The 72,089-nt window shown below is 41.7% G+C and overlaps 2 protein-coding genes across 4 annotated transcripts; both read left to right on the top strand.

Moving 5' to 3' along the window:
- Positions 1-2,745: 2,745 nt before the first annotated feature.
- On the top strand, positions 2,746-20,924 carry LOC148039078 (Peptidyl-tRNA hydrolase II (PTH2) family protein). 2 transcript variants are annotated; one of them, XM_087674966.1, is made up of 3 exons: positions 2,746-3,281; positions 3,390-3,505; positions 20,065-20,199. In XM_087674966.1, exons 1-3 carry the CDS (start codon positions 2,796-2,798, stop codon positions 20,078-20,080), a joined length of 618 nt encoding a protein of 205 aa, XP_087531092.1. In that variant the 5' UTR covers positions 2,746-2,795; the 3' UTR covers positions 20,081-20,199. The 2 variants fall into 2 exon arrangements, with proteins under 2 accessions (XP_087531092.1, XP_087531090.1); XM_087674964.1 differs by lacking the exon at positions 3,390-3,505 and having other exon boundaries at positions 2,753-3,281; positions 20,065-20,924.
- A 24,794-nt stretch (positions 20,925-45,718) lies between these two features.
- On the top strand, positions 45,719-71,093 carry LOC148039077 (bifunctional dihydrofolate reductase-thymidylate synthase 1-like). Of its 2 annotated transcripts, none has more exons than XM_087674962.1 (10): positions 45,719-46,337; positions 66,174-66,549; positions 66,632-66,676; positions 66,754-66,819; positions 67,009-67,070; positions 69,722-69,796; positions 69,885-70,050; positions 70,126-70,249; positions 70,331-70,440; positions 70,525-71,093. In XM_087674962.1, the coding sequence occupies exons 1-10, from the start codon at positions 45,823-45,825 to the stop codon at positions 70,633-70,635; spliced, it is 1,650 nt and encodes a 549-aa protein (XP_087531088.1). In that variant the 5' UTR covers positions 45,719-45,822; the 3' UTR covers positions 70,636-71,093. The 2 variants fall into 2 exon arrangements, with proteins under 2 accessions (XP_087531088.1, XP_087531089.1); XM_087674963.1 differs by having other exon boundaries at positions 45,721-46,337; positions 70,334-70,440; positions 70,525-71,091.
- The last annotated feature ends 996 nt before the right edge of the window (positions 71,094-72,089 follow it).

Here is a 72,089-nt window from a genome sequence, read left to right as displayed (position 1 = left end):
GATAATTGTGCCATGGCTCGTCTCATGATGAGGGCTACTCTCCTTCCTTCTTTTTGCCTAGCCCTCCTAGAGGACATGAACGACAGCCAGTTTACTAGATGCAACCACCCCTTCCTCTCCACTACCTCCCTACATGTCCGCATGAATCTAAAGAATTACATACAGAGTCGCCAATTTTTGAGCAAGTCTCTCCACCCACCTTCTCCTCCTCATTCAGACTAAGATACTTGGGCCTATGTCTCATCTGCAAAAAAAAAAAAAAAGCACCTAGGGATCTCCCTAGCCCCCTCCCCCACTTCACGCTTAGGGTATATCAAGGGCAGGACTTTCAGACCTGTCACCCTAAGGCTCGTACCGCACCACCAACGAAGCACAAGCTGGGTTCTCAAGTGTGGGACGTTACCAAGGGCTTGCCCAAGGCTAGACCCATCTCCCAGTTCCACTGCCATGAGCACAACACACTATACGGCAAGTAGCACACCCCTTAGGGAGGGCACAACTTTTCTTCCAGGTTATGTTGACTCTCAAGCGATGGCTCCCCATGGAAGACCATCACCCATGGCACCCTTTAAGGACCCAAAGCGTGCCGGCCTCCAGCCATCCTCCTGGTGCTGATGGCCACCATGATCGAACCAGCTCAAGGTAAGACTGCCATTGGCATAGATCTTGGAACTGCATCGTCCAATGATCCATGACCTATGCCTCAAGATCCACGGATAGCTTATTGATTCCATCGGTCCAAGGACCTTCACATCCAAGGCACGGATCTTCAATCAAAGCCATGGGGTTCAAGCCAAACAGAGTTCAAGGGGTTTTACCAGAATAAATCCCTTCAATACCATCATTGCATTGCTTCAAGCACTTCTCATACTCACAAGATGACTGGATACAACTGTGTGACAGAGGCCGAGTGTCTTCATGGAGCTTAACGCACACCGGACTCACTTCGGGTCATCATCCCTAACCACCCACCTACCTGTTCCACCTACCAGCCGACCTAACTTGCCCCTTGTCCCACTGCAGTGCCATGGGACTGGCACTTGGCTAGGAGGGGGATAATGTTACCGTGTTTCCGACCACGTTACCGCAGTACAAAGGAGCGAAAACTGGGAAGAAGGAAAAAGAGAAAAAAAGGCGCAAAAGCAGAAAAAGGCGCCTTGACTGGCAACCAATCCCTGAAAAATTTAAATGTTCGGACACAACCCTCAAGAGGCTTCGGTGTTGGGCCACGGCAAGGAAAGAGGAAAAGGCGCACCATTAAAATGCGGGAGCGCCCCCAAATTTGTGTAAAAGAGTGCCAGGCTTGCTCCTGTGCAAAGTGTATGCATTAGTGGGAATATGATAAATTAAAATGGTGGGAAATGGGAAAAAGGGCCTAGGCTACGGCCGGCCATGTAAAAGAGGAAAAAGGGGATGACCGCCCGAAAGGGATTTAGGGTTTTGTATATAAAGTTGAAAAGTGAATGAGAAGCTCATTCTTTGGTGTGTGGCAAAAGGAGTCTTCTTCTTCCTCTCTTCTTCTCTCCTTCTTGCTTGTGTGTGCTCTTGAGAGAGGGAGTGTGAGAGTGTGAGGGAGTGAGTGTGTGTGAGGGTGAGGGATCAAGAGGGTGAAGCTCTTCACCATCTCCTCTCCTCTTCTTCTCTTCTCTCCCCTTCTCTTCTCTTGCGCGCGTGGCTATGGAGGATGGAGCTTGGAGATGGAGGAGGCTTGAGCTAGCATCTAGGATCGTGGAGCTATCGAAGTGCAAGAGAGAGGAGGGTACTCGATCGAGCATCAAGGTAAGCTCACTACACTCGTAGGATCGACGGCGCGTCGGCTAGGTGAGAGATAGCCATTAGAGCTCACTTGAAACGCTTGAAAGAATAAGCGGTCCGAGGGTCTTGGCGGTTGAGTGAAAGCTCCCGCATATAGGTACCATGCAAGCAATACAAAGAGCTCAAACAACGGAGCCAACACTGGAGGCAAGCCATCCTAGGGGGCATCTCGAAGAGACAGCATTGCTCGAGCCATGTTTGAGAGAGGGAGAACGCAAATGTGAGAATAATCTTTGGTGATTCTGGCTTTGCGGAGGAGATCGACGACGAAGACAATGGTGAGTAAACTTTTGTAGCATCTGCAGTGCATGTGGAAAGGTGGAAAGAGGGGTGGTGTGCTAATAAAATTTCCCTCTTTCCACCTTTCCACAGAGAGCTGGGTAGAGCCATGCCTCAACATCATGGTGAAGGGGTTCAACTCCCCTGCTCTCTTTTTCATTACTAATTTGTGTTAGTGTTATTAGCCATTTTTTTGAAGTTTTGTATTGCTTTTAGTTTTATTAGTTGCTTTTTTAAAGTTTTGTAATGCTTTTAGTTTTATCAGTCACTTTTTTAATTTTATTAGTTGCTAAAAAAATAGCATCAATGCTTGTATTTAATCAGGTATTCAAATAATAATTATTATGTCAATAACGTTCAACATTCACAACATCCCTTCATTCACATGTGATTAGAGAAATGTCCGGTGTATACTGGGCGGTATGTAAACGATTGCGGATAGACATTTATTGACCACGAAAAGTGTCTGCTGCCCAATGTGTAAGCAGAAAGTCCGCCCAAGTCAACTTTTCCTATGCCCACCAATTGGGCAGGCAATGACGGTGTGTAACCAGCCTTAGCGGTACTCCATCAACTACCCCAAGTTCCTACTTTTATGGGGTGAAAGTGCTCGTATGATCACATCACCTTGCTTACAAGTTGTGAAAAACATCATAGCTGTTCTATTAGTTTATTGAATCGAATATAGGAATCACGTAGAGATGAACGTAGGGACAAAGTGGCAGCATTGTTCGCGTATTCTCCCAACGGTTCTCTCTCCTCCGAATGCATGTCGTGGTGTGAGCTCCTGCAGGTCTCAGCTCCTTTGCTGCTCACGAGACAAACCATCGACAGCAACGAGGACGAGGGGTGCCACTGTTGTTTCTTTGAAGGAGGAAAAGGCCACGATTGCTTCTTCTGGAGAGGGAAAACTGTCAAGCATGGAGAGAGGCGTAGAGGAGGGGCCTCAGAATACTTGCTCATCTTTAAGCACAGACGATAACGATGTGCAGGAGCGGCATCAATCCGGGGCCAACGATGCTCTGGCTCAGTACGTGGTGATCCGCAAGGACCTGGTGGAGTCTCTCAAGTGGCCCCTTGGGAGTGTGCTAGCCCAAGCTTGTCACGCCGCCGTTGCAGCCATTTGGCTCTTTAAAGAGGACCCCAACACTGTTCGTTACTGCTCGGATCTCGACAACATGACCACTGTAAGCATCTTCTTCAGCTTGCGTTACATCACTATTGGTTATAAGACACAGCCTCAAGAAGCAGATTTGAACTTTCTGCAGAAGCTGGCTCAAAATACTTTGTTTTAGGTCATACTCAGGGATGATATGCAGACGAATCTAGCGTGTGATCTGTGTGCATGGTGGGCAGAAGGAAGGCCTCTCATTGCGAGAACTTACAAGTCTATGTGCATACACATGCTCAGGTTAGAATGTTTGCTCATGTGTGTGAATACAACCTTCCACGGAAGTCAGAGGTGGGGGTGATGGAGTCCTACTAGGCCTAGCGTGCACAAATACTATGAGAACCAAAGGGGAACTGTAACCCACCTACAAATGTTGGAGCAGGTCATGATTTTCTGTGCTTAAGTATGACATAGAAGCCAGACAAGAGATCGAGATTTGCTCCGTTCAACTGTGGAATAGAAGATGGACAAGAGACTGAGATGGCTAGGATGGCTGGATACAACTGCAAGGTACATGCCCTTTCAAGGTGGGGGTCACCTGGTGAGCATGCAACCAGGACAGGCTGCAGCAGGTGAATGGTGGCAACAGCAGCCAGTGGCACCTCTGCTGGGCTAGCAGTCAGACTGGTGTGCCACTGCTCCAAGAATTTGCTCTCTTCAGAGAAGTTGGCATTGCTGAGGCTGATGGTATTGGCTTTGTGAGAGGTTCCCAACACTGGTTGGCGGGTGTTTGGAGCTGTTGGTGGAATGCCTGGTGGTTTCTGATCCAGTAGAAGTGATCTTTCAGCATTAGATGTGGAATGGCGTGAGATTGTGCCATGTGGGTGCCTGATGTGAGCAGGGCACCCAACTCAGATCATACCAAGGAGCGCTTGCCACAAAGAACTGTGGGTCTCAACATTGTGCGAATGGGGAAAGAACAAGCAGCAATCGCTAACAATTTTTCTATCTTAAAGTTCGGTGGCAAGCAGGCTGGAAACTTGTCTTTAGTTGGGTTAAAGCAAAGAAACATGGAACAAGGAAGGGGAGAGGGGGGGGGGGGGGGGGATGTTGGTGATTTGGATGGGGCAAAAATGGGAGAATAGAGCCAAAATGGTTTGGGGGAATGGAGACAAGTAGTTAGATGACATATGCGAAATGCAGTTGCATTTGTTATGTATTACGTCCTATTTGAAGAACAAAACAAGATTATGCAAAACCTTGGTGGCATCACTTATATTTGTGAAGACTTAAATGAAAAGCACATTCATTCTGGGCACTGTAAAGAAATGCTAGGGCAAACAAAGTGAAAGGTAGAATGTATGACAACACAAGAAACACAGTTTGTAGAATGCTCAATGAGAATGAATGAATTTGAAGATGTAATGATACAATGTGGGGCCTCAAACCTTTGTGTCTCAAGGACTGAGAATGAGGTGAGCTGAAACTGATGTTGGAGATGCTGCACAGCTTTGAAAGTGTGCAGTACCTGTGGCGGATCCTGAAATGCAGCATCAACAGTCCATTGGTGATGACGATGTCGTGGGCAGAAGTGGAGGGACCGGAACACAATCCTCCAAGTAGCAGGATAAAGTAGGAATCTCTAGGCAGCAAAAATGCAGGATGGCTGAGAATGCAGCTCCATACGCAGTGAATGAAGACGTGATGTTGATGATAGCAGGTTGGTCAGGAACTGGTCCAAAGTATGGAATTTACATTGGGTGTAATGTGCATTTGCAAGGCATGAATGGGATACATGGATGACATGCAATATATATTTGGAGGTGATGCAAGAGATTTAAATACCATTGCATAAGTTACACGTGGTTTGTAGTTGATATATGCCTTACATGAATATCATATAGTACATCATTGCGATGAGACACTGGTTATGCTTAGTTTATGCATTACAATGCCTTGGTGGTCAAAACAATGTTGGATTGTGGCATGTGGATGCATCCTTAGGGTTTTGACAATAGTTATTATTCATGTGTATGGATCGTAACTGGTTTAAGTGATTGGAAGTTTAGACATACAGAGGGTATGAGCTTGGTTATGTGATAAGTGCTCTTGTTGTTTGACAATGATGCCAGCATGTATTTCTAATAGTGGCAACGAATGCTTTGGCACATTGTAGTACAATCAAGGACGATTGTAAGGATTTCAAGGGGGGTGGTTTGTCACAAGGATATGAAATTTTATTACTTTGCTTAGCATTTGATTAAAAGTTAATCAGCTATGCTAATGTGTCTTGCACATGTGAGGTGCAAGTTAATTAACACATTGTGAGATCCAAGACTCTGAAATATTAACTAATACCAAAGGCAAAAGTTGTAATAAGTTATGTATGATAGGTACTAGGTGATAATATGGTGTCAGATTTGGACCTATACCAATTTATTGGGCATTAATGTCAGTGTTGATATTATAGAATAGGCATTAATTAATTAATCAATGCCAGTCCAAGGATCAATAGCTGCTTAGGGATACTTGAAAGACAAATTAGCTTAGCCAATTTAATTATTGATTGGTGGAATTATTTGTGTGCACTAGAATAGATATTAAATTATTTTTTAGATTAAAAAAAATGAATTTAATAAATTGGATGTTGCTGAAAAATGGGATTAGAAGGTTGCTTCTTTGGTGCGCTCGTTCCACTCCTCCTTCACTTTTGCTGGAGGCGATGAAAAGGTAAAATTTGCACTTGAAGGCCTTAAATGCAACCTTTTTTATTCTCTCTGACAGCAAAAAACAGTAGCAGCCTCAACAAATCTTCTCTTTTCTCGCACGTCTATGTTTGTCTCAATTCTATTTTGATGTGTAGCCCAGTTGCTCGCACTTGAACGTTGAAAACGCAACCTTGTGTTGTGTTGAAATCTCCTCTTCAGATGGGTCTATCTTAGGTCAGTCCTTCAATGCTTTGATACCATGTTAGAGTGAAGCAATGTGGAAGCGAATGACCAAGACAAAGAGTGAACAGAGAGAGAAGAGAGAAAAAAACAATGAAACACAAAAAATCTACAGCGAAGAATGCTATATAAGGATGCAGAATTATACACGAGTGCAGAGAGAATATCTATGTATGTCTCCATCTCGAAGATCTTGGTCTCATCAGCCCCGAGAGTGATCTCCACGGTCTGCAGGCTAAAATTTGTGAGAGACAACTAATAGAGATTGTTAAATAAAAAGCATATTTATAGACTGAAAATAATGGCTAGAATATGCAGGTCGGTTGCAATTAATGCAGCCGACTAGACAATAGCTATGCGACTAGATAATCTGACTACCACGTGGCACACATCCGGGCCTTGTCGCCTGCTGCACAACTGCTCCTGCTTTCCCTGTCAGTCCAGGAAATATCCAGCTCTAACAGTGGGCAATAGAGATATGGCTCTTAAGACTTGCAAAAACGAGATTGAGGAAGAGTGATGGATTGCATGTCTATTTATAAAAAAATTGGGGTACCTAAATTAGGGTTTGGAATGTGGAACACAGTAATTGTATCGCATTTTTTAAAACAATAATAAGTTTTTTTCATTAATTAAGAGTGTTTTGGAGTTGCTTAAGTCAAGCCAATGCATTTTTAGTTGAACACTCTCTCTTAGGTCCAAAATGGAGCCATAAGAAATAAGCCCTTGTGTTTATTTTCTTTTATCGTGAGATGTCTCACTCCAACGTAACTAGGGCATTGGGCAAAGGGTGCACATTGATTGCCCAATTATTTACCAAGACTATAGAGATGATAATTATCTTATCAAGGAAGTCCAAGTGATCATCCCAAAGAGGGCAAGGCATCGCACCAAGGGTGCTCATCAGCTGCTCAAGGGTCTATTAGGTCAAGGCATCGCACCAAGGGGTGCTCATCAGCTGCTCAAGGGTCTATTAGGTCCTGCAATGGTGGATGGAATTAATGACTCTTTTTTTAAAATTAGGGCTTTGGTTTAGTTTGTCATAAGATTTAGTATTAAGTGATGGTTTTAAATCAGTGTTTGTCCCATTGAGTCATTGTGCTCTGAAGTACAGAAAATAAGGATGGATAGCTCTGCTATCTTTATAAAACAAGTAAAACAATTACATACACTACTAGGATAGTGCCTAGGGATTCTTAAGTGTGTGTGTACTAATTACAAAGAGAATATGTGGAGAGACAAGCGTAACGACATGGGAGCAAGCAATACAAGCAAAGCTAGCATGCAAGCACAGGGAAAAAAAAACTGCCTTTGGAGATTACTATGTGTAATTTTACGAGCATGGTGGATCCAGAGTTGATCACTCCAAGGGTGACCAAAAAGGAATAAATGTGCACAGATAAATTTACATGAATAAATGCCAATATATGGGGTAATGCAAAGAAAGATGTAAGTTTTCATGCTCATGTAAAATGCAATGCAATGGTGTCACTTGGACAGTGCTCTTGTAGGGGAATTGTTCATTTGTCCAAGCGTCCTTTTACAATCATGTCATCCTAACAATATGGATGAAGTTATAAACGTCCATAATGTGCAATACAAAGTAAATGAACGTTTGAGAGTGAAAAAAATTTGTAAGTATCATCACTGTTACTATCAAGAGAAGAAAACCGCTCCCTCTCAAACTAGAAGGAGAAGTAAAAGAGAAGCAGCCTCTCCTGGTCAATTTGAAGAAGCAAAGGAGAGTATATCCAAGTTGATCCGAGGTAGAAGATATTATAGTATTGGCCTATTGATCACCTTGGTCAAAATATTTGTAAAATTGTCATAGACTAGGTGAACAGTGTCTAGCTCAATTTTCTCTTTAGTGAAATGAAAATGAATTGCCACGTGCCGTGTTTAAGGGGTGATGATCGAATTGCCCTCAAGGGCAATGACACTCTGGTTGTCACAGTAGACAATTGTAGGTGCCTCACAGGGAACTAAATTGCGGCAAGTAAGTTTCTCACATAGATTGCCTAAGTGGTACCATTAAAAAAAGCCCGACACTTTGCGTTGGCTATGGAAGCCGTCGTGGTCTCCTACTTACGGCTAGCCCAAGAGATGGGTGCTGTGCCCAAGGTGTAGAGGTAGCCACCATGAGAATGCTGTGTCAGGATCTCCTGCCCAGTCAGAATTAGTGTATCCGTGTGAACATAAACCATGACCATGAGTTAGTCCATAATTATAGGTACACCTTAAATATCTTAACACACGAAGACAAGCAATCCAATGAGACATTCTAGGTATGTTAAAGTAGTGACTAAGCAAACTAATTAAGTATGCAAGATCTAGCATAGTATGAATCAACCAAAGTAGTTTTCGTATAACAAAACAATAGGTGTGGGCATCAAAAGGCTGACCTGAGGTATCTTTATGTAGATGGACAATGGGATCAAGAGGTGTGGCCATTGGTCATGTTGATCAGTGCAATATTGTTCTACTAGTTGTAGGGTGTATTTCTAGTGTGACAAAAAGACACTTCCCTCGCATAGAACAGTCTCCATCCCCAAGAAATAAGACAACAAACCTAAGTTATCATTTCGAATATAGTGCAAAGTTTTGCATTGATTTTGCAATGACTGTAGAATTTAAGCCAGTGAGGAGTATATCATCAATCTACAATAGGATATAGCTAACTCGTGCTCGTGGTGCACATATATAGATTTAGATCATAGGGGGTAGAATGGTGTTCATGAGTCCATAAGAACTTGTCTATCTTGCAGCCCCAAGACCTCGGTGCCTGCTTTAGCCCATAGAGAGCTTTCCGCAAGCGAAATATCTTATCATTTTGGTCAGTAAAAGAAAAGTTAGAAGGTTGCTCCACATAGACTTTCTCCTCCAAATAACCGTTCAGAAAGGTACTTTTGGCGTCCATTTGATAGATTGGCCAATGTGATAAGTGGGGAGTGCAACCTATAGATGAAATGATGTCAACCAAGCGATAGGTGCAAAGGTTTCTTTATAGTTAATGCAATACTTTTACCTAAAACCTTGTCCATTTGATAGATTGGCCAATGTGGGAAGTGGGGAGTGTAACCTATAGATGAAATGATGTCAACCAAGCGATAGGTGCAAAGGTTTCTTCATAGTTAATGCAATACTTTTACTTGAAACCTTGCACTACAAGGCGAGTCTTGTATTTATCTAAAGTACCGTTGGTCCTAAAAATCCACTTCGTCCCGATGATTGGCTTGTGATGAAGATGATCCACCAAGGTTCAAGCCCCATTTTGGTTGACACTATCTAGTTCCTTCTCCATGGCCTCATGCCATAGAGGGTCCTGGAGAGTCTCTTGTTAACTTTTCGGCTCAGAATGTGCAATGCAATCAGTTGTAAGCAATGATGCATATGAAGCATGAGGGACGAGCCCAATAGTTTTGCTTGAAACCTTGCACTACAAGGTGAGCCTTGTATTTATCTAAAGTACCGTTGGTTCTAAAAATCCACTTCGTTCCGATGATTGGCTTGTGATGAAGATGATCCACCTTGGTTCAAGTTCCATTTTGGTCGACACTATCTAGTTGCTTCTCCATGGCGTCATACCATAGAGAGCCTCCTATCAAGTGTTTGGCTCGAAATGTGCAAGGTAATGAGTTGTAAGCAATGATGCATATGAAGCATGAGGAGTGAGCCAAATAGTCCTTTAGGGCCATCCGGAGTGGGATCCGGTGGAAGGATCCTCGAATCCCGTATGGTTTGCTAGTACCAGTGAGGTAATAGGTCTCGTAGAGGGGGCATGGGAGTTGAAGTGTTGCAGGAAGGCCAGGAGCAAGTGGTAGGCCCAACTCAAAAGGTATAATCTCCAATGATGTGAACAAAGGTAAGGATATATGGTGCCCCGTTGATGCCTTGGGCTGGATGTAGGGATTCACAAGTTCTTTCCTTTGTGCAAATTATTTTTATTCATCTCTCTCTCTCTCTCTCTCTCTCTCTCTTCCTCCTTTTTTCTCCATATTTGTGGTTCTCTTCCGTTGTGCACTCTCACATGGTATCATTGTTGAAGTGAGTGTACGGAGTTACCCCTTCAAGAGGAGACCCCTCAGATTGAAAACACAGATTTTCAGCCATTTGCCCCTTGTTGGAAATATAGATTTGTGTGTTTTACTACTCATAACGACACAAGCGGACCATCTACAGTCCTGTTGTGGAGATGTGGTTGATTTCCACCATGCGGGACCATTTCCAACAAAACATAGATTTTTGTGGGTATTTGCAGGTGTTGAAGATGTCTTATCACTAGTTCAATGGCTTTGATGACTCTGACGAGGAGGTCTCTCATCACTCCTTTGAAAGGCGGTATGGCGTGATCATTGTGGGAACCCTCTCTTGATAGGTCGCATAGATTGGAGTAGCCCTCTTCTCCCTCCTCTTGCCGTGTTTCCCATAGGGCCCGTCCTTTTGGCCCTAGGATGCCTATGATGGCACCGTCAGTGTAGGTGTTGTAGGGTGGAATGTATTCTCGACTCCTTTGATCTTTGGGAGTTTGTTACCCATCCTATTCCACATCCCATGGATGATCCTAGAGCGGGATCAATGATGGATCATGCAGCCATATGGAATCAGCTCAATTCTTGAGCTTGATCTTTTCTTTTTGTGAGCTTAAGTGATTCTATCCTAGTGCATGTGTGCAGGTTGCAACAGGCAATGGAAGTGTGGACAAAGCTTACTTCTTTGTACTATTAGAAGACATTTGCCCACTGGATTACTCTTGAGAAGAAACTGCGGATGCTCGCTATTGATGACTCACCTTTTATCTAGGATCAAATAAATAGGTTGGACGATATGAGGAATGAGTTTTCTTTCCTCAGTAGGATCATCTCTTCAGAGGATATGGCCATCATTCTTTTGACTCAGTTGCCCTTCAAAATACAATGTCTTCTATATCGAGGACCCATGAGACTCTTCTATCGGAGGAGCTTGCTCCACTTGTCTTGGAGCATGATGAGCGTCCGAAGAGGTAGCTAGAGAATCCAACTTCACAAAAGCTTTTACGGGAAAGTTGAAGAAGGAGAAAACAAAGGCCAAGCCCAAGAAGGAGACACAATAGCATTCTTTGAGCTTTGACATAAATTAAGAAAACCCTCAATGCTCACACTGTGGGAAAGGGGACACATCCTAAGGAGAAGTGTTGAAAGAAGTATTCTCATCTTCGTTTGGGAGCAAAGAATGGAGCTACGTCATCTAGGCGTTTCTCTACCTCTACACTAGCTATTACCCATGAGTTCGTTTTCCTTTATATCCATGTGTTGAAGAAGCCTTCTTTAGTGGTTGAATCATCTTCAAAGAGCTCTTAGCTCATTGTGTCACTAGTGTAGATGTTAGAGAGCAAGGAGAGATTGCTAATGTGATTTATAGCCGCCAGGGATCAGTCCTATAGCAAGTGACAACAATTTGGGGCCCTCTAGGAGTAGATGGCAATAGCCCAAGGTTCTTCTAGTGTAGATGACAGCATATAAGAGGGGGTTGTAGTCTTTTTGGTGGTTCTAAGTTGTAGATGATAGCTTCCATGGCTGTTTGAGCAGGGCAGTGGCAGTTTTTCAGCATTTCTTGCGATGAAACTTTGAGAATTCTCTCTTTGTAGCATTCTCTCTCATTTCCCAACCATTTCTCAAGTTATCTTAGCATTTGTAGCATTCTCTCTTTGTAGCATTCTCTCTCATTTCCCAACCATTTCTCAAGTTATCTCAGCATTTTTCCAACAATTTGAGCCATCAGAGGAAGAGATCTCAATCCATCTCTGATGTAAACCCTAATTTCTCAAGATTGAGAGTCTAGGACTTGAATTTCAGCAACTGAAATTCAGGAATTTCTGGGAGATTCAAGAGGCTAGCCAGCTAATATTAGATTTGGGGTTGAATGCGGCAAACGAAGGGGCAAATTGGTTTGAAGGCTTGCTGGTTAGTTTTGACAGCAAGAGGCACTTGGATTACAGAGGAGATTAGAGGATCTCAATTGTACTCCATTGTTAGAATTTGTCGATTCTATGGGTAGTGCCCAATGTAATTTGTGTGGTGTGGACACTTGTTAAAGTGTCAATGTAAGGTGTGTACACCTAGTGTCTTAGAAACTTAAAGTAGTGACACTAGGCTCTAGAGTAAAATAAACCTAATTCTAGTTAGTTGGTGGAAGACCGGTTAAGTCAACCCTTGACCTAAACATAAGTTGTACTTTCACTCTATCTTTCATTCTAGCAAGTATCTAGCAAGTACACTCTTCTCTTTTTGCTTTATCTCACTCTCTTGCTGTCATTGTCTCTCCTCTCTCTCTCCATAGCTGGCTGCCATTTTCCAACATATGGTATCAGAGCAGCTCGTACGCGCCGATTCTGTTCAGCCACCATCAGCCGAAACCATCTTGGTTCTACTGCTGCCATCTTGGTTCTCCGCTCGAGGAAGAGTTTTCAGCTGTTGTAAGGTGTTGTGAAGTGGAGGAGGAGCTGTAGCTGAGCCATCTCTTGCCTACTCCAGATCTGTCCAGTTCAGCCATCAGCTCCAAATCTGTCCATTTACTCCAGATCTTTCCAGCTCAGTCATCTGCTCTAGATCTGCTGTTTTCAGCCTGCGCGCAGCCCTGCACGCAGCCTGAGGAGCTGCTATTTTGGAAGAGCTGCTGCAGTTTTCAGCTCTGCCCGCCATTTTCTCAGTCCTGCCCGCCAATTTTTGCAAACCTTAAAAAGTGCAAAAACCCTAATTTTCAAATTTGGGGTTTTCTCAAAATTTTTGGAATTTCCAATCTCTTTCAGCCATCTCTTATTGAATCTCAGCTTGTGCTGCCCAAAAATTTGGGGCTTTTACTAATTTTTGCTCCCGAAGTTTGAATCGACAACCAATTCGAAGAAATTTCTCAATTTCTTGAATATTCCCACCGAAAATTTGGGGCTTTTGCTCGATTGGAGGCCCTTTGCGTAAATTGTTACCAAACTCATAGAGATTGCGTAATTTCTTCCACATTGGCTCAAGAAAATTTGGGGCTTTTTAGTTTTTTGGATCCGACACGCATCATGAGATAGATTTCAGCTGCTGTTCATTGTTGACATGCATCCTGAGGCGACATTTCTGCAGAAATTCCAGTTGTAAGGTATAATTTTTTTCTATTTCTTTGAAATTTTAGAAAGAAATTTGGAGCTTTTGCTCGACACGCACTCCAAGGCAAGCAACAAGCAGTACAACAACATTTAATTACAGTTACAATCAAATTGGATAGAGAATTTTGGGAAAATTCAGTAAATTTTGAAAAGAATCAACATTAAGTTGTATTTTGTACTTTTGTGGGTACACATTTCAAGGTGGGTGTGGTACAACAATATAGTGCTGTAATTTACTGGTTGAGTGTTGATTTACGTGGCATTGTGCACACTTTGGCATTTGAGTGATAGTTTGGTCCTTGTTTCTTAATCTCGTGGGGGATTTTGGTACTCTAAGGAGTATACTCTATACTTCAGCATTGAAGTATTTGACTGCAGATTTTTGTCTATCATTGACAGCATGGCATGTCAAGAGAATAATGATCAGAGCAACATGCTTGATGTCCTCACTTAGGAGAATAAACTTGATGGCTCAAACTACCAACCGTGGAGTTTTATGGTCCATAACCTTTTTGTGGCGAAGGACTTGTGGGACTATGTTACAAGTGATTTGCAGCGACCGGGAGGTCTTGCATCTCAAACACCTCAGCGTAATGCTGGAGGACAGGTTGGTGGTGCTATTGGTGGTGGTATTGGTGCTGCTATTGCTGCTGCCCCTCCTCTCCCTCCTACAGAGGATCAGAAACTCAAAAGATGCACATGCACTTTTTTTTATTGCCTTGTCAGTGAAAAGAGCAATTATTCCACACATTCGGTCTTGTAAGACCTCAAAAATCAGCATGGGATGTACTTGAGCGTATATTTGTAGCACACAATGAGGCCAGGATATCCTATCTCTGCAGAGAGTTAGCCAATGTGACCATGGATAAAGGTGATAGCATGACAGAGCACCTTACTCACATACATGATTTGTGTGAGTAGCTACTCAATGTGTGAGCAAAATGCCATTATTGCAAGAAGCTTGGTCACTATATCGATGAATGTAGAAAGAGATTGGCTAAAGAGAAGAAAAAGAACTCCGGTTTGGCTGTCCAAGAAACATAGATGGTTGTGATTTCATGCCTCTAGATGTCTTGTTTGTACTTGGTATTACAGAGAACTTGTTGTCTATCTCTGTTGTTAATAAGCATGGCTTTCAGGTCATCTTTGAGGATGACAAATGCATTGTTAGAAACAGAGAGATGGATTATACACTTAGGCTGTCCGGCACCCTATATAAGGGTCTATTTTTATTGGATACATATGACAGATAGTCTCATGATGCTTTAGCAGTCACTACTCTTTTACCCACTATGCAAAATGCGGAGCTATTGCATGCCTGCTATGGACACATGAGCTTTGGGAGTTTGATGATCCTTTAGAGGTGTCATATGGTAGATGCATTGTCTCCAATGGAGACTCCTCCTCATGCATGTGAGGAATGTATTTTGGGCAAGATGCATAGGTTTGCCTTCAAAAAGGATGGTGCAGTGAATACTGTCCGAAAAATGCAACTTATTCACTTTGATGTTTGTGGTCCCATAAGGACACGTGCACTTGGAGGTCATCAGTACTTTGCTACATTTATTGATGACTACTCTTGGTATACATGGATGTATGGGCTGAAGGGTAAAATCTGATGTATTCATGCATTTCAAACATTTTGTTGCAAAGCTTGAAGCTGAGATACCTCATAAATTTTGGCTTCACCTTCAGTGTGCAAATCATGTGTTGAATCATGCACCCACTAAGACATTGAAGACAATCACATCGTTCGAAGCTTGGCATGGCAAGAAACCCAAAGTAGACTACTTTTGGATGTTTGGTTGCATAGTCTATGCACATGTTCCGAAAGAGCTTCGTGGGAAGCTTGATGATGACAAGGTTGTAAAATGCATATTTATTGGCTACAATTCGGAGAGCAAGGGCTATTGCTTGTATGACCCATGCATGAAGAAAGTCTTTGTTAGTAGGAATGTCCTATTTGCTATAAATACTACCATTTGCAATATAAGATAAGAAATACCGCAAGGGGCGCCAGTTTTGGGGCCAATCAAGTGTCCAATGTCTAAGATTAAAGTGGTAAAGTGTGCATTTTTCGTTTATGTGAATTTTATGCTTAATCAAGTTATTTACCATCCTATCCAAGGAGAAAGGCTGGTCTCACATTGACAGTGGTGCTTTGAGTCAATGACTCCCCAAGGAGATATGCTACAAGATCTTTGTCCATTTGAGGGTAGTCACATTGGTGACATTTGCTTGGTACCTATTAGTAGTGTTGGCACTTTGTCGTTATAAATAGACCATACCTCCCCTTCAAAAGTCCTACATGTTCCATACTTGGGCCTTCCACTCCTCTCTATTTATAGTTTGACTAGACTTGGTATCTAGGTTGTCTTCATTGAGCAGGCCATGCTTAGAGGATTCTTCTTCAAGAATTGCTTTAGTGATAGGTTGGCAAGAGGACGGGCTCTATAGGCTCCATTCCCCTTCTCTTATGTAGGGTCCTTCAAGGTAGTTGTCTATTGCTACACCTGTTTCCACTTGTGCACCATCTATTCCATAGGTTCTTTTCCATCCCCCACCCTCTCCTCCGGTGGTTCCCTCATTCCCCCCATCCATTTTAGAGGGGGATGATCTCGGTGATGTGGCTGTGGATTCCTCGGCCCCTAGTTTTTTAGAGGGGACTTCTAGGACCATGAGGAACTTCTTCATCAGCAGTCTACATCGATGGACTTCATCGGCATTGACACTTTGCTTATCACCCTCTTATCCACCTCTTCTTCCGCCTTAGCCCCATCCAAGCTCTGAGATGGGGCGTTAGCAGTCATGTTTGTCATGCTTGGTCATCTCCTACCTGTGAGCCCTAGTTTGAGTCAGATGTGGGCATTAGCAACTCCAACATGTCTATTATGTGCTTTGATAGAGGAGGCAACTCATTCTAGAGTATGCATTTCTTCTTTCAGTCAAGTTTTGTGTGCATTTCTTGCATTTCTAGTCAGTTTTCAGCCCTTGCCAGTGCTGCCTGCCTGCTGTCCAAGATGCCGGATCACTATTTGCCAGATTTTTCTGTGCAGTTAGACTGCATTTATTGCAGCCCCAGGGTATTATTCAGCAGGTCAGCCAGATTTAGAGGTCATTTTTCTGGTCGGCCAGTTTTTGGAGTCTTTTGCTATATAGCTGCCCTCACTAGTTGGCAGATCATCTTCTTTTGTTCCATGGCAAGTGCTTCATCAAGGGGCTGCAGTCCTCTTGGCTTTGGCATGGACAGCAGGCTGGATATTCTCCATCTCCGTCTCCATCACTATCACCGTCATGGTCTTCGGTGTGGACAATAGGATCCATCAGTCCTTTCCTTTGTATTGAGTATTCTATTCAATGAGTGTAGATCTCTCTCTCTCTCTCTCTCTCTCTCTCTCCCCGTGTTCGTGGTTCTCTTCCATTGTGCACTCTCACAAAAACAGCCCCCCACCTCCCATGGGTTTTGGGGTGCAAACATGACTCCACAATATCCAAGATATAATTGCTTGCATAGAATCTTTCTTCTAGAGCATGAAATGGAAATGGTAGGTGAGATCCGTGTTCGTGGTTCTCTTCCATTGTGCACTCTCACAAAAACAGCCCCCCACCTCCCATGGATTTTGGGGTGCAAACATGACTCCACAATATCCAAGATATAATTGCTTGCATAGAATCTTTCTTCTAGAGCATGAAATGGAAATGGCAGGTGAGATCCTTGAACGCAACATTGGTTCAAGGTAGCAATGGCAAGAAATATGTAAGCATGGGAAACATAATTGTTTGGGCTACTTTGAGACGCACATGGAATGGCCAAACTTGAGATCTCTAATAGGCGAACTTGGCTTCCAATTTTTGTGATATCCATTTCAGTAATTCTTGTAGCTACACATCAAACCCCAAGGGGTAAGCGAGATGCCTGGAGGATTTGATAGCATTGATTCATAGGCTTGGCACATGCCCAAATAATTCCCATACATCCAAGGCTAACTAAAGATTAGAAGCATCTACTTTTAGAACCATCAAATTATCATCAGCCAATGCTTGACCAACAAATTATCGTTACAAAGGTAGAGAAAGACTAGCTTCTTTATCCACAAGATGCGATAGTGTGGAAAGAATAGAGTGAGTAGCAAGTGCAAAGTAGAGTGGATTGAGAGGAGAGCCCTATTGGATCAATCGTGCAAGGGAAAAAGACCCGATGACTCCACCATTTAGCATAACATGGGAGGTGGCAATCATATTAATAGTGTAGATTAAGCTTGACACGGAGTTCTAAAATCCATAACTTCCATGAGATTTGCAAAACAAAAGACCATTCCAAGAAGTCAAAGGCCTTTTTCAAGTTCAGTTGCACTAGAACAACCTCATGTTGCGTGTGTTGCACTTAGTCAATGGACATTTGTGCAATTGAGATATTATGAAGAATGTTTCTGCCCTTAATAAACCCATATTGGTGAGGATGAACAAGATTAGGCAAGTGTTTATGGAGATGGTTTGCCAACACCTTCACAAAGATCCTATGCATAGAGCCCATCAATGAAATCGGGCTTCGTTGCGTAAGTTTGGATGGGACGTTGGGAATCAACTAAACAGCCCTTCTTTCCATGATAAAGGCATGCTGTCTGATGCCCAAACATATTGGCACATCAGCCAAAGGTTTTGCTAAAAGAGATGGATATGTGCCAAAGAATTCATTGGTGATGCCATCCTAGCTAGGGCTTTTATCATTTGGCAAATGCAAGAGACATCCATAATTTTGTTCTCATGGATATTAGATTCTAGGATGTCTTGCATGTCATGGGGAACCTAATCTTTGACCAAAGCATAAAAGGGCACATGGGCTTGCACAACCTGTGAAGAAGAAATCTATCGCAAACCCAAAGGGTCTACGAAGTATTCCCTACACATACTTACAGTCGATTGGGGATCTGTGACCATGTGGCCTTCTACATCTTGCAATCTAACCACATTTTCCCATGTTGGGGATGAATGCAAGGGGGGCCCAAAAGAATTTATGAATTTGAGAAGAATTGTCTCAAGACCATCAATTAGATTCCTTCGTTTAGCTTGTTGGTAAGATCACATCTGAAAGCCTTGAATAATAAGTTCACCCAATTGAGCTGCTAGCGAGATCAGAAAATGGTCATGCAGCAAGTCGAGCAACAATATCCTTGTAGTGGAAAATCACATGAAAACGTCTCTAGTAGTTAGGTCATGTAGTCCTTGAAAATTAGCATGACTTAGAAAGGAAGAGTTAAATCTCAGGGCATCCTACCCAAGAGACCGGCAAAAGTAAGGTCTAGTCAAGACCATGTGGCCAAGTATTGAAGTGAGTGAAAGGTAAATCCCGAAGCTGATGGAGAAAGTCAAGACCACACACACACACACACACACTCTCTCTCTCTCTCTCTCTCTCTCTCATAAATTCTTCCATCTTATAGCTCATTAACATCTTCCAACTTATAACAGTAAGTTCTTGCATATTGATAAATTTAAGTTTTTAAAGTATAAGTCTTTAAAACTTATTAACTAGGATATCATGTAACCCAAAGTCTTCCCTTGATGATGTGGCGCTGCCCTTTGAAAATTCCTGTTCCTGTTCCAGTTTCTGTTCCCATTCCAAAGTTTTCCTCAACTATGAACCACAATCTTAAGTACCAGTTAGCAAATTTGATGTCAAGCATGAGGAGCAAGAATGATGCTGAAAACTTGAATTTTAGTGTGTGCCAAGTATGCTTGGGGCATGCTCTATCCAAGGACGGAGGAATAGTGAATGTTGAATGCACAATCCTGGATTCTGATTGCTGAATGTGGGTCAATCTTTGTGAGGAGCGAAATAGAGATTTGGCACAAAATCGGATTGATGATTACAGTGAATTCCAATTGGGGAAAGTGATTGTTTAGACAGCCTGACTGCAGTCCTACTGTAGTTTGTGCTATTGGACAGCCCCAGTAGCCCCTAGCTGTTGCATTTGTTCAGTAATAACAATTTAGTTGTCCAATAGCTGCACTTCAAAATTCAAGCTGTTGCACTTCAGCCATTTGCAGCTGGATCCATCTGCAGCCATTTTCAACATTCATTCTATGTCAGTACAGTGTTTCACATCCCCATTCGTCAGTTTGCCCTGGCCCTTGATCCCTGGCAGTCATTGTGCACATCTAGTTTCCCGCTTTTGGCAGTTCTTGGGATTCCTTCAAGAGACATCACAATCTGTTTGGGGTTTATAGGTCATCAAGTGTGCATCCATGACACTTAATAACATTCATCATCAAGTGTTTGCATCCATGACACTAAATAACATTCATCCCGAGTATTAAAGAAGCAAATACTGTCTGCTTTGTTCTCTGCAATCAAATGCTAAGCATGTATAAATGACAATCCATTTAATCAGCTGCTCATCAGGTAGTTCCGAGTGCTTCCATACATGCTCCCTGTTTTGCTTCTGCTCTTGCTTGCACGCTACTGCCTCCACTGTCTTCCATCATTAACTGTTTCAGCAGTCACTCCTATGAAAAACTCTTCTAATGTGCACAATGTGGCTTCAAACATACTGTCCTATAGCAGTGAGCAAAATTTAGATGTAATTTCCATATGAAATGCTTCCTTCCCTACTAATATTTTGTTTCAACTCCTTGGACGAAATGCTTTGGGTATTTCAATGCTTATATTTTGCTGCTTTCCTAATTATGAAGTATTTAACATGCTTTGGATGTTATTTGCATGTTTTTTCAGTGCTCATGTTTTACTGCCTTGCCATATTTCTGGAAACTATTTGACTGAGCAGGTTACTCTGGAAGTGAAAGGAGAGACACAACTTATCAATTTGTCACAGAAACTTGAAGCTGAGGGGATCATGTACAAACTGTGGATAGAGCAACCAGAAAACTTTCCTACATGTTTGGCTACAAAGCCTTATCCAAAGTCTAGAGTTGCACAATACTTCAAAAAGTTGAAACTATGCAAGTAGTTAGCATACTTCTTCATCCTCACTTCGGTTGGGGCTATCCATTTTATCTGTATCTGTTATTCCATTTAATATGCCTAGTGTAACGTCACAAGGTACATTGGTAGGCAATTTTGTTCAACGCGAAAAGCATTGTGTATTTTACCATCGAGGGATGGCTCTCATGAAAGCACAAGAATTAGGGAACGCCTTTTAGAGTTCTGAGGGTATTTACATTGCTTTAACTTTCAACTCAGGCTGGAGATGTTTTGCTCTTCTGCCCGAGTATTTAACTTCATAGAGAAGACAGTTGTTGCATGACCTTGGTTTACTTTTGCCGTTGTGTCACATGTGCTACGATGCTTCCCATGGCTTGCGATGATACTCTTCTGCAAGGCATCAGAGATGTACAAGACTGGGCTGCATGCCTCTCTTTTGTGGCGCACATGATGGCAAAGCCAGTGCTTCAAGCATGAATGAAGGATATCGATATCATGGGTGATAAGATATATTATGCACAATGGTACAAAACATATGCTTTGGGACTCTCTTCGATCCTATACAGGATCTCACATATTATTGTACAACTTGGGTTACTTTAAAATGGCAGGCTACTACTACATTACTACATCTTGCTCTACATGTTCATTTGATTGTAGCACTCCGGGGTCTTGTCTCGGTTTTTAATAGAGGGCTTTGTTTGATAAGGATAAAAATATTGCGGCTCCAATCCTTTATGAATTGACCTAAATTGTTTCCTGAGATTTGGATATTCATGTTGATGCTTTATGCCCATATGGCTTGTGAACATACTTCCCTCCTTTCAATGCTTGCTCCAAATTTAGGTTTTGGAGCTTTGTTAGATCATGTTCGTATGTGGCAAAGGATTTGAAATAGTTTTAAGTAATAAAGATTGGAAATGATTTAACTAGTGTGCAATAATCCCCTTAGTTGGCCATATGCTTGTGCCTCTAGATAAAAAGAAAGAAATTGTTAGGTGAGAGGGTGAGGTTTTCCAAAACAATTGTGACAAACACAAAGGTAGCAACAATGAAGGCATGGGTGTACATGAGACTTTCTTAGTTCAATTTGTTCCAAATTAATCAATTTAGATGGCACCTTAAAACTATCACTTACTACTGGTTATTGCGTTTCTAGTATAGTGTAGTTATAGGCTTAGTTGATATTTAGCCTTAGGTTCAACTAGTGAAGGTGATAGATGTGGATCATGATTTGCAGATGTATGCATGTATTAAGATGACAGTGTTTGGCCATTATAAGTGCCTTGTCCTTGGGAGACCCCAACTACAAGACATTGTGGTTACTAAAGGATGAAAGTGAATGAAAAACCCTATTGATGTATTGGTTTTTACAAAAAAAAAAACAAACCTATTGTTGTGATGACTACATAGGATACTGTTTTGAAGTATCATTCTATCTTTTGAGGGCAAAGTGATTATTTTCATTTAATACATTTTATTATTGTTGGATGCTTATTAGTTAAACACTTTGTGCTTATAATTCTCTCTCTCTCTCTCTCTCTCTCTCTCTAAGGGCATAGGCTTTGTAGCTATACCATGGCGTTGGGGCCAAAAACACCTATATAGAGAGTAGTAGTCACTCAAGCCCTTTGATTGGGATATGCTTCAACATGTGATGTCCTTTACTCAATGGTGAACCCTCACATGTGCAACATCACGAGGATGTAGTCCCTAAGATATGCCTCAATGTTGTATCTTTTTATATCATAAATACAAAGGATTTCTTATTGATATATCTTGTGTGTTTTTTCATTGTACCATTGTTGTATCTCATGATAGGTTATGACTTGAAGTCCCGTGAAAGTCTACAACACTTGGTATTAGAGCAACTCTAGTGCGGAGTGTTGGAAGCGATAGGGATGCAACTCGAACAGGAGTAAACGAGTGAGTGCAACAGCTTGAGAGAGTGTGAGTAGAGTGAAAGTATGAGACGATAAGAGTGTACCAACAATGTGTTGGTACATAAAGAATATAATGTATTTATACTTAGGGCACGTAAAGGGTGCATTCACATGTACAATATGCATGTACTTTACATGGAGGTTACCAGGCCTTTATATCCCAACAATCTTCCACTTAAATATCTGATATGAACTTTTCGCTAATCAACTCCCATTAGTCAAATGCAATACTTGTGCTGAGCTTTGCTTAGACTTTTAGTGAGAACATCTGTAGGGCTTTCTTGTGTTTTAATCTTGGTCAATGTGATTTAACTATCTTCCAGAATCTGTCTAATGAAGTGATATCGCACATCTATATGCTTTGTGCGTGAATGATACATGGCATTCTTAGCCAGATATACAAGACTTTGGCTATCACATCCCAAAACTGCAGTTTCCATAGACATGCCGAGATCATCTGTAAGTCTGCTCAACCATATAGCTTCCTTAGAAGCTTTAGTAGCTGATATGTATTCAGCTTCAGTGGTACTTAGTGCAACAATATTCTGCAACCTGGAACAACAAGAAATAGCCCCACCATCAATTGTAAAGACATACCCGCTAGTAGACCTATGTGTGTTCTAGTCACCTACCATGTCTGCATCACAATAACCCTGCAAACTAAGTGCATCCTGCCCATAGCAAATACTTTTTCTTTGTGTACCCTTAAGGTATCGAAGAATAAACTTGACAGTCTCCCAATGTGCTTTTTCAAGATTTGACATAAACCTGCTAACAACTCCCACTGCATGAGCAATGTTTGGACAAGTAGCAACCATAGCATACATAAGAGAGCCACAAGCTGATGCATAAGGAACTCCCTTCATAGCATTTGCTTCCACGTCATCTTTCGGGTTGTTGGCTTTGCTAAGCTTGAGATAAGGAGGTAAGGGTATCCCAAAAGGCTTAGCTTCAGCCATGTTAAATCTGTCCAGCACCTTTCCAATGTACTTTTCTTAAGATAAAAACAACAATTTCTGCATTCTATCTCTACGAATCCTCATGCCCAAAATATGCTCTATATTTCCCAAAACTTTCATGGAGAAAGCTGATTTCAGTTGATTTTTTAGAGCATCCAAGCTAGTCTTTCTTTTCCCAACTAGTAACATATCATCCACATACAAAATAAGTATGATGGGGTTGACATCTGTATTCTTTTTCATGTACAAGCAATGATTTGCATGGCTACGTGTAAACTCATGAGATAGCATAAAAGTGTCAAACTTTTTGTACCACTGCTGTGGTGCTTGTTTCAGTCCATACAGGCTGCGTTTTAGCTTACACACCATTTGCTCTTTTCCAGGAACTACAAAGCCCTCGAGCTATTTCATGTAGATTTCCTCATCAACATCACCATGCAAGAAAGCTGTTTTTACATCCATTTGATATAGCTCTAAATCCAAAACAATAGTAAGAGCAAAAAGCACACGTAAAGTGGTCATCTTCACAACAGATGAGAATACGTCTTGGAAGTCAATCCCTTCCTTTTGTGCATAACCTTTTGCAACTAGCCTTGCCTTGTACTTCGGTTTCCCATCAACTGTTTTGACTTTGTACACCCATTTGTTTGAAAGTGGTTTTCTTCCCTTTGGCAATGACACAAGATTCCAAGTATCATTTGCATATAGAGACTTAATCTCTTCCAACATAGCTAGCTCCCACTTACTGATGAACTCACATGACTTGGCCTCTTTGTATGCAAGAGGTTCACCCTCATGTGTAAGCATCACATAATGCAAGGAGGGGTCAAACCTATGTGGTTGCCTTCTTACGCGTATAGACCTACGTACCCAATGATCAACATTTTCAGGAATTGGGTCTACATCTGGAGATATATTATTTTCAACATTCATTTGCTACGGTAAACCATTTTTAGCATGCTATTCATGCTGTACATCACCTTCATTTTCATTTTCATAATAAGCAAGCCTATCTTGTTGTCCATGACCTCCTTGTGCTTCTATTTGCTGTCCATCATCATCTGGCTTAAAAATAATCGGTTGATCATCAGTTTCAGCCTGTGGTACAGCACCTTGAGGCTCATTTTCTGAAGTAATGGAACTCTGAAATTTCACCTTTTTCAAATATTCATTAGAGGCTAAGGTGCCTTTCAACAATTTTGCCTCATTAAAGACAACATCATGGTTGCGAATAATTTTCTTGGACTAAGGTAACCACGCTCTATAGCCAAATTCACCCTCATCACCATAGCCCATGAAAATGCCTTTGGTGGATTTTGGGTCAAGTTTATTCCTTAGCTCATCCCTAACATGTACAAAAGCATCACAGTCAAATATGCGTAAATGGTCATATGAGGCCGATCTACCAGAACCAAACCTCCTCAAGGATGCCATTATTTAAGGACCTATTTGGAGAGCGGTTGCAAATGTGAACCGCGGTTTTGAGTGCCTCTTTCCAAAATGCATGAGGGAGATTAGTAGTGGAGAGCATGCACCGCACTCTTTCACATAAAGTCATGTTATATCTTTCAGCCACCCCATTTGATGAAGGGCTATAAGGGGCTGTAAGCTCCCTCTTAATACCATGCAAGTCACAAAAGGACTTGAATTCAGTCGATGTGAACTCACCCCCATTATCAGTTCTTAAGCATTTTAGCCTTCTACCTGTCTGAGTGGTCACAAACGCATGAAAAGTTTTAAAAGCAGCAAACACTTCACTTTTCTTTTTCAACAGGTATACCCAAATCTTGTTGGAACAAACATCTATAAAGGAGATAAAATATGCAGCACCACCTAATGATTTCACGAGCATACTACATATATCAGAATGCATTAACTCCAAGACATTGGACTTACGAGAGATACCAGAGTGAAAGGAATTTTTTATTTGCTTTCCAAACTGACACTCATTACAAAAATCAAGTTTAGAGCCTTTTCCATCAACCCTCTTCAGAGAGGTAAGGACATAAAGTCCTTTTTGGGTCATATGGCCTAATCTCTTATGTCATAATGCCAAGTCCAAATTTCAGCAAAACTGCAAGAAACTTGCCATTCAAGGCTTTACAGTGCAAAAAATACAATGTGCCCTTCTTGGTTCCTTTTGCAATCAGCATGGAACCCTTTTTTACTTTCCATAAACCACCACCAAACAGTGTGGTTTAGCCATGCAAGTCAAGCTGACCAACAAATAGTAAACTCTTTTTAATGCTAGGCACATATATGACATCTTTCAGCACAAGCTCTTGACCATTGTCTAAAGACAAGTGTATATTGCCAATCCCATCAATGCTGCAAGCATGGCTATTTCCAAGGTACACCTTTCCATAACTCCCTGCATTGAACATAGCAAAACACTCCAAGGAAGGAGTTACATGGAAAGAGGCACCAAAGCCTACAATCCAAGTCTGAGTGACACCATCATCAACTAACGAGAGTGCATCAATCGCATCAGCCTTGGTAATCTGCATATCATGCATGTGACATACAAGGGCATCATAATCAATAGCACATAATACATCAACCTTTGTATCTGAAAGCTCTTCTATGACCACTCTAGACGCCACATTGGCCTTCTCTTTGCCTTTGGTTGTCTCTGATGCATTTGTCTTTTCTTCCTTCTTTTTATCTCCTGCATTTTTTTATCTCTCTTATTCCTTCTTGTAATACCTGCAGTCAGGTTTCTTATGGCCCTTCCGACCACAGTGATAGCAAGTAATGTCACTCTTATCATTTCCTTTGCTCTTGCTCCTATTTACGTGTCATGCATTTGCATTTTTCTTTTCAGCCCTGCCTCTTACATTATAAGTTGAGTTGATGCCTTCTCCACTAGACATACGTCTAATCTCTTTATTCAAGATAGAGCCCCTCAATCCATCATATGAGAGATTTGTTGAGATATCGAGCTCCACTCGTGATATGCCAGGGTGACCGTTGTGCATTTATGTCACCACTTGTCAGTTGCAGATGTGGTTGGTACATCGCCCATGAATAATAGCTAGATGACATCTATCCTTATCTACTCTAGTTCGTGGCTCAGTTAGTATGCCACCTTAGTTATTTGAGTTTGGTTTGAGACCCATATTTAGGGTTCTTCTATTTCTTTGTATTAGAGTTCTTTTTGGCTTACACAACTAAGAAGAGGAAAACTGTTTTCAGCCTCCATCTTTATGTGTATTCCCCCATTGTGCAAGCAAGAAAGCTACAAGTGAGACTCCTTCCTTCTCTCCCACAATCTTGACATGGTATCAGAGCCTTGTTCGTGGTAAGGAGCTCAAGAAAGCAAACCAAGTTTGCGGTGTTCTGGTAAGAGGAGCAGTGTTGCTTTCATTTTCTATTTTGGGAGCAGATCTCTGCAGGTAGCACAGTTTTATGCTGTGCGACCACTGTTCTACAGGTTAGTGAAAAGTTACTGTATAAATTGCATCGTATGCCTATGCGTAGAGACATTGGGAGTTACAGAATCATCCCTGTTGCATGTTGATGCAAAATCGTCACTAGGAAGTGACTGTGTGGTCAAATACCACTTTCGTCAGTTTTGCAGATTAGCCCTTGTGAGGCTGAAGTTGTGTTCTTTGCAGTGACATAATTTTTTGCAGTGTTCTGTAATGGCATCTGATTCTCTTTCACAGATTGTCACTGAAAAGCTTGACAAGAACAACTTCCAAGCATAGAAGTTTAGAATGACAAATTTTCTTATGCGAAAAGGATATTGGGAATTCGTTGCAGGAAATGAAGAAGAACCAGTTCTTCCTGATGTTCCCAATCAACAGCAAATACAGGCATTTAAAGCATGGCATGAGAGAGCTAGGAAAGTTATGTATTGGCTGTCTATCAGTATTTCAGACTCTATGATTGTGCATATTCAGGATGCAAGTACGCCAAAGGAGGCATGGGATACTTTGTCAAAAATGTATAGCACAAATACGCAAGCCAGGAAAATGCAGCTCAAGCAAGAGTTGCATAATGTGCAAAGAGAAAATATGAGCATCAATGACTATCACATGAAGGTGAAGAAGATTGCAGATGCACTTGCTTCCATTGGGTCACCAGTGAAAGATGATGGTTTAGTTTTCGTGACCTTGAATGGTCTAGGAAAGGATTATGCACAGTTCCGAACATCCATTTCCGTCCGTAAAAGATTTCCTGATTTTAAGGAGTTGATTGCTCTTCTAATTTCTGAGGAGCAAAGAAATGGTGGTGCATCTTCTTCAGGAGGAACTTCAAAAGAAGCTGTCTTCTACTCAAATGCTGAAAGAGGTAGAGGCAGAGGTAGAGGAGGCCGATCTAGAGGCCGTGGTAGAAATCAGAATATGCAGCAAACTCAAGAAAACCAATCCTATGGAGGAGGACTTGGTAACTCTAGAGGCAGGGGGAGCCAAAGAGGTCGTGGTGGATGGCAAAGATGCCAAAATGTAAACAGTAATGTTGAATGCTACTACTGTGGTAAAATGGGTCATATGGCTAAAGACTGCTATAAAAATCAGAATGACATCATGAATGGAAAACTGCAACAAGGGAATTATGCATCTTCTAGTAGACAAGGTGATGACAGAAATGAACATTTGTTTACGGTGCAGCACATGACCAATTCTGTGACAAGTGTAGAAGAAAGTAACGATGTGTGGTATGTTGACTCAGGTGCATCAAACCACATGACAGGCCATGCAGAATGGATGCAGGATGCAAGGAAAATGGAAAAACCAGGATTTGTGGAGACTGGTGATGATACTACACATCCTATTGTGCAGATTGGAAATATTCCTTTGTCTATGCAGAATGGGAAAAAGAAATACATGTCGGATGTATTTCATGTTCCGAATATCACCAAGAATCTGGTTTCTGTTGGTCAAATGGTTGAGCAGGGCTTGCAGGTCAGATTTAATTCCCATGGATGCTTTGTTGAGGATATGAAAAATAAAGATCGCTTGATAGCAAAAGGAAAGAAGAAGGGCAGAATGTTTACATTGGATGTAGACATGCTTGAATTGAGTGTAGCAATGTTTACACATGGGACCGGTGTAGTTGCAGATATTGATATCTGGCATAAACGCATTGGTCATGTTAATGTACAGCGACTTAAATCAATGCAGGCCCAAAATATTGTTGCAGGATTGCCAAAATTCAAGGTTGCAGAAATGCATAAGGTATGTGAAGCCTGTCAGTTTGGAAAATAGGCAAAGAAACCATTTCCTAGACATATTCAAGAGAGTAAGAAGCCATTGGAATTAATCCACTCTGATGTGTGGACTACTAAAGCTACATCTCTTGGAGGCTATCATTATTTTGTCACTTTTATTTATGACTATAGCAGAAAAGTTTGGGTGTATTTTATGAAAAAGAAAAGTGAAGTTTTTGGGCATTTCAAAACTCTTAAAGCTATGGTTGAAAAAGAAACATGCCTGCAAATAAAATGCCTAGGGTCAGATGGAGGGGGAGAGTACCTCTCAAATGAGTTTGCAAGGTTCCTGCAGGAGCATGGCATAAAGCAACAATATTCATGCAGTCATACCCCACAACAAAATGGAATTGCAGAAAGGAAAAACATGCATATTGGAGAGGTATCTCGTGCCATGCTCAATGAAAAAGACCTGCCATATTTTTATTGGGCTGAAGCAGTTGCTACAGCAGTCTACATAATGAACAGGACTCCCATTGCAGCAATACATGGAATGACTCCAGAGGAGAGGTATACTGGTAGGAAACCAGATATTTCTCATTTGAAAATTTTTTGTTGCATTGCCTATGTTCATGTGCCAGATGAGTTGAGATCCAAGTTGGATCCAAAAGCTGAGAAGTGCATCTTTATTGGTTACTCTCTGCAGCAAAAAGGGTATAGATGCTATAACCCTTCTACTCGTAAGTTTACAGTGAGCAGAGATGTTGTTTTTGATGAGATGAGTAGCTGGTATAAACCAGTAAATGTGATTGATAATGTAGATGCACAAAATGGTAATGCTGCACAGAATTCACAGCAGCAGTCACAAGATATTAGTGGACCTGGAGCATCCTCTAGCAGTGATTCACATTCTTCGCCATGGACAGGCAGATTGAGATCAGGAGAATCTTCTCAAAGCAATGCAGATAGTGGTATGCAGGTATCACGAAAAGGAAAAGAGAAGGTAGATCAGCCCATGTTTGATGTGAATGCAGGTCACTCTTATATGGATGGTGAATCCAGTGGCTCAGAACAGAGCATTGATGATGAGTTGGGTATTCCTTCTATTGTTACACCTCGAGTAAGGAAGACCATGGATGTTTTGAGAGCACCTGGGAGTGAACCTACTTTGCGCAGGTCTACCAGAGCTAGGTATCCTGTGGATAAGCTGAAATATGATGAATTTATAGCCATTCACTATGCATATATAGTCAAAGTGATACAGGAACCAGAATCCACTTCTTTTGAGCAAGCCATGGGAAAGAAAAATGGGAGAAAGCCATGGATGAAGAAATGGATGCCTTGGAAGCAAATGTTACATGGGAATTGATACATTTGTCTAAAGATAAGAATGCAATTGGCTGTAAGTGGGTTTATAAGGTGAAACACAATGCAGATGGTTCTGAACAGATACAAGGCAAGATTAGTAGTCAAGGGGTATGCACAAACATATAGCATTGACTATGAAGAAACATTCAGTCCGGTTGCAAGGATGGCAACCGTAAGAGCAGTCATTGCTATGGCTGCATCAAAGGAATGGTCTTTACATCAAATGGATGTAAAGAATGCCTTCTTGCATGGTGATTTGCAAGAAGAGGTCTATATGGAGCAGCCACCAGGTTATGCGCATGTTGTTCATCCTGAGTTTGTTTGCAGGTTGAAGAAAGCATTGTATGGCTTGAAGCAAGCACCTACAGCATGGTCTGACAAGATAGAACAATATCTTGTCACTATTGGCTTTCAGATTTCCAAGGCAAACTTCTCACTTTATGTGAGAAAAACAAAGAAAGGTATTATGCTACTTGTCATTTATGTTGATGATTTGATTATGACAAGTGACAGTGATGAAGATATCCTTCATGTGAAAATGCTATTGAAGTAGAAGTTTGAGATGAAGGATTTGGGAGAGCTGTGTTATTTCTTGGGCATTGAGGTGATTAGATCACCAAGTGGGATACAGCTCATGCAGAGGCAGTATGGATTGGACATGCTGTCCAAATATGGGATGACAGGCTGTAAGCCTATTTCAGTTCCTTTGGAGCAGAATGTGAAGCTGAGCGCAGATGCACGTGAGCTTCTGGAAGACCCTACTATGTACAGACGCATAGTAGAAAGCTTGATTTATATGACTATTACCAGGCCAGATTTGAGCTATGCTGTTGGACTGGTAAGTCAGTTTATGCAGGCTCCAAGGAAAACACATTTGGATGCGGCTAGACGCATACTCAGGTATGTGAAGTCCACATTGCAATATGGACTATTTTATGAGACTAGGGCTTCAGATACAACTGCATGGATACACTGATGCTGATTGGGCTGGTAGTATTTCTGATAGACAATCTACTAGTGGATATGTGTTCTCTTTTGGGAGTGCTGTGATGACGTCACCACTCACCAGACGACGACGACGACAGACTAAAATGAGGACCATCAAGGCGCATGCCAGCAGCGCCAGCCATACACCACCAGGACGACGACGACGCCGCAGGAGGACCAGGATGTGATGATGCCACCATATGCACCAGTCTTATGCCTCATTATATGGAATATGTAGTAGACCGCACAACCTAGTCTATCATACTAGAACAAAGCACATTGAGGTGCATTATCACTATGTGCGAGAGAGAGTTTTACTAGGTCTTATTGATCTAGTTTATGTCAGCACAGAGGAACAGGTAGCTGACGTATTCACGAAGGCATTGGGCGCGGAGAAGCTGCACAAGTTCAGAGACCTACTTGGTGTGCAGGAATTGGGATTGAGCTTGAGGGGGAGTGTTGAGATATCGAGCTCCACTCGTGATATGCCAGGGTGACCGTTGTGCATTTATGTCACCACTTGTCAGTTGCAGATGCGGTTGGTACACCGCCCATGAATAATAGCTAGATGACAGCTATCCTTATCTACTCTAGTTTGTGGCTCAGTTAGTATGCCACCTTAGTTATTTGAGTTTGGTTTGAGACCCATATATAGGGTTCTTCTATTTCTTTGTATTAGAGTTCTTTTTGGCTTACACAACTAAGAAGAGGAAAACTGTTTTCAGCCTCCACCTTTGTGTGTATTCTCCCATTGTGTAAGTAAGAAAGCTACAAGTGAGACTCCTTCCTTCTCTCCCACAATCTTGACAAGATTAGGGTTATTGCTGAGTGAAACCACCAAGGTTTCCCACGAGTCTGACAGTGTCATGATCAAAAAGATCGCCCTCAAGTTATCATCAAAGTCCAAGTTTGCATCTTTGAGCTAATTTAGAATCCCTGTAAATGCACTCAAGTGCTCAGCTGCAGGCTTTGACTCATCCAGTCGCATATTCACCAACTTGCGCATTAAATGCACATGATTAACAGGTGTGGTGATCTCATTAGTTTTCCGCTTCTCCCATATTGCATAACATGTGTCTAAACCCTTAATGTCTGTCAAAATGTCAACAGTGACACCCATCTTTATGTAAGCCACATCCTTTTTATTCACTCTGGCCCAATTTGCATCAGACATTAGTGCGGGTTTATCTTCCTGCAAAGCATCCTCACAATCCTTTAGGAACAAAATGCCCTGCATACGGTCTTTCCAAAGGTCAAAGCCATGACCATCAAACCATTTGATCTCCATCAAACTCTTGATGTTTGAACTAGAAGAAGTTGCAGCCATTTTATCGCGAACACATGAGTAAATGCACCAATCTGCAAAAAACACAAGCTGTACCAGCAAAATGCACTGATGTTCTTTCTCAATCAGAAGTAACTTTCTGTTGTTTGTACATGAACCAACCAACAAATGGGCAAAAGATGCAGAAATTTACCAAATTGTGTGCAAATCCCCAAAATTTCAAGTCCAAAATTGCATGAATGTCAGTCAATCTAACCCAACTGAGTAAAGCTTTGCCAATACATGATAAGCCCCAAATTTCTGGGATCCAATGTCAAGAAATTTTGCCTAGAAGAGCGAAAACCCAACCAATTTTGTAAAATCTCCAAATTAATTGGGTCACCTCTCACAATGTCTGCAATTTCTAACTTGGAATTTGCTATCAGGCCTAGATGGGATCAAATTTGGGAAAAGCCCCAATTCTCTGGCCAAATTTGCACAGATTTTGAAACTGTGCCTCTAGTGTGTGAACTCTCGCCAAGGCAAATGGTAATTGAAGAGATTGAAGGAAAATAATTTTATTTTTTAAAAAAACTGACCCGGGGGAGGGGGGCTTCTATTGACCGTCACGTCAGTCACGCGACGTGACCTGACCAATGGCGGCCCAGCTGGACCCATCGCCACACGCGCCCCTCGTGCCCGCCTACGCCTTGTAGGTCATCACGACTGTCGCTTGCATAAATCATCGTGCTCCCTGGCACTGCCTTGCTAACCTGACCGATGGCACAAGCCAGTTGGATCCTTCACTGCGCGTGCCTATCTCACGCCCGTAGTGCCCACCTACGCCCTGCAGGTCGTCACGACCGTCGCCTGTGTGAATTGTCATGCTCGATGGTGCTGCCTGCTCCATGCTATGACTACTGTATATTGGTCGCCACATGCTCAGCACCTCAACTGATCCTGGTCCCGCCTGGTCCTTCACGTCGACCTGACAATTGCACCCAGCTCTTGTCAGTTGATCCCATCATGTCATACCAGACTTGTCAATCTTGGGAAGCGTGTGGGACCTGATGCTCTGATACGAGTTGTTGGAAGCAATAGGGACGCAACTCGAGCAAGAGTGAATAAGTGAGTGAAATGGCTTGAGAGAGTGTGAGTAGAGTGAAAGCACGAGACGATAAGAGTGTACCAACAATGTGTTGGTACACAAAGAATAAAATGTGTTTATACTTAGGGCATGTAAAGGGCTCATTCACATGTACAATGTGCGTATACTATACATGGAGGATACTGGGCCTTTATATCCCAACACGGAGTATATTAGTGTTGGGGGTAAAGGCGCCTTTGCCTAGCCGCCCGTGTATTACTACACTAACAGTACCCACCATTGCACATTGCAGGTGGTGGGTGCCCATCACTGTCACTTTATTCTTTATTCTTTTAGTGACAGTTTGAATAAAGGAAGGCCCAGTCACACATTGTGATTGTTGGAGTTCCCATTTGTGTCCCTCTCTCTTCTTGCTCTTGCTCTCCGCCATAGCTCACTTCCAAGCAAGCTTTAATCCTTCTCACCTTTCAACTGGTATCATAGCTTTGGATTAGAGCTTGATTATGGAGCTTGGCCCAGCATTACTTCAGTCTGAATTGAAGACCTAGAGCTTGAAGCTTCAATGCCAGCCGTGGCTTCTTCCCCTTGGGATAAGATTTAATCTCCCGCCTCTCCCCGGCCCTCATAGGCTCTTTGCAAGTGTTCCTTGGCTTCATTGGGCACCTTGTATGCCCCCATTTGCCCCCTTATCCTCAGCATAACCAACAGGCTCCACAGTCAGCTCACGTTTTTTTTGCACCTTTTTCAAAATCTAGCTCAAAAATCCCATTTTTTCTCATATTTTGGGCATTTGGAACCCGATTTATGCAAGGCAAAAGTCTATCTTAGGGTTTTGGCACACTCCAAACGCGATGGCGATGTCAGATCTACCAAATTTTGATCACAACATTTTTTGCAACAGATCTAAGCTTATTTACAACAAGAAAATGTCATGCTCTTAGCTTTTGTGATGCTCCCGAGGCTTGGTATTTGATGCCCAGATACTTTGGGGATGTTTGCCCAATGTTTTGAGATGCGTTGGGACTTGGTTTGAGCTTCCATAGCTCGATTTATGCAGGGATTTATTGTTCTACATTGTTTGGGAAGCAAGGTCTTATCAGGGACGACTTATACATAATGCTCTTTGTTGACATTCAGGTCTTACCATGGTTTATGCTCGGATATGCTATTTGAGAGCTATTGAGCCTTGATTTGGATGTGGATACTGCGTTGTTGGTTGGGATTTATGCTACCTTGGTTAACAGGTTATTTTACCTCCAGTTTGGTTATGCCTATTGGTTTTGGGCTATGTATTTGGGATATGCAATGAAGTATTGACCTTCGGGGTATGACATCAAGCTTTTCTTTGGTTCCAGATCTTCATTTGAGCTTGAGATTAGCTTTGAAATGCATTTGATGCTTCGTCTTGGATGTACATATGGCATATATGTTACGTATGTCTCTGACCGGTCTTGACATACTTGGCCTATACCACTACTACATGCTACTTACATTGTTTGAAGTCGATTGCTACTAGTGCCTTGCCTTGGCTTGCATCTGGCTTCGAGAACTTACTTGGATGTTTCTTGGCTTGCCAGAGTTGTATTTGGGATACAGTTGATGTCTGTGGATGCTCTAATCGGAGGCTACAAAGCCTATATGCTCATGATGTCTTATTGATGTACTCTCATATGTCCTTCTTGAGCTTCTTGGCTTGATCCATACAACTTTTGTGCTAGTGGGAGCATCGTTGGATGTTTGACAGACATTGAGCAAGTGGTTTATGCTATTGAGCTTTGAGTCTTCTGAGACTGGGATCTTCTTCACTTCGATGTTGCATGGTTGATATGCCGTGGTCCGCATACATGTACTTGAGCTTACTGACGGATCCGTTTGACATGCTTGGGTGTTTGTTCAATGTCCATATGACTGTCATATACTGATTTATGTCCGCTTGATGTTGGTTATGCTTTGACAGTCTGTGGTTGACTTGGTGCATTAATTTTGCCTATAGTTTGCTCTCATTGTACCTGGCTATAATTTATTATAGCAAGTAGTTATGTATAAACTGATGTGGAATTTTCATGTTGAATCATCCTGCTTTGATGGTACTTGGTGGGCAGCATCATTAGCTATCAGTTCGTGGTCATTTTGCCTAGGTTTTGGTGGTAATTTTGGCTATTTATAGCAGAAAATAGCAAGTAGTTTTGAGCTGTCAACACTATTTTGGACTACATTATGGGTTCTTCTTTCATTGACAGTGCTATCTTCAACATCACTAAGCTTGATGGTATGAATTATGCCTATTGGAAGAGCCAAGTTTGGCAGGTTATTGATGCAGAAACCATAGATAAAGCCACTAAGGATACATGGCGAGCAGCTTGAAATTATGACTAATGATGAATGGGATGAGCTTAATGAGTTATGCAAGTCCACCCTCATCTTGTCTCTCATTGAACAGGTGCATTACAATGTGGTTGACGAAGCACAGAGTGCTTGGCAGGTTTGGGATAATTAAGAACCTCTATGATAAGAAAAGTCCAGTAAGTTAGATGTATTGGCTGAAGCAGCTTATGGACTTGCACATGAAGGAGAATATGACAATGTCTGCTCATTTGAGCCAGCTCCATGCTATTCTCAAGAACTTGACTTCACATGGTATTATCTTTAATGATGAGGTTGCTCCATTGTTTTTGCTTGGGACTCTGAGTGAGTCATGGGATGTATTCCGCACTGCCTTATGTGCTCCTGCTCATGGTATTACCTTTAATGATGAGGTTACTCCATTGTTTTTGCTTGGGAGTCTAAGTGAGTCATGGGATGTATTCCGCACTGCCTTATGTGCTCCTGCTACTATTTTGAACTTGCATGATGTAGAGAGTGCTCTTCTACAGGAAGAGATCAACCATAAGAACTTGGATGCCTCTCGTGTGTCACATGCTTTGACTGTTAAAGGTAGAGATGGTAATGGCAAGAATGACCGTAGGAATGGCCATGGTAGAGACTCGCAGAAGTCTAGGTCTAAGTCACGCAGTAAGTCTCGTGGGAGAAATGCTAATGTGGCATGTCATCATTGTGGCACAAAGGGTCATATACGTCCACAGTGTCATGAGTTGCGCAATGAGAAGTGCAAAGAGAAGGAAAAAGACAACATACAGGAAAAGTCCTCTGATCGCAGCATTATGCATGTGAAATCTAGTGTGAAAATCGAGGAGATAAATGTCATGCAGACTAATGACTCCGATGAGGAGTATATACTTGCAGCTAGTTCTTGTGATGTTATGTTGTTGACCGATGTTCACTCTATGTATGCGCAGTGCTGGCTTTTGGATTCTGGTGCTTCATTTCATGTTATACCATGCCATGAGTGGTTCCACTCCTACCGCACTGTCTCTAGTTGAGTTCGCTTGGGTGATGATAGGTCACTTGCTATTGTTGGCATTGGGGATGTACGGCTGCAGTTCTTCACTAGTAGTACTTTTCTGTTACAGGATGTGTGTCATATACCTGCACTTACACGCAGTCTTATGTCTGCAGGGCAGCTTGATAATGCTGGGTTTCTTGTTTCATTTGGAGATTCTGCCTAGAAGATCACCCGTGGCAGACTTGTGCTTGCTAGAGGTGCCAAAGCTAGCAATCTCTATTCTCTTCTAGTTTATGGGTCCTCTGTTGACCATGTTTTGTCAGTGGGTTCCATCCCACATATATCTCTTTGGCATGCCCATTTGGAGCATATGTCCTTGAAGGGAATGAAAATTCTTTCTGGTTTTTAGTACTTACCGCCCCTTGACTACGCATGTTTTGATTCATGTGAGCATTGTCTTTATGGTAGACAGACTAGGAATACACATAAGAAGTCTGGTAGGACATGCATGAGTGAGCCCTTGGCATTAGTACATTCGGATGTCTATGGGCCCATGCCCTGTCAGTCTTGTCTATGGTTGGTGCAAAGTATTTTGTGACGTTCATTAACGATTTTTCACATAAAGTCTAGGCTTACCCCATTAAGCTTAAGTCCGATGTCTTGGCTATATTTCAGAGATGGCTTGCATTTGTTGAAAACCAAACTGGACATAGGCTGAAATGCCTTAGGACTGACAATGGGGGAGAATATGTGTCACGTGCTTTTGAGCAACTATGTGACGAGAGGGGTATTAAGCGTCAATTGACTGTCCCCTATACCCCACCCCAGAATGGTTTGGCTGAGTGGATGAATAGAACCATCCATGAGCGTGTACGCAGTATGCTTAGCCATGCAGGCTTACCATAGAGCTTTTGGGTTGAGGCAGTCAGTATAGGTGTGCATGTTATAAATAGATCACCTTCTAGTGGTTTGGATTTTCAAGTTGCAAAGGAGGTATGGAATGGGAAACCTCCATCTTATGTGTATCTACGTGTCTTTGGATATGAGGCATTCTGCCATGTGCCCAAAGACAAGCATATTAAGTTGGATCCTAAGAGTATCAAATGCATTTTCATTGGCTATGGGGATGTAAGTGAGATGGGTTACCGCCTTTGGGATCCGCAAGCACGGAAAGTCATCCGTGCCATCATGTAGTCTTCCATGAAGACAAGATGCATAGGCAACTTGAGAAGGTGGTAGAGATACATAGGGTTATATTCCAAGAGGAGCCACGTGCTCTTACACAGCCAGTTGGACAGCCTGCAGCAGCAGTTGGTACACATGGCTATGGTGTTGGACCGGCCGCAGAGCCTGCCGTGAGACGGTCTACTAGAGATAAACCTCCACCTGATAGATTTGAGCCCTCGATGCATTATGTCTTGGTTACACATGCATGCGAGCCTCTCACCTATGATGAGGCTATGCGCAGGGGTGACAGTCACTCTCGGGAGAGAGCTATGCAGTCTGAGATAGACTCCTTGCACAAGAATATGACTTGGAATTTGGTTGCATTGCCTTAGGCCAAGAAGACATTGCCATGGAAATAGGTGTACAAGCTAAAAAGTACCCTTGGACACTCCAAGCCGGCTTATTAGACAAGACTTGTTGCTAAGGGTTTTAAACAGGAGCATGGAGCTGACTTTGATGAAGTCTTTTCTCATGTGGTCAAGATGACCACCCTATGCTTGGTTTTGGCCTTAGTGGCGCAACTTGACTTGGACTTGTACCAGATAGATGTTAAGACTGCATTTTTGCATGGGGATTTGCATGATGAGATTTACATGGAGTAACCTAAGGGCTTTGCAAAACCTGGCAGGGAGCACCTAGTGTGCAAATTGAAGAAAATTCTTTATGGCTTAAAGCACGCACCTAGGGAGTGGTATCATAAGTTTGATGCCTTTATGCAATCACACGGCTACAACAGGAGTGCTATGAATCTGTGTCTTTACACGAAGAAAGCCTGTGATGGCTCATTGCTTATTTTGGTACTTTATGTAGATGATATGCTGATAGCAGGGAAAGCTCATGATGAATTGGATGCTCTTAAATCTCAGCTGAAGAAGAACTTTGAGATGAAGGATTTGGGACAAGTCTCTCACATTCTTGGTATGCGCATTAAGCGCAACATGCATCAAGGACTACTCTACCTCTCCCAAAGGGAGTATATTCATAAAGTCCTTGAGCGTTTCCGCATGTAAGAAGTAAAGCCTATTGGTTGTCCATTACCTTCTTATGTGAAGGTTTCACAGGCCGATTGTTCGCAGACAAATGAGTAGAGGGCCAAGATAGCCAAGATCCCTTATGCATCAGCCGTGGGTAGTTTGATGTATGCCGTGATAGCCACTCATCCAGATATTACCTTTGCAGTTGGTGTTGTGGCACGCTATATGGCTACACCTTGGAAAATAGCATTGGGATGCTGTAAAGGGTATCATGAGATACCTAAAGGGCACAGTAGATATGTGTATTTGCTATGGCAGCCATGATACAGCAGTTATGGGCTACACAGACTCCGATTATGCAGGACATGCAAATAGTAGGAAGTCCACTTTCGGCTATGTCTTTACCTATGCTAGAGGTGTTGTTTCTTGGATGTCCAAGGTTCAGAAGTGTATGGCTCTCTCTATCACTAAGGCTGAGTATGTTGCGGCCATTGAGATTTGTAAGGAGGCCATATGGTTGGGCCATTTGGTTCATGACCTTGGGATTGATACTATACCTACGTTGCATTCGGATTCTATGAGTGCTATTCAGCTAGCCAAGAATTCGATCTTCCATGCGAAGACGAAACACATTGAGGTGAGGTATCACTTCATACGTGGGGTCATGGAGGACAAGTCTGTTGACCTTGTCAAGATCTCCACTGACAAAAATCTTGCAAATCTGCTCATGAAAAGCCTCACTATTGAGCGCTTTGCCTTCCTCAGGAGATTTATGGGCGTTGGATGTGAGATGACATTTTTCCTCATCCTGTTGTACATGTGTACATTGTATTGTCTTTTTTTTTCACTTCTCACTAGGGCAAATTCACCTTTAAGTGGGAGGTTGTTCGGGGTAAAGGCGCCTCTACCTAGCCGCCCGTGTATTAATACATTGACAATACCTGCCACTGCACACTGCAGGTGGTGGACGCCCATCGCCGTCACTTTATTCTTTATTCTTTTAGTGATAGTTTGGATAAAGGAAGGCCCGGTCATACATTGTGATTGTTGGAGTTTCCATTTGTGTCTCTCTCTTCTTGCTCTTGCTCTCCGCCATAGCTCACTTCCAAGCAAGCTTCAATCCTTCTCACCTTTCAATTAGCTCGAGAGGGGAGTAGACTCACAGATGTGAAACCCTACCATAATACGATGTGTAACGTGATGCGACGACCCTAACACGACATGATGTGATGTGACACGACACGGTGCGTCGCCCTTCGAATATGTTACTTGTTAGAAATTGGAAGAAAACCTGCTATGACAACAAAGTTGAGAGGGAGCCATAGCATGATAGGGATGTGCGGCATACCATTCGAAAATGTCTTAGAGATGGTTGAAGCAGTGAAAGGACACTTTCTTTGAAGAAGAGGACGAGCTATATCAGTAGCTCAAAACCACATACAATAAGAAAGAACTGTGGCTCAAACTAATTGAGTAGACAAAGGATACTATCAAAGCATTGAAGAAGATCCACAAAGGAACAGATGTGTTGTGCAATATCAAAGAGAAGGCTGAAGATTTGGATGAAGACTTGAAGGAGGTCGATTACTAGTTGATCATGGTGCGAGAGAGAGCTAGGCTACGGCAAGTGAAGATGGCTTAATACCTCAACATGGAGCTACAAGGAGAAATCATGTTGACGTTGAACTGAGAGACAACCTTTGGATTTGATGAAGCCAAAGAGTAGGATGAACCATACTTCAAGCAGATGAGATTCAAAAGAGTCCAAGAGTTGAAGAATGGAGTAAAGCCAACCAAAGAAGAACCAAGGAGACAAGAAAATAAGAAACATATGAAAGCAGATGAAGAAATTCGGTCAGATAAAGATGAAGAAGAAGACAAGGTAGAGGACAAGCTTAGTCCCTAGATCTTGGAACATCTCGGCCCCAACAAGAAGGAACCAACTGCCACTACCTCGATTACTATCCTGAAGACTACTACCAAGAAGACTACCCTAAAGACCAATACCTCTATAATGAATACCGTCCTAAAGAAGATGGATACTACCACCTCGAAGATTTTTCCATCGACTACCACCGAGAAGGAGAATATCTCTATACCGACTATCCCTATCTCGAAGAATGCCCACCCGAAGGAAGTCAAGAAGAGGAAGAAATAATAGAGTATCATGTTAAAGGAGAAGGATGGAGAATGGATGTGTGTTCAGAAGTAGAAAATATTATGATAAAGTTAGGATATGAGAAAGAAGATGAGGATAGGTGGACATGTTAGGAGGGTGAACCCTTGTATCCACAAAAGTTGCAGCCCAGTTGAAAGAAGAACCAGTGTTAGAAGAAATGAAGTTTGGAAAGGGGGAGGATGAGCTCGATATCCTGATCTTAGAACACCTCCACCCATTGAGATCGAGGGTGAGACCAAGTTAGCGCCCTCTTGTGAGGCACATGATGTCTTTGATAAAGAGGATGATAAAAAAGTAGATGAGGAGATAGACTTAGAAGATGAGAATGGAAGGGTGAAAGTACCTTGGGTAGGGCATCCGCTACATTGAGCCAACACTTCTACTTTAGATAATGAGATAAATGAAGGAGAATAAAAAAAATGAAGAGTTAGAAGATAAAGAAGAAGAAAAGGAAGAGGATGAGTTTGATCTTCATATTGGAACATCTCTACCTCAACAACCCAATGAACTTCCACAATCTAAATTCCAATCTCAGTGTGATGACCTAGTCCATTCCCCCACAAGATCTTCAACTCCAAATGAGGCTAAGAAGAGCTAAAGAGGTGCCATGTACCAAGACCACACCTTTCGTGCAAAAAGGCAAGCTAAACCAACAAGTTTGTCTAAATTCAAGTCAAGAAGAAAGATTCAACAAAGAGGCCGAAGAAAACAACCCAAGTTCTTGACTTGGAGATGAGGGCAAAGCATCTTGGCAAACGAACCAGGAGGCCCAAGTCTCTAAGGCCCAAGGCGATGCAAGAAGAAAGGGAGGAACAATGCAAGGAGCAACTCAATGGACTACCTCCCTTAAGGCATGGCACAATGTGGCAACAACTATGCCACCATGCCTTGACTCCAATAGTGGGACAACTTGGGATTGTGCCTATAAAGCTTGGTATGCAAAGCCATAAGCACCAAGCTACATAAAGTTACAACTATGAAACCTCCACTTCTCAAATGTAATTGAGTCGAGGGTGGATTGGAATGAAAAAGAATAAAAAGAACTAAGTCTAGATGGGTAGACCTTGGCCAACTTGATAGAAAAAGTTGTGTTAAGATCCCAAGTCGTAGTGTAGTGGTCATTGACTAGCTTGATAGAAAAGGCTGCATTAAGACCCCATGAATGAGTCGAGCAAACATTGACCAACTTGATAGAATGAGTTGCATTAAGACCTCAAAATGAGTAAAGAAAACTACACTTAGATTGTTCAGGACAACAATTCATTAAGCGAGCACGAGTGCAAGGGTATGGGATTTGTAGCTATACCATGGCGTTGGAGCCAAAAACACCTATTTATGGAGTAGTAGTCACTTAAGCCCTGTTTGGGATGTGCTTCTGCATGTGTTTCCCTATACTTAGTGGTGAACCCTTGTATGAAGTCCCATGATGGTCCATAATCCCCCCACCCCCCCGACCCAAAAAAAAAGAAGAAAAAAGAACTTTTAGTTGACCACTTGTGTGCGAAGCATATTCTATGTTTTTTCTTTTTCCTTCAAGGTGTGTAAGGCATTGTAATGTTTTTATATATTGTAAATGTCTTGATAACAAAAATGGATAACATGAATAAAAGAAAGGTGACTGCCTACATCTCAAGGTTAAAATAAAAATAATGGCCTATACAAAAGCCAAGATGGAATTGATCCATGTATGGAGCTAGCACATTGTGATGAAGACAGTTGTCACATGACTGTGGTTACTTTTACCATTGAGTTTGTGTGTCACATGTGCAATGTTCCAAGATGCTTCACACTCTATGTGATCCTCTTTTGCAATGTATCAAAGATACACAAGACTTGGGTGCATGCCGCTATTGGATGGGGCACGTAATGGCAAAGCCAAGTTCTCTATGAAATGACATAATTTTTTTAATTGGATTTGGATAGTGATGTTGATGCTTTATACGCCCCATGATATCCCTCCCACGTCGTGGCTCGCTCACAGCATGCGTAACGCATTTTTCTAACTCGCACAAGGGTAACTTGGCGCTTGGAGTCACCGGATCGCGCTTTAGAGCACGGCGCCACGGGGGCAACACGGTTCACAACCCACCTTTCCTCATAAGAAGTCATGGTGACTCAAACTCGAAACAGGGGGATACACATATGGATTGTGACCATACTTCTTGTTTAGGTTTTGGAGCTCTTTGTTAGATCATGATTAGTGTGCAATAGCCTTTTAGTTGGTTTGTGCCCCTAAACAATAAGAAATAATTTGTGAGGGGAGAGGGTGAGGTTTTCCAAAACAATTATAACAAACATACAAGTTGGCAACAATGAAGGTATGTATATACACGAGACTTTCTTGGTTCACTTTGTTTCAAACTAATCAATTTAAATGACAATTTGGGACTATCACTTAGTCATGGTTATTTTGTGGAAAAGTGACTTTTAATATAGTGTATTCATAGGTTTAGCCAATGTTTAGCCTTAGGTTCAACTAGTGATGGTGATAGATGTGAATCGTGATTTATAGATGCATACTCACATTAAGATGATGATAAATTCTTGCCATTATGAGGGTCTTGTTTGTAGGAGACCTCACCTACAAGATATTTTGATGCTAAAGGATCTACGTGGACGATAAACCTTATTGATGTATTAGTTGTTACAACAAAGTATTCTTTATGCATTGTCATGATGAGTACATAGAACATTCTTTTTGAGAATAATCCTATTTTTAGGGCAAAGTGGTTATTTTATTTAATATATCACCTCTTAACTCTAGGGATTGTTATGATACCTTTGATGATTGTTGGATGCTTACAACTAAGTACTTGTTGGTGCTTATAATTCCCCAACAAGAAAACTTTTAGTTGACCACTTGTGTGTTGTGTTCTCTTTTCAATATAATGCTTGATTTTTAGGGTATGCAAGCCTTTGTAAGGTTTTCATCTAGGGCAAATGTCCCAAAAGAAAAAATGGAAAACATGAACTAGAAAAGGAAGGCAACTAACTAAATCTTAGGGTTATAATAAAAACAATGGCCTACTATGAATGCCAAGATGGAATTGATACAATATGGAACCGGCACACCATGATAAAGGAAGCATATGGGTCTCATTAATTGATGTATTGCATAGTTCAATCCAACATAGATAGATCGAATCATCAAGGAGGTGTGCATATGGTGCAATCACTTAGATCCTTCGATGGTATGTAGATTGGGGCCTTGGTTTGACATCATGTGGGCATTATGTCCTCCAAGACTCTCATTATTCAATCTATGATGACCCCCAAAGGCATTTGAGTGGGTTTGGATGCCCTTGAGAGACATGGAACTTCTCTATCTAGATTGCAAATGATGTAGTTTGAGTTTGATCAACAATTGGCACAACACAATTAAAACCTCAGCTATTAACTAAGGTTATGCAATTTGACGATAAGCTTAAATCCACATATTAGTGGGCTAAGCTAGACAAATTTTCCACTCACCTTGGTCAAACTAGTTTGATAATGTAAAATCTTACAAAATGGGCTGTTATAATATCATAGGGAAGTGCCATCCTATAATTGATCATCAAATGAAAGAAAATCATGTTAAGAGCCTAAGGTAATTCTCGATGAATTTGCATAATAGAGAAGTGGCATTGTACGATTGTTTATGAAATGGAAGAAAGTCACAAGAACAAAGTATAATTCTTGATAAATTTGCATCAACATAGTATGTTGGCAAGAACATGTTTATGTGGCAAGAATTTTTAGCATGTGAATTATGCCTTTGCATGAACAAATGTTGCTCACACCACCTTAAAAATAGTGTGTGCAAATCATCTTATGAAGTAGTTGCCTAGTTCGGGTCAAGTTTAATTGAAAGAGGTTGAGAAAATGACTTTTACATCGTTTTCGCTTGTTAATAGTCCTAGAAAAATATTAGCCCCCCATATCATGACCTAGTGTTGAGGGACCAATGAACAACAACTTACTTTTACCTTCTAATTCTTTGTGCATAGAAAAAAATTGGCAAGTAGATAACCATAAACCGATAAACAAGGTAGTTGTCTAGCAATGATATAATTTTGGTGGTAAAATTGTGCAAAGTAAATGAACACATCTCACTCATCATTTGAAGTATAAAATGTGCATCTTGATCTTATTACACCTACTTAGACATGAAATGTGTCATGTAAGTTGCCCTTGTCACATAGGGTACTTAGACACCACCAATGACCTTGCCCAAGATGTTTAAAAAGTAGGTGAAGTGGGCGCTGTGCTTCACACACCAAAAATGTCCCCCTTTTGATAACTAACCTGGTGCGGTGTAGTGGTTGGGGCCCTCCACTCTTACCCTATTGGTGGGAGTTCACATCTTATTGAATGCAAAGTTTACTTTTTGGATGTGGGCATTGGTTTTTTGTTGTGGTTGGGGATATTGCTTGCCTTAGATAGTTCACAACCCAAAAAATATCGCCCAAATCATAGGTCACAAGATGTTTGCACCCACCTTCATTTTGCCTTAGTGTTCCATAGACAAACCTAGTGTGTAACTGGCCTTAGAGCCAAGTGGCACCATGTGGTATCACATTGCCATGTAGAGCTGCAAGGGGTAGAGCAGTGTGTCACAAATCCTAGAAAGCCCACCCTAAACAGTCTGCCACCTTAATCATAGGTCACCATGTGGCTCATGCCCCTTCATTTTGCTTTTGTTTTTTGCAGACGGGGACCTTGTATGTAATCAACCCTAGAGTTGGGTTCTGCTGCGTGGTCTCACATTCTCCTGTAGAACTGCAAAGGGTAGAGTGGTGTGTCACAAATCCTAGGAAGCCCTTAGAAATGAGTGTGTTACCAACACTCTAGGTGTTGAGGCCTCCTAGAAGTATCCTTTCATGGATCTCAAGGGATGAACCATGGAGCAAGAAGCTCCTGATGTGGGTGTGCTCGAGTGCCACTTTGTTGAGGTGGTTCTTTGGCTCTATTTAATATTATACCCGGTGCGACAACAGCTCTCACACATCTCAAATGTGTTGTTTTGTCCGGGGGGGTCAGGGCTCCCATTTGTTGTGGGGCTGGGGTGGAAGGGACGTGTATTCCCGCCAAATTCTTGCTCCGGAAAGTCCATGAGAAGAGCTAGTGCTGCTGCCTTTCCTCGGCTGTTCCTCCATAGTCATCACGGCCATAGCCAGAGTCATAGCCGCTGTCTTCACACTACCTTCGCAGCTATGGCATCGCCTCCTTCTCCACCGCCGTCTCCGCCACTTCTCCGTCCTTTCCAGATAGTGGTGGCCTGCGCGCCCGATCTCGGCATAGGCCTCAACGGTTCCTTGCCATGGCATCTCCCCACAGACCTCGCATTCTTCAAAACCCTGACCTCGTCCACCGAGTCACCTTCCAAGCGCAACGCTCTTGTCATGGGACGTCGGACGTGGGAGAGCATCCCTCAGAAGTTCCGGCCCTTGCCAGGCCGCTTGAATGTCGTCCTCACGCGAGGAGGAGGGGAAATAGGCTCCTACGGCTGCAAAGAAGACGTATTGATATGCAACAGCCTTTCCGGTGCTTTGCAGCTTCTGGCATCTCCTCCTTACACTGCCTGCATTGAGACCGTGTTCGTCATCGGCGGAGGCCAAGTTTTTCTGTAAACTACTTCTTCCATTTTGCCTTTTGATTTCAAGCGCACACTGTGCGTCTATTTATAACCTGTTCCATAAAGTTTATTTCAATCTCTTATGTTTCATGTCTTCTACGTTCAAGTCGTAAATTTGCGATTTTGATACTACTTTTTTTGGTATCCTGGAGCAATGTGATAGCCAGTTTAAGCCGAATTCTTGTAAGCCTCTAAGACGTGAGGGTTGCCACTGAGACTTGCCCTTTTTCCGAATCTATACAGAAATGATTGATACGAATGGGCCAAGCCTATGGCCTGTGTCAGTTTGTTCATCCTGTAACCCATCTCTTGTTCATAACGACCAATGGTGAGGTTGAAAACCCGAATGCTAAGTTTTAGAAACCTTCATATTACTTTATTCTTGTTTAGAAGGGGTTCACATGGGGTTGCACCTTAATTATGAAATTTTTAGCCATGAGTGCTTGACTCTCTTGAATTATACGTGATACATGGAGGAAATTTGTTGACCTTGACCCTTTCAGCCAAGATCCAAGCCTTTACATCTTAGGCATGGCTGTGCGAGAAGTGCTTCCTCTTCATCGCCACGGGGGAGCTGTAAACCTTTGAAAGCTGCTTCCTTCCTCAATACATAATTATCTAAAAGCTTCAAAAATTTGTTGTAATTGGTTAAATACTAGTAATGTGTATATACATGAGCTATGACCTTTTCTATACAAAATGTCAAATCTTATTTGGAGCATTTTGCTTGAAATTTAAGGCAAAAATGCTCTCTCTCTCTCTCTCTATTGCCTATAAAGTGCACCTACTTCATGGGCTTTGAGATGACTTTGTAAGCAATATAAGATCTTTAGTCTTTAAACCATGTGCAATTAATTGCCTTTGAGCCATGCTTGACTTTGGTTCTTAGGCTTTGAGTTGTGCAAGTGGTATCTTTGATTATGCGTGGCCCTTTACCTTTCAGTTTGTAGTAAGTGCCATGGCTAGCATTATGTACCCTATTGTCTAATTCTCTCTCTTCAACACAACTATTGCGATGGGGCCGGACGTTGCTCCTATTGAAGTTAGGCCTTTTCTCTTACATTTGTTTCTAGTTGGGAGTAGATATTACTTTATCTTCAATCCCATTGGTTTACATTTAACTTTTGTGTCACAAGCTTAGTCACCTATGATCCGAAGGGGGAGAGCCACAAAGCTCTGTAAAGCTAGAAGTTCTCATGCTCGAGACAGGTGTGTCCACAAGATTATTATAGGTTCCAAGCTATCATCTCTCACCACACTTTGACATTCTTGAGATGTTCACTTCATGAAACTCTATTTGGAGAGTTCAAATCCTCCAACATAATCCCATGACAAATCTTGGAGATGATAGAAGAGCAAGGAGCTCTTGAACACAACATTGTCACATTGGCTTAATCATCACTACTTATTATTTTGTTTGTCCATCATGAGACATACCATTGATAGGTTGTACTTTGTGGTTTTGGTCTCAAACATTTTTGGCCTCTAACAGATCTAAATGTAACTTTTTTTGCTCCTCTCTTTCTCTCTTGTCATTGAGTTATGTTTGCCATCCCATATTGATACACATTGTGGTTTAGAGATGCTTGGTTTATTGGTGATATTGAAACCGGCCTTCCTTTCAATAGAAGGGTGGTCAAACCCTCAACGATACTATGTATGATGAACAATGAAGTTGGTGTCTCTTGTAGTAATTCTTTAATTTTATTCCATGATCGTGCCACACAACCAAGAGAAATGTCAGATCCTTGAGAAGATGTTGGGCCTTGCCATGAACTCAAGCGATATGTTTGAAAGTTCTTAACATTCTCTTTAGCTAACCACCTTTTAATCCAAATTGCCCCTTGATTCCAAAACCAAAAGAGCCCAAATTGACACTTTTTCAATTGCATGCAAATCAAATGTGTTGTAAATGTCAAAAATTTCCTTGAATTTGCTGTCCACTAACCAAATTTGCACCCACAACTTCATAGAACAATGATAGATGCATGCATGCATTCCAACATAGCCAAGCAAACCCTAAACCTTGTCGAATACAGACTTGGGATCAACAATTCTCAATCAACAACATAGTAGGTTAAATTTGAGGCTCATATATTCAATTCTGTTGTGCCAGATTCAACACATACTTGACATACACGAGGAAGAATGGGTGGAAGAGATAAGCCTTTGATCTTCAACTTTTAATATGTCCAAAAATTAGGATGCCTACTATGTACTATTGCATTAAATGTTGTCATTTGGCCTTGAAGATTGTGATCAATACTTGTAGGGTTTCCAAAATTGATTGTCTACTTTGTGTTAGAGATCAGATCGCTGTGCAGTCGGACAGGCAGAGTGCAGTCGGACTGCCACGTGGCAGTCCGACTTGTTTAATGCAGCTGACAGGGTATTTCTGGTACCTATTTCTTGGCAGATTTTGGCTATTTATAGTCGACACTTTCAACAGTTTGTACACACTTCTCTGACGTAGATTACAGATCGGTGGCGCGTAGATTCTGTCTCTGTTCACAGATTTCAGACAGCAGACAGTGCAGACTGCAGCAGACTTCGAGGTGGACAGCAGGTTGCATCGTCGAGGTGGAGACACGTAGTCCAGCGCACTGCGCCCGTGTATATCTTTGTATTCAGCATTCTTTATACAGCAGATCTTCATCGTCCACTGTCTCTTTCTCTCCCTTCTCTCTCTGCGTTCTCTCTCTCTCTCTCTCTCAGTCCTACGCTTCCGCACCGCTGCACTCTGACATGGTATCAGAGTAGTGTTTGAGGGCTGACTGAGCGCAGAATCAACTTGAAGAGGAGTTTCCATCGCGACACAAATTTGCGTTTTTTGCGTTTAAGGGCAGACAGGAGGGTTGTGCCTTGGAACAAGGCTGAAACGAGTGTGGGCGCACAAGAAAGGAGTACAGGTGGTGGATTTGCTACTGTTTACTGTTGTTTGACGCAGAGGAAGTTTGAGTTTTCAGCCCACAAGTGCAGGTTTTGCTTTTTCATCCCCTCCGGCGGGTGAAGAAGCTACAGGACGCGGAAGAGCCTTAGCAGGCTGAGTTTTCCCAGTCAGAGGGGGCTGCTTTTGCGTTTAAGAAGGCATTGCAGGTGAAGATGTCTACAGAGATGGACTTGGAGTTCCAGGCGATTATGGACCGAAAGGTGCTTGTTTTACCGGCTCTTCCTACAGATCAGAAGCTCGACGGCGACAACTACCGTATTTGGCGCGTCATGATGTTGGCCATCCTTGAGTCCTATGATTTGGCGGAGTTGGTACAGGAGGAGATTGACCGGCCCTCGGTAAGAGATGAGTCCAAACTCTCTTTCGATGCTCGTGCTGAGTTGGCCAGGGCCCAGTCTCATTGGGACAAACTGAATGCCAGGATTCGATTCTTTCTCTTCCTATTATGCATTACAGTCGTGATCGCTCACATTGAGTACTTGACGGTGGCTCGTGAGATATGGTTGGAGCTTGATCAAATGTACAATCGGATGACCCTGATGAAGAGGGTTTCTTTGGAGGTTCAGATGCGGACCTTGTTCGTAAATAAGTCTTCTTCGCTACGGGAGCACATTAACAAGCTAAGGCAGCTACAGATGCAGGTTCAGAATGCGGGGAAGCCGATTTCCTCCGAAGACATGGCGATCACACTATTGTCCCAGTTGCCGCCACGATTCGGTACATTTTACTCTGTCCTTATTGCTTTGGGGCGAGAGTCTACTCTTCGGTGGGAAGAGTTGGTTCCTATGGTCTTGGACCAAGAGTAACAGTTAAAGGGATAGAATGCTTCCAAGTCGGAGGCGCTGACAGGTCAAGCCTCTTAGAAGAAGGGGAAGGACCAAAAGAAGAAGGGGGATAACAAGTCCAAGAAGGACAAGGACAAAGACTCCACATGCCATATTTGTGGAAAGACTGGCCATTGGAAGAAGGATTGCCCTGACAAAGACACGAAGGACACCAAGAAGAAGGACACCAAGGATTCTGGAGCGGTGGTTGCATCCTCATCAGCTGCATTTCTTTATCTAGCTGTCATTGAGGACGCTTCACCGAATGCTTCTGATGCTGCGATGACGGCTCCCCAAGCTCGAGAGTGGATTGTTGATAGTGGTGCCTCACGGCACATGACTCCTTCATCAGATGGTGTTGCCCAGCTGCGACCCTCGCGTGGGTAGATTCTCATTGGAGACAGCTCTTCAGTTTCTATTGCAGGTCGGGGTAAGATGCAGCTTATTCCGGATAGACGAGGTGGTACCCATACCTCAGAGGCTTTGCATGTACCAGGATTAGGGTACCATCTCCTTTCAGTTCATAAGATTTGCTCCGTTGGTCTTTTGGTGGAGTTTGACAGTTCTACGGTGCGAGTCCTTGATCGTGGATCGAGGAAGGTTCTCTCATCTGGATATGAGGAGAACGGCATTTACAAACTGAAGTCTTCCACTGTCCTCTCTACTCTTCTTCTTACCTCACAGTCACAGTCTGAGTTATGGCATGCTCGGTTTGGTCACCTGAACTATGACTATCTTCGGAGGGCGTCACGTGGACAGCTTGTTCGAGGGTTGTCGGATATAGTGGTGAGCCAGCAGCCATGTGTCTCCTGCATTCGGGGGAAGCAGCATAGAGATGCCATTCTCCACAGCTTCGCGGCGGTCTACTTCAGCGATGGAGCTAGTATCTATGGATCTATGTGGCCCTATGAGAAATGAGTCCCTGTGTGGAAGCTCGTACTTTATGCTGATCGTGGATGACTATAGCAGGATGACTTGGGCCTACTTTTTGGCATTAAAGTCAGAAGCTTTCTCGCACTTCAAGGATTGGTTTCTCTTTGAGGAGAACCGATCAGGCCGGAAGTTGAAGACCTTGCGATCCGACAAGGGAGGTGAATTTGTGTCTAATGAGTTTGCTTGGTTTTGTGCAGATAGAGGAATTCACCAGGAGTTTGTCAATACCAATACTCCTCAAGAAAATGGTATTCTTGAACGGAAAAACCGCAGTGTGATCGAGACGGCGCGCACCATGATGGAGCACCGACAGACCCCTCCGGTTCTGTGGGCCGAGGCTGTGGCTACTGCAGTCCACATCCTTAATCGATCTCCTACTTCGGCCGTGGAAGGGATGACTCCATTTGAGGCTTATTTTGGAACGAAGCCAGATGTTTCTTACTTTCGGGTCTTTGGGTGTGATGCCTATGTTCACATTCCCAAGGCTCACCGTGATAAATTTGAAGCGGCTTCCCGCAAACAGGTATTTGTTGGCTACAGCTTCCAGTCGCAAGGCTATTGACTGTATGATCCCGTCAAGCGGGATGTGTACACTAGCCGTGATGTGCGGTTTGTGGAGGTTCCGGCTACTTCAATGGGTGAGGAGCATCCCGTTCTTGGGGATCCAGGGGAGAGTTGGGCTCCTTCTACAGTTCCACTGGAGCCCATGCCTTTTGATTATGATTCTGTTTTTGAGACCGAGTCTACTGTTCCACTGGACGCCTCTGAGGAGTTACCACCGGTGGATATTCCAGAGTCTTCTACTGATGGAGAACGACGAGGGGAGGTTCGGCCTCCTCCTCGCTGGGCCCGTGACACACTCCGTGATTCAGGGATCGAGGGGGTTCCTGAGGAGTGGGGACCGCAGGATGGTCCGCGGCGGTCACGGAGGCACCAGGCACATTCGACGGAGCTTTTGCTCCAACTATTGTTTGATGACCCGTGTTATGCAGGATCGAGAGCCCACCTCTGTGAAGGAGGCTTTACAGTCCGCACCATGGAATAAAGCTATGGAAGCCGAGTTGGAGGCTATTGAGAGGAATAGCACTTGGTCACTCTTATCCCGTCCCCCGAAGAAGAAGGTGATTGGAGTCAAGTGGGTCTTCAAGACCAAATATCTTAGTGATGGTACTTTGGATAAGCACAAGGCTCGCCTTGTTGCTAAAGGTTTTGCACAACGCCTAGGCATTGACTGTCATGACACTTTTGCCCCCACAGCTCGTATGGCGACCATTAGAGCTGTTCTTGCTTTGGCTGGCCATAGGAGATGGCCTGTTTATCAGTTGGATGTGAAGTCGGCCTTCCTGAATGGTGATTTGAAGGAGGAGATCTATGTTGAGCAGCCTCCTGGCTTTGGTTCTTCAGATGGGAAAGTCTACAGGTTGAAGAAGGCCTTGTATGGCTTCAAGCAGGCCCTGCGTGCATGGAACGAGAAGATTGATTCGTTCCTCCAGTCTCAGTTGGGATATCAGCGGATCCGCAGCTGTATGTTCACACTTCCGAGGATGGTTGTGTGTTGTTTGTCTTATATGTTGATGATTTGATTGTCACAGGTGATGATGCACAACAGGTCCAGGAGACAAAGTCAGCTTTACATCGGACGTTCGAGATGACGGATTTGGGTCTACTCCATTTCTTTTTGGGCCATGAGATTTATCAGTCTCAGAGGGGGATCTTTATCTCTCAACAGAGATATGTACAGGAGCTCTTGGTGTCTTTTGAGATGGAAGATTGCCGGGCCCTCTCTACTCCTATGGATCCGAACTGGAAGGCCATTTCCCATTCAGCTTCTCCTTTGGCGGATGCGTCCCGCTATTGCCAGTTGATTGGGTCCTTGATTTGGCTTCTCAACACTAGGGTTGATCTATGTTTTGCTGTTGGGCTCTTGGCAGGGTTCATGAGTGAACCTAAGACGGTGCATTGGCAGGCTGCTCAGCGGATACTTCGGTATCTATCTCTCTCTCAGTCCTACGCTTCCGCACCGCTGCACTCTGACACTTTGTATACGGCATTTAATGTTGTCACTTGTAAATCTATGCTGGCATCTATAGAAACCTTGTTTTTAGCAATCATCCTTTGTTTACATTTCCAAGTGATGTTGCATATCAGGTTGCCTTGCTGTTCCAACCTCAGAAATCACTTTGAATTAGACCATCCTGTTGTTTTGATGCTTCCCTTGTTCTTCGGCTCAGCGCTGAATTCTGCACCCTCACATTTGTCCCAAATGGTACAAAATGGCTTCACACCTTGCGTGGCTCCTCAAACTTAGTTGATTGCTAAGTGTCAAACTTGCCTATTTAAAATCAGTCTCTAGACTTAGCTGCTAGTCAATAGTAAATCAATTAATGGGAAAATTCATGGCCTTTGTCTAAAATATGGATATGCCTAGCCTCAATGTGCTCCAACAGTCCTTGGGGGTGGTGATACATATCCATATGGCCCACATTGTGTCCTAAGCATCATGTCTACCCTGCTATACATTGGGTTAGGCATTCCACTTGCATTATCCGGATACATTGGGTGTTGTGAGCCATGCATTGGTTGCTACATATCATAGAGATTTGTGCCATATTGTCAGGTGCTTGTCTAATAATTCCTTGGCAGCACATTTTAGTGGTTCATTGGGGAACTATTCTAGATGGCTTCGCCCGACACTCGCGAGAATACATAGGGTCTATTGTCTAGGTTTTTGAGAGTCCATCTCGTAATGGAAGGTACCGACCGTTCCCACGAGGATCAACCTGCAAGCTTGAGATCCTAATTTGACAGGTGAGATCTCGATACATGAGCTAGCTTAATTGGAGGTATCCCACAAGGGCTTCTCGTTCGTCGACTGGAGCGATTGTAGTTACCCTTGGTTCATGGAGTGTAATGCTTTTTTTCACTAATTGATTAGGATTCAGGGAACCTTAATAGAGTTTTGGCACAATCGTCATATCTTTTTCCTAAGATAATTCTTGATAAGGTTTTAAGACGTGACCTTGTGTAAGTCAATGCCCAGCTCTACCTAATTTTTTCTAATTAACGTTTTGTTTAAACTCTTGAGAGAAGCTTCCAACTTATTGGAACTATCCATTTGTAGGACGGATTCGTCGGGGAACTCGCCCATCTGCCTTTCACAAATGTTTTTCTTTAGTTTTTTAATTACCTTCATTATGGTATATAAAAGCAGCTTCCTTAATTAATTCGTTATCACAGGTTCCTTCGGGTAATTTTACGGCACAACAACACAAAGATAGAGAAAACAATCTTTTGGCAAAACATATTTTACAAAGTTATTTGCAATGATTTTTTTCTTCCATTTACGTAGATGATAAACCTTTGTTCATCGAAAATCCCCTTCGTTTGCGCTTCGCGTAATTTTACGGCACAAGAACACAAAGATAGAGAAAACAATCTTTTGGCAAAATATATTTTACAAACTTATTTGCAATGATTTTTCCCTTCTACCTACGTAGAAGATAAATCTTTGTTCATCGAAAAATCCCTTCCGTCTGCGCAGAAGAAAATAAATCCTCCAAGATTTCCGTTGCTTCACTAGTACCGGGAACTCTAGGATTCCATTTTGATTTGTGTGAGGGTTAGAGAGTTCATAAGAGCGATCAAGAGATTTATGGCTAGAGTTCCTTGGCACTGGTCTCCCCTGTCTAACGGATTTCTCATCGAGCGATCTCTTGTCGTCGGGGCCGGTCCAAAGCTCCTTGGGGCGGTACAAAATAATTCTCCGTGGAGCAAGGTTCCGCGTTTAGCTGTGGGGGAGCCATAGCGCGATCTTTCCTCTTATTATCTTGATTATATATTTACAATGAGATCTAACTATTGTAAGCACAATCAATCTTTTTTGTGCAACCATCAATGTGTGCATAAATAAAAAAGAAACATTAGAAATTGTTTTTAGTATAGGAGGCAATCCCATTCAAATCTAGGGTTTCTTTTTTAAGGTTTCATCTTATTCTTAGAGTTTTGCTTCTTACTTGCAACTCTTTTTTAAGTTTCATAAGTTATTTCGTAAATCTGAATAATTATGAGAAGTTTATATATCATTATGAAAAATTTGGTATTTTCGCCCTAAAAGATAATATTGGCATTTGTGCCTACGACAAGCAATTCATGCGCTACCTTGCTTTAATTTGTGCTTAGAAGGATTTCAAATGTTTTTTCAAGTTTGTTTAGACTTTTAGAATTTATATCAACAAATCCTTATCAATGTCCAACAAGTTTTATACACTTTCGATATTTATTTAATTTCTTGATATTGATAGTTTTAGGATTGTCGAGTATTTCATAGTTGTTTTCTCTTTAACACTCGATATTTTAGGTTAGGTTTCCTTGTTGGTTCATAAGAGAGTCAACTCATGATATTGATGCTCTTGCTAATATAATAATTAATATTAATATTATGTTTATTTTCAGAAAGAAAATAGTTTTTATTTTATTTTACTAATATTTTATGGTTTAATTGAATGTTCGATCATTTGTAAAAAAATATTAATTTTTATCTAGCTATGTCTTAAGTGCAATGTTGATTGTTTTTTTTGAAAACTTTATTTCAAGCAATGCAAAAATTATAAGTTTAATTTTTGTTTTATCTTTCAGACATTAAATTATTTTTCTACATACCTAATTTATGTACATTTAGTATATATTTTTGTATACAAATTTTTGTTGATTTAATGCATTGATTATTTCATGATATTATCTAAATGATTTTTTATAAGTTATTATAAAATTCATATGCCTCTATTTATCATTAGCAAAATGAAATAGAGATAGTCATTTTTAGAGAAAAATTATAAAATATTTTTTTCTCTAACAAAGTCTATATTTTTTTGTTACTATGATTACATGTGTCATTAATAAAATAACAATAAATATTGCGAAATAAACCATAATTAGGATATTTTCTTAGTAACAGATATATAATATTTTTTCAAGTGAGAGTCTTTTGACTAAATAGCTAATTATCATATTACTTATATTATTTTCTTAAGCGACAGTTTATATGCATTTTTATTAGAATACATTTATAATTGTTCAAAGTTAAATATAACAATAAGCTTATAAAACATATTTTTTTTCCAATTTGACGTAATGTTACCTCTTTTGTTGTAACAAGGGTCTTGTCAATTCCTATCGCATCATTTTCTTTATTAGACGCATTTCTTGCTTTCCCTGCTTCAAATGGGATTTTTGAATTTCTGCGACCTCGCAGAGCTATCGAATGTTGGGCGAAATCGACGTGTTAGTTTAGGGAGAGTTGATGGTCGTCTAGAAAAATTTCGCCAGGATTTTGCTTAGTGGTATGGTCGTATAGGGCAAAGGTTTAACAGGAGGTAGAGAAAATGAAAATGAGGTAGAAGGGGGGTATTTTTCTTCTTCAAGGCTCAAGCTTCAATGGAAAAAGAGAAGTACAGAAATTTTTCCATCATCAAGAGGTCTTTCTTTTTGCTTTTTTTTTGAAGGGAAGGGGATGTATTTGTAGGCATGAGGGGGAGCATACAGTTGATTGATTCATTTGGCTTCTTGTCAAGAGCTAATTGAGCTTTATTAAATATTCATTTTGATCGCCTATCTGTTGGATGGTGGCATGGGGATGATTTTTAGATGCTTTCTCTCCTTCCAAGTGTGTGAAACGTTATGTATTTTGGTATATTTATTCAAAAATATTTTTTAAAATAAAATAACTTTATTTGGTGGTTTTTGGCCTAGTTACTTCATGACTTATCTAGTGTATAAAGTGATGTCATACTCTTTGATATTTAGCTTACTCAATATCATGCTCGTTTTTGTGCGTTTTTCATCTATCGATTAAGGCTTTTGTGATTTGTATATCCTTGATTACAACTTAATTACAGCAACAAACAATAAATGCAAATCCGAAAATACAAATTTATCTACTGATCTTGGACAATGTACACTCGATTGGTCTCAAAATCGGCGTTCCTTTTGCTATTTCTTTAGCTTTATTGAAGAAAAAGTTGATTTATAATGGGATTCTTTCGATCCCCTTCGTAATCTAGACTCCCCTTGCTGTCCAAAGTGATCAGTAAGTCTTCAATTTGTTTTGCCCCTTGATTTGGACACTTAATTGGCCTTTACCCACTTCATGGATGATGAAAATGCCTCAAATTCCATGGTTGGCTAGTCCTCTATCTGAATTTAGCTGAAATTCATGTTTAGCCTTGAAAAATTCAAATCTCGGAGCTTTCAATTTTTGGCACGGTTCTCGAGGCTTTCACTAAATCCTAAATTAGGGTTCACAATAGAGATGTTTGCAATTTCTTAGTCTCCAAGGGTCCAAATGCTGAGATCTTCGGAGCAACCTTGTGAAATGGTTGGGGGATAAGAGAGAAAGATGTAGAGAGAAAATTCAGAGTTTTATCGCAAAGAATGATTGAAAATCAGTCAAATGTAGCTGTTGCCTTGCCACAACAGCTTGTAGATGCAAAGAATTGAAAAAAATCAATCATTTACTATTGTTGCCTTGTCTCAACAGCCTGTAGATGCTGTCACTTGCTGTTGATTGGTCTTATCCTGCCCTTGGTTGCCTCAAAAGGTCCTCCAATGGATGCAAATTAGACCAACAATATCTCCTCTCTCCCTCTTGCAAGCTAAATGCACTAAAAGTGCATCTCACCAGTCTTTAAAAACGTTTTTCAGTCTTGAATCGACATTTTTGACAAGTGACAGTCTTTCCAAATCATTTTTCTAGCATTAGTCATAGTTAAATATTAATTTTCAGTCTTTAAATACTAAAAATTAATCTAATAATTATTTCAGTGTCTTGAAAAATAATTAGATTGTTCAATAATTAAATTGACCAAGCAACTTTCATTCTTAGGTGTCTCTGTGTCATGTTTGACCATTAGATTGGCGTTAGGTACCATGAAATGCCACTTCTCGAGTATCACCAATTGACACTTATGGCCACATGAATGACCTAAGCCGACAATTGATACCTGATACCACCAAGTACTTGTGCGGCATAACTTTAGTAACTTTTTCCTTTGACATTTTGTGATTTCTTTGAGTCTTGGACTCGTAAATTTACTCTAATCCCAGTTGCATCTCACATGTGCAACATTCACTTAATCATATCATTAAAAATTAATTCATTGGCAAGCCATATAGGAAACGATAATAAGATTCCATGTAAAGTGAAGTTTAAAAAATACACGTCCTTATGACAGTCGGCCAATCTAAACAGACTCTGTTTTGCTGTTTTTTCTCTTCTCACTTGTATTTTGTCTCTCTTGTATTGTTGTCTGCATTAGATCTAGTCTTCCTTGGTTGCGTTTGGTGGTATTTGACAATCGGAGGTTGACCTTGCTATGTTTTGTTGTGTTTTTGTGTTTGGAGTATCTTGTCACGTGGTATTAGAACCGAGTTCTCTTTGAGAAACCTTGTACTTAATCAGAGAGCTTATTTGCAGAAGCAAGAATAACAGAAGGCTCAGATGACTTTGAACAGTGATAGATTGCTCCAGATTTCACAGTCAAGCTTGTTTCAATGGGTCTAACTACGCCACTTAGTTCAATTTGATGAGATATATTCTAGACTCCCAAAACCTATGGGATCTTGTATAGGGTTTGGAACCCCAACGTGATTTTGCACTGAATCTATGGGATCTTTTGCAAGGTTTGAAACCCCAACCCGATCTTGCACGTGTTCCATGTGAGGTCGTCCGCTCATGGAAGGCTTGTAATGTCTTTGCTATAATTGAGCTGATGTAGGGCTTACTACTGGAGTTTCATTCTCAGCTTCAGTATTTCGACTCAGCATTAGAGCATTGGACACACATGATTTATCGCTATGTGGCTCGGGATAGGACTTGTTGTACTAATCTTGACCATGAGCTTTAGATTTTTACTATTAATGATAAGGGTGACCTTAAGGTCAAGTTGTTTGAGTATCGGCGGACTCATTATTGAGTTCTCTACGACAAGGGCTCTTAAGTCCCTTGATGACCAAGTCACATTGTTCCTAAACAAGCAGCTAAGAAAATACTTTAACTTTGTGCTGTAGGTCATGTCATAGCTCACTATGCCCACATTCTATGAATTTGAGTGTCAGCTCTTGTGTTATGCTAGGTTGTTCGATCAATTTTATGGGGCATCTCTTGCAGCAGGAGCCCTTGTTGTCTCTTCTTAGAAGGGATAGCAAGGGAAGGGTAAGAAACCTCAAAATTTCATTGAGACTTCGTCTAGTGAGATTGAAGAGAATAATCAATCCTCTCTTAAACCAGGGTGCTAAAGTGTACTTAAGAATATGTATTGTCAATATTGTTAGAAGATTGTCAATATTGTTAGAAGGTTGTCATTTTAACGAGGAGTGTCGATCAGACACAACCAAAATCAAAGAATCAGACCCTCGCATCCCAACAAGGTAATCCCTAGTATGGAAGCAGGGTGGTGGCAACCAATTTGAGGGGCCATGGAAAGCTTAGTCTCATGCTACCATCGGTCAACAATCATAGTCAACAACTTTCTTAATGCTAGAGGGCTTGTTTGATTGGTTTGTAGAGGTCCACGTCATCTCTTTAGATTAGATGTGAGTCTCATCTATATTTGTGAGTTGTCTTTCAAGCAGACGGTTGCAGAGGCCTACTTGTCACAATTGAATACTTTTGCTCTTACTTGGACTGTGGATAGTGGTACTACTCATCACATGACCCCTATAGTTGACAATTTTCTCACCAAACACCTTGTAGTTGGGAGAGTTAGAATAGAAAATAACTTCTCGATCAAGATTTAGACTTGTGGTCGTATTAGTTTTTCCATTGATGAGGGCTAGGATCATGCTACGTTGGACATTTATCATGTCCCCTAGCTTGGGGTGAACTTATTGTCTATCAGTAGCTTTGTTAGTTGGGGTGAGGAGTCTTATTTACATTGACTATAGTCGAAGTCATTGATGACAAGATTGGTTTAGTTGTTTTTTGTGGCAAGGCACAACTTAATGGCCTCTATCACCTAACACACCTTCTTACCGTGCCGACAGCTGAGAACTCGAAGTCTCGTCGCTTCCAGGCTTTAGGTGTTGCACAGGAGCCTTGGAGCACTGTGTGTCTTTGGTACTATTGGTTAGGACATCTTGGATATGACTCTCCATATGAGTTGTCACGTCACTAGATGGTTGATTGCATTGCCAGCTTGAAGCTATCTTGAGAGGCTTGTAAAGCATGCCAGCTAGGTAAGTAGCATCGTATGCCATTCTCGTAGTAGTCCACTCATAGAGTTAAGGTTCTGTTGAGATTGATTCACATTGATCTTTGTGGTCTGACAGCCACTGTCGCCTTCAATGGTGCGCTTTACTTCTTTTTGATAGTGGATGACTTCTCTCGATATATGTGGGTGTATCTTCTCAAGCACAAGTTGATGCTTTCAACTATTTTAGTGCTTGGTGTTGTTGATTCATAATCGGAATGGACATTGTGTGGGTACCATGAGGAGTAATAGCGGTGGTGAGTTTATCTCCCGCAAGTTTTTTGAGTTTGTACAAGAGCATGACATTTCTTACTAGCTCACCTCTACTAACTCTTCTTTTCAAAATGGAGCTGTAGAGTGTAGGAACCGGACAATTTTGAACATGGCATGCTCTATGCTGTTTGCAATAGAGCTTCCTGATCGTCTATGGGTTGAGGCTATTAGCATTGTGATGTACATTCTTAATCGATGCTCGACCTCGACAATCTCTTAGCGGACTCCCAACAAGGCATTCTTTGGCAAGAGGCTTGTTGTTTCCCACTTCAGAGTTTTCGGGAGTCTTGCGTACATGCACACATGATGACAAGATAGAAAAGCTCACTCGTTGAGTTGATTTGTTGACTTTTGTGGGTTATTCTTTTGAAGTGAAAGCTTATTGTTTGTCTAATCCTTAGGTAAACAAGGTGATTGTTAGAAGGGATATTGTCTTTAATGAGAGGGACATAGTGCACGTAGTCTTTTGCACCGAACTCTAAGTCCTTATCTCTGCCCACATCATCAGCCTTTGTGCCTTCTGAGTCGGGTCTATTGTCCACTCTTGACCTTGCAGATTCTTTCGCTCCCAAGCCTCCTCCACGAGACTTGTTACTTCGTTGGTACTGACAAACTATGCGGGATTCGGGGATCTTTCCATTAGATTGCTCTCCAAGGGGACGTAGAAGATCTTCTCAGCTTGCTTCTCAAGCTTCATATGCTTTAGTCTTTATGGTTGATTACATTGCACATTCTGAGCAGGATAGTTGGTAGGAAGCTCTCCAGGACCCTCTGTGGCATGAGGCCATGGAGAAGGAACTGGGTAGTATTGATTGAAATGAGACTTGGACTTTGGTGGATTGCCCTAGTTACAAGAAGGTCATCAAGAGGAAGTGGATTTTTAGGATCAAGCTAAAGGTTAATGGGACTCTAGATAAGTACAAGGCTCGCCTTGTAGTGCAAGGTTTTTGCCAAAAGCACGGTATTGATTATGAGGAGACCTTCGCACCCAATGCTCGAATGACAACTTTCCACTTGCTAGTTGTGCTTGTCGCTCACCATAGTTAGCCGTTATAGTAGATGGATGTTAAGAGTGCCTTTCTAAACGGTTATTTGTAGGAGGAAGTCCATGTGGAGCAGCTAGTTGGGTTTCCTTTTGTTGATCGTTTGGATAAGGTGTTCCATTTGCGAAAGCTCTTTATGGGCTCAAGCAAGCTCTAAGGTCTTGGTTCTAGATGATGGATGAGTTCTTATAGACTCATGGATATCATTCTACCCTATATGATCCAAATCTCTATGTGCGTACTACATATGCAAGGGTCAGCTACATTCTGATGTACGTTGATGATTTACTTATTACTGGCTTTGATTCTGTTGCCATAGCAAAAATTAAGGCCAAGCTTTGTGCTACCTTTGAGATGATTGACCTCAGTCTATTATTTTATTTATTGGGGATGGAGGTAGTTTATTTTGGGGGAAGTATTTGTGTCCCATTGCAAAAGTACGGCCTTTAGTTGGTGGAATAGTATTGCACGGATCAAACACGATTTGTGGCCACACCTCTTGATCCCATTGTTCATTTGTCGAAGAATACCCTAGGTTAGCCCTTCGACACACACATCTATCGATTTGTTGTAGGGAAGCTTCTTTGGTTGATTCATACTAGGCCAGATTTGGTATACTCAATTAGTGTACTTAGTATGTATTGAGATATTTGCGGTGTACTTTTCATTATGAACAGACTTATGGACATGGTTTATGCTTGCAAGGTTACAATGATTTTGACTAGGTGGAAGATCTTGACACCCGGTGTTCCCATGGCGATTCTCTCTTTTTCTTGGGCACGGCTCCCGTCTCTTGGTCAAGCCATAAGTAGGAGACGGTGGCGGCTTCCATGGCAGAGGTTGAGTACAAGGCTCTCTTTGATAGTACCATTGAGGCCATCTATCTAAGGAGCTTGCTAGCTGTGCTTCGATTTCCGTGTGTTTCTTCCATAGTTGTCTATAGTGACAACCAGAGCAGCATTGCCCTTGTGGGTAACCCAATCATCACCCCTTAGATGTGGTATGTGGGAGTCTACTTCCACTTCATTAGAGAGCAGATTGAGCTAGGCACTATTCGCCTAGAGTCTATGCCTTCAAGTGACAATTTTGTAGACATTTTGACCAAAGTGGTCAATCAGCCGATCCTATAGTACATCCTAACATGTTTGGCCAAGGAAGGTTGGATCTGATGCAGACGGCCGTGTATGAGAGAGAAAGACTAAAAACGTAGGTGAGGAGGGAGAAAACAAGAAAATGTAGCCTGTTTAGGCTGGGCAATATTTGTAGGAGTGAGAAAACTGCCAAATGTAGCCAGCAAAGGCTTGGTCGACAGCTTGTAGGATGAGGTGAGAGCCGAGGAGAGAAAACTACGTAGGCGGCAGCTCCAAACAGCAAATGCTAGCAGATTGATGATGTGGCAGGTTGGCGATAGCAAGGAAAACCAGCAGTAGGAGTCACCTAGCTGAGATTAGCTCCTAATAGTGGGTGGAAGGTTGGAAACATGTGCTAGACTATTGTAGATAGCAATGGCCAGCTTGGACCGTGATGTCCTCCGTGTTCGGATTGTGGGCAGCAAATTGAAAAGACTTGAAATCTTGCATTGCCGTTTGTATCAAATCCAGCCTTCCTTGGTTGCGTTTGCTATTGTTCGACACTCGGAGATTGCCCTTGCTGCGTTTCAAGATCCGTTCGGAGTACGGCACACTCTCTAGCTCATTACCCTTGCTCCAATCCTCGAGATACAAGAGTTTGTGGTATAGTATTCACTCTTTGCATAGTGTGTTTTCTGCATGAGCATTGTATATTCGGCAATCATTCATTTTATTATTATTTGTGTTCATTGTCTCTGAGTTACCCTAACCCTAATTGTGTTTTGTGTTATCAGTTGTGCTTTGTCATATGAATGGTCTTGTGTTTTTGTGTTTAGAGCATCTCGTCACAATTGTGACATGGGAGAAGCTAGTACCTATGATTATGAGCAAGAGATAGGAAAAATGAGAGATCTTATTGTTGTAGGACACAACCATCAAGGTCTTCACCAAGGCCTTGGCATGTAGGTTCTTTGAGTGGGAAAGGAATGAAGCAAAAAAGGATAAGATGGAAGAGAATAAGGTTTATAGGGAGAAGGATGCATCTCGTAGTGAGGTATTCTCCTCCACATTATTGAAGCCACTTGTCACTTGATCTAACATAAGACTCGAGAGTGATCATAGAGGGGATTCAATTGCCATTGGCAAGGGGCCTATAGTATAATGGCCATCATTGTCTAATATTTTGAGTCCCACAATAGTCATGGGCTTTCATGAGGATGTCTAATATTCACTCATTTCAAAGCCATGCTTTAGGCAAGGATTATGGATGATAGAGACCCCTCTTTTGTTGTGGAGGTTGTGACATTGAGTATGTGGTTGCATGTCATGCATGGTAAGTTGGATCCCATCGAGGAAGATTACACTGAAGAATTGGATTTGAGATTTTTTAAGACATGGGTTGTTAGTGTTGGATGGTTTTAGAAGATTAAGCGCGATGAACCTTGGACCAATAAGATCCTTTTCATGTACTTTGAAACATACAGAATGTTTTGCATGCAAGCATTCATAGTTATGACTCACAAAAATCATGTCAAACAAAACTTGAATTTCTAGGAGAGGAAAAACAAACCTTACTTTTTAAACATAAACGAGTTGAGGCAATGAATTGTTCAAAAACTAGAAAGAGGCTTAGCTTTCTTTTTATCCATATCACTTTATCAAGGATGTACTTGATAGCAAAAAGCATTGAGCTTGTCAAGGAACATGTAGATGATAATTCTGTAGATCTTCTCACAAAGGGTCTTTTAGTCGCCTAGGGTTTTCGGAGTTCGCCTTGCAACGGAATGTTTGCGACCAAATCCACTAAGATCGACCTGAAATTTCGTGGTCAAGGTCTCCTGACAGCATTCTAGTGTTGGGTCTTGGACATCCTGCTTTACCCAGAGATACCCAAGCTGAAGTTGACCAATGTCGCACTTGGTTCAAAGAGAATGGGAAATGAGAGGGATGCGCCACTCAACCTCTCTTCCCATAAGGTGGCATAGTCCCATTCTAGTCCCTAAAACGACATGAATCAGGATTCCAACCTAACAATTGCTAAGGGTTGAACGATATTAAAATAGCATTTTTAATAGCCCCAAAACACCCTTAATTAATGAAAAATGCAAATTTAGTGCATGGTTCGAGAGAGTTTTAGTGGTCTTCCAAAACCCTAATTTTTGGTGCACCCTTCAACATCTATAAATAGACAGACTACCCACCATTCAATCTCATCCCTTCAGTGCAAGTTCTCACTCCTTTGCTACATTTGGTCCATCTACCATCACGGACCCACAAACTACCTGCTCCTTCATGCATTTGACTCTCCATCAGCTAGGTGAAAAGTGGCAACCCTCCTTTGTCATCAGGAGTCAACCCTGCAGTTTGCATTCAGCCTTTTTATCCCCAAGTAGCAGCTAGCAACAGAGCAGTCTGCTCATTGCTGACAAATGATGGGAGTTGAATAGTATATGTATTTCAGCGTTGTACATACTTAGTTGATTCTTTTCTCAACTTTAAGGCACATTGCCTTTAGGTGGGAGGTTGTTGGGAATAAAGGGCCATTGAGCCTTTTATATGTGTTTGGGTGTGACCACACCCTTAGCACTTGTTTTTTACATATAACTATCATGAAAACCTAAAAGAGGTACAACTCTTTGTACCCACACATCGTGCATCTTACTCTCTCACTGTCTACTGCTGCTCACTGTTTCTCTCTCTCTCTGCCATTGATATTCCTGAATATCACACCTCTGTTACACACCTTGCACCCGCTGCACATGCGCAAAAAAAGGGTGTCACATCTCATCTGTCTGCAGTCCAGTGTTATCACTGACAGTTGACACATGCAAGGGCTATTACGTATAGCCTTTTTTGCATTCAGATCAGGGTTCTGTTCATCATCGTCTGTGTTTTCTCCTTTCCCACACTCGCTCCCTCTCAGTGTGTTCTTGTTTTGCTAATTTGCACTCACAGAAAGGTCATGGCTCATAGAATGTCTCTCAGGCCCATATGTATTGAATCTCCTATTGTGCATAGGAAAAGAAGGGTGATGCCAAGAATGTGAGGGCTTGTGCTACTGGTTGTGGGCTGTCACATTGCATAAATATCTCAAAGGCAGCATGCCAAACACAAACTAGGAGACTAGGCATGCACTGCCCAAGCACTCTAACTGGGCCTAATCAAATGGCCAACGCATGAATGATTGTTTTGCAAATGTGATAGCTTCATGCCCTCCAGTGACTTTAAACACTTCTCTGTGATTTTACAATTTAAACAGTAGCTGCACTATTCATTCAGGCTTCTAGAAAATTATGTTGAGGTTTTCTTAAGTTAAAGGTTCTTTAGTATCATTTGTCTCTATGAAGACATCTTGTTTGTGTTTGGAATCTGGATTATACATGGGTGTTTCATGCTTCTGTATAGGTAGTGATATTGTGTTGTGTGGCTGATCTATGAGAGTGCAGCTTGAGAACTGGACTTACTCTTGCTTTAAATGTATGTGATCAGGGAAGCTGTAAAGTTGCCAAGTTGTGATGCAATCCATATAACTGAGATTGAATCCAACTTTCAGTGTGACACTTTCTTTCCATCCATTGATAAGCAAGTATACCAGTTATGGTTTTCATCTATCCCAGCAGTTGAAAATAATATTAGGTACAGTTTTGCGACTTATGTTCGTGAAAATGCTTCACGGCATGAAAATGGAAGAAGTCTGGTTGTAGAAGAGCAGCACTGTGGAAATCCTATCTCTCGCCTTCCAAAGTCAATAAGGGAAAAGCATGAGGAATACCAATATCTTAACATGATTCAGGACATAATAAACACTGGCACTGACAAGGGCGATAGAACTGGAACTGGAACATTTTCAAAGTTTGGGTGTCAGGTGTCTTTTCAGCTACAAAATCTTTAAAAAAAAAATTGTACACGAGTTGGTTCTGAGATTTCCACATTTTGCTATGCTGCAGATGCGTTTCAATCTGCGAAAATCATTCCCCTTGCTAACTACTAAGGTACTTTATTTTTCTTTGTAGAATGTCTTTCTTACAGATCATGTTTCAAAATATGGCAACTGATATTTGCCTTGCAGCGGGTGTTCTGGCGTGGTGTTCTTGAAGAGCTGTTATGGTTTATAAGTGGTTCAACCAATGCCAAGGTTTGTCTATGTTCCATCTGTATGGGCAAAAATGATAGTGAGGTTTGACAAAAAGATAATGGATCAGCTTCTTCCAACATTTTGATCAGTATGTATGTTTGGACTAGTTTACAGCTACGATCTAAAAAACTAGTGGTCTTTAACAACTTTTATTGTCATCTTCTTACTGTGACGTTTTTATTTTGACAGGTACTGCAGGAAAAGGGCATTCAAATTTGGGATGGGAATGCATCAAGAGATTACCTAGATAGGTGAATCATTTTTCATGCCTTCTTCTTGGAATTAAGGCACACTGCCCCTGAAGATTATAGGCAGACTGTCAAAGCATTGATGCTATCGGTTAAGTTTTCCTGTACAAGGGCTCCATGCAGTTCAGGCTAGCTGTATTGGTAGGGCCAAATGACTTTGAAACCTGAGACAGCAATGATGGTCTGTGAGTTGGAGGGCTTCAAGGCCTTGTGAACTTTTCCTGCTATATTTACAGGGTCTGGCTTGACGATGGCCTTAAAACATGATCATGGAAAGAAAAATATATCTGTGCATAGGGTTCTGTAGTAGGTGGAAAAATCACTCAACTATTTTCCACTCTTGGGGGGGGGTGGCGGTGCCATAGAGCCTACCTTAGACCATATACCACTGATCACCTTAACATAGGCCTACCTGCAGCCTCTATGGATACATTTGGTAGGCTCTTCAGTTATTTTTGTTCTTTGAACTTTCCACACCTGGAAGCCTTGGAAACCTTAATGCCCATATCTGTGCATAGGGTTCTGTAGTAGGTGGAAAAATCACTCCTCTATTTTCCACTTTTTTGGGGTGGGTCAGTGCGGGCGTAGAGCCTACCATAGACCATATACCACTGATCACTTTAACATAGGCCTACCTGTCTAGAAGCATGAACCTAATGTCTGCAGTCTCTATGGATACATTCAGTAGGCACTTCAGTTATTTTTGTACCTTGAACTTTCCACACCTGGAAGCCTTGGAAACCTTAATTTCTTGCAATCAAGGTTTTATCGTGCAAGGATACATGGCCAATATGTGGCCTTAGCCTGTCCCCAAACCCTTGGCCAAGATTGTGCATGTCTCTCACCACATCACGTTTTAGCGAACCATATGCTTATTTGACCAGAATATAAACCTAATTGGGTTTAGTTCACATCCCGAGAAGGGATGTAACACTTAAGCACATACAGATGTTTGTTTAGAGAGAGGAGTTTGATGCTGAATTTGTTCTTTCAAGCACAAGAGAGTGGCTGAGGGAATGGCTTTTCATATCATGACAAACGAAGTAGTTGTCAAACATAAATATTCTCCTGAGATAGCTCAATTGAAGAAATTATTTTGCTTGGTTGTATTCTTTGTAGTACCTTACTTATAGATCACCCTTGCCAATCTTGTCTTCAGGTTGTATGTGTTTCCAAAATTTCTTACTAGATTGGCAAGTAGAAATTAGTAAAAGCAATAGAAGCTAAGGGGCCTCAGGAGTGTGAAAGATGTTCCTACATAGCACAGCTATACTCTATATTTCAAAGCGGAGACATCAGTGCCCATGCTAAGCATGAGATAAACAAAACTTTTCCAAGTAAAGCTACTGATTTTGGAGCATTTTGATAATGCATACAACTTAGCAGCGGTACATTCATGTCCTAAGGCACACAGGATTTAATATCCCCATTGAGCATGAGATAATCCTTCTATCATTCATGACTTTAAAAATGAAAGAGCATTGACAAGAAAATGCTGGGACATTCAAAAAGTTTATGCAGGGGTAGAAGTTTGCACTGATTCATTCCAATGCTTGTACACACATATAAAAAAGCGGGTGAGAGAAACTAAAGGTTGGACATCAAAATACTTAATTAGGGTTGATTATCAGGGCGCACAAGGGCAGGTGCACAGGCAGGCAGTGACTTGATCAGCGCAGAGCTAACAGTAGGATAAGGGTAGGTGCACAGGCAGGCAGTGACTTGACCAGCTCAGAGCTAACAGTAAGACAGGTCTCCTGGTCCAAAATGGCCAGATCCACCAAAATAGTGGCCACACATTTTCTGGAAACAAGTGTGTAATGCAGGCCAGAGATCTATCCCTTGAGAATTCACAGCAGTGCTTGCAAACAGTTAGAGCAAAGAACTTCAGCAGGTCTGCACAGGTCTGCCGAGCTCGTGTTCCTCTGAAGGACAGAGGTCAGCTTGTGGGAGTGGTATACTGGATTGGACAGCTGAGCTGCAGTTCAAACCAGCATTGGGACTGCAGGATTGTACTTGGTTACCACCTCCAAAATTGCTGGCATTTTATCTTGTGCTCCATTCCATGCCCTTGTTTTCTTTATGCAACTCTTAAGTTATGCACTTGGGTGTTAGCTGCCTAGAAACCAAAACATCTTGGACATCAAATATGGTCCATCCTGCTTTTGAAAATGTTTTCTGTGAACTTTGTCTCACACTAGACACTTCTTTCAAGTTTTGTCCGCAGCACTATCATTCCACTCAATCTTATCTTCAAAAATCCATGCACTCAAGTTTGCCCTTCTTGAAATGAGTTACCTTCTCAGATGCAAGTAAAGCACGCTGGGCTCAAGCAAGAACACAAATCTGCATTGTAATGGGCTAGGCTGGTCCATTGCATCACATTCTCCAGGAATATTTAACTCTTCTCATTTTCTCGAGAAATGGAGATTAGACACTGTATCATGAATCCACGCAATAAAGCAGGATCTATTTACTCTCAACTGTACTCTGCAGATGAGTAGAATATTTGCCAGAAAACTAATGAGCTCTTTGCTTTTTAAAAAAAAATTTCATGTTAGTTTTGGTTGGCTTTCTTTGAAAATCTTTTGATGTTAATACAGGCCTTGAATCGGTCATAGTTGGCTTATGCTATGTTTTTTGCTTCATTGCAGTGTAGGACTCACTGATAGGGAAGAAGGTGACCTTGGACCTGTGTATGGATTTCAGTGGAGGCACTTTGGAGCATGGTAAGCTTGAGTGCAGGATACATGTCCATTTAGTTCCCTATTGAAGGGCCCATCCTAATACCTTCCAATGTTCTGTTGTCTTTCCCAGTTATACAGATATGCATGCTGATTATTCTGGCCAGGGATTTGATCAGCTGGCAGATGTTATAAAAAAACTCAGGTCCAATCCTGAAGATCGTCGCATCATTCTTTCAGCGTGGAACCCTGCAGATTTGAAGCTTATGGCACTTCCTCCCTGCCATATGTTTGCCCAGGTGAAAACCACATAATTTTTTGTATATCTTTTAGCTGAATAAAAATAGCGATAACATTGTTACAATGTTATTCAGTTCTATGTTGCGAATGGAGAGCTTTCATGTCAAATGTACCAGCGATCTTGTGATATGGGATTAGGAGTGCCTTTTAACATTGCTTCTTATGCATTGCTAACATGCATTCTGGCTCACGTTTGTGGTAAGGTTCTTGCTTAGGTTTTTCGGTTTTGGTTACATTGTACATTCTATCCCAAATGCTAATTATCTGCTATCTCTGTAGCAGACTTGAAGCCTGGTGAGTTTATTCATGTGCTTGGAGATGCCCATGTATATAAAAACCATGTGGGTCCCCTAAAAGAGCAGCTGCAGAATACTCCAAAACCATTCCCAGTAAGTTTCTGAAGTTTTTTGCTAGCTGCTTATAAATGAGTTTTTGGCAAGTGTACTGAATTCTGGTCGTCGTCACGCATGTAGGTCCTCAATGTTGTTACAGATAAAAAAGACATTGATAGGCTCACTGCCAGTGATTTTGAACTCGTTGGGTATGAGTGCCATAAGAAAATTAGCATGAAAATGGCAGTCTGAAGCTTTTCCGTATGTTGATGAGGCTGATGTGACTTGAAGATGCCATGCCAGTTCCTTGTCTTCATGGAGTAATACGAGGATTCCAAGTTTGGCAATTGTAGAAAAGAGTTCCTGATTATGATATGCATTATTAGCCTTTAGCTAAAGGCTGTGTTCTGAATAGGACGCACATATAGCTTTTTCTTGCTGGGATTTCAGAAGGGAATCTGATAGCTGTAACCATCTCTTTGTATCATATACATACACATCAATACATGAGATAATCCAACACTTCAAAGAGCTGTAGCTCATTGACAGGGGTGATAGTAACCAGCACAGCTGTGAGTATGTGAACTTCACTGAAGGTGCTGTGTAAAGTCTGTCATTAAACCTCTCAATACATGATTTGCTTGCTCTTGATTTGTTTGATTGTAGCTTCCAGCCACGAGTACTCGTGTAAAGGTCATGATTTGAGTATTGAGATTATTCGCATCTCGTGATAACAGTCTTTTATCTTGTATGTCATCTTGTATAAATTCTCTGTAAGTCTTTTATATTATATACTCAGACATGCTTATCTTTTTTTGGTAAAGTACTTCTGATACAGAAGAAGGCCATGCTCTATGTGAATAGTATGTTAAAAACTTTGGAAAAAGATCTTGATCAGTGTCCTGGAATCTAAGGCACTTGTACAACTGTTGCAGAAATTTTCTAAAGAAGTAAATGAATCTTAGAAGAGTCCCTAAAGACTGGTTTCAAGAACTCCAAATGATCCAAAACGCCAAAAACTTGATCCAAGCAGAAAATTGCTAACAACTCATCAATTTAAGTCGCAAGATGCCAAACTTCCAAAGGCTTTTGTCAAAATTGTGGGAAGAGAATAGAGCGCTTAGATATGTTGTCAGTCATATAGCCATGGGCTGAAGGCAAAACCATAATATGCAAGGGATTGATTACATGGGTACATTGCTATATCTGCAGTGTGCAAGCAAATCTTGCTCCTTTCCTTGCAAGAAGTGTTCGAAGGGGCTATGTAGAAACCAAACATCTCCTAGGGTTTTTGCCAGATGCCATAGAATGCTAGCAATTTCCTTCATTTATGAGGGAATTATATGCATTTGTGGTTATCAATTGTAAGGACAAAGGACTTGTAGGCAAATGTTACTGCAGACACTAGTCATCAATGAAAATTTGAAGTTCAGATCAAGAAATCAAAGGACTCATCAAACATTTCAGAATGGCCCGTACTTGATCTGAACTTCAAATTTTCATTGATGACTAGTGTCTGCAGTAACATTTGCCCACTAGTCCTTTGTCCTTACAATTGATAACCACAAATGCATATAATTCCCTCATAGATGAAGATATCAAAGGACTCATCAAATAAGAAGGAACCAAATGCATATAATTACCTCATAGATGAGTCCATTTGCATATAAAAAGGAACCAAATGGACAATCCAGCATAATTAACAA

This window comes from Lygodium microphyllum, chromosome 3, assembly GCF_053477565.2.
Source record: "Lygodium microphyllum isolate KBCC chromosome 3, Lygodium_microphyllum_v1.1.10, whole genome shotgun sequence".
Taxonomy (NCBI): Eukaryota; Viridiplantae; Streptophyta; class Polypodiopsida; order Schizaeales; family Lygodiaceae; genus Lygodium; species Lygodium microphyllum.
The sequence above is the reverse complement of the archived record's forward strand: the minus strand, read 5'-3'. Positions and strand labels throughout refer to the sequence as shown.

Coding starts and splice junctions, on each gene's coding strand:
- LOC148039078 (XM_087674964.1), top strand. CDS start 2,796: ATGAACGTAGGGACAAAGTGGCAGCATTGTTCGCGTATTCTCCCAACG. Junction 3,282..20,064: donor ATCTCGACAACATGACCACT/GTAAGCATCTTC, acceptor TTGACTGAGCAG/GTTACTCTGGAAGTGAAAGG.
- LOC148039077 (XM_087674962.1), top strand. CDS start 45,823: ATGAGAAGAGCTAGTGCTGCTGCCTTTCCTCGGCTGTTCCTCCATAGT. Junction 66,550..66,631: donor TTTCAAAGTTTGGGTGTCAG/GTGTCTTTTCAG, acceptor GCTATGCTGCAG/ATGCGTTTCAATCTGCGAAA. Junction 67,071..69,721: donor TCAAGAGATTACCTAGATAG/GTGAATCATTTT, acceptor GCTTCATTGCAG/TGTAGGACTCACTGATAGGG.